Raw genomic sequence first — 72089 nt, 5'->3', positions numbered from 1 at the left:
ATCATTTTTCATTTATTCAATAATTTTCTTCTCTTCCATTTCAATTTTTCTTCTTTTCTCTCACATTTGCTCAATTTTTTCTCTCATTTTCTTTCCTTTTTTCTCATTATCTTTTCTATTCTCTTGTCATTTTTTTTCTCTTTTCTCTCATTTCTTTCCTCTCTTCTCATTTTCTTTTCTTCTCTCATTATTTCTTTGTTTTTCTCTCATTTTCTTGTTTTCTTCTTTTTTCCATCATTTTCTTCATTTTCATTTTTTTTACTTCTCCCTTTTAATTTTTACCATATAATTTTATTTTCATTAATATAAATTTCCCTCATTTCATTTCTCATCTTTATTATTTTTATAAATGCCATTTTTATATTTCTAATAATTATTGGTCATAAAGAAAAATATACTTTTAATAATAAAATAATTTTCAACCTCAAAAAGTTAATCTGAAAATAATAATAAAATTTATTAGTTTAATTGAAAATAAATTTTCTTTTTCTTTTTTAATTTTTCAAATTACCAATGGATTATAATATTTATTATTTTTTTATTTTCTTTTGATATATCAATAAAGTTTGAAACTCGTTAATAAATACCAACAAACTTAAAATCCGTACGTAAAAAAATCAACAAGGTTCACTACAACCGAACTAATCCGTTTGTAGCTTTAATTACTAATAGATCTTATAGGATTACCAACAAAAAAATTTATTAGTAAACCTAAAAAATCTTGTGATATCTTGTTAGAAATATGCAAGTATAAAATTCACATATATAAGTTGAAATGACTCATAGGCTTATTGGCTTAATGTTTTGGGCTAGATGTAGTGTTGAGCCTATTAGTGGGTTCTTTCATAAAGCCCATCAAGGATAAGTACAAAAACGTTGGTTGGTGCTTCCTGTGGTGCTTTGATATATGGATGGAAGAGTCATGAGACTCCTGGTAGACCCAATGGAGCAAGAAGGCACTCTTTTAGGGAAGAATAGATCAATGGAGTGAAGATCCTTGATGCACGTGATGGCACTAGTATGACCCTTAGAGGTGCATGCTTGGGTGGGTTTAATGGAGTAATTGAGCTCTCAGTAACACCATAATACTTGAGTTAAGAAAAAAGTCCCCGTTTGAGGGAGAGTCGGTCTAATAAGCCCAATATAGAAAAAATTTATACTTGAGGGGGAGATTATTAGGAATATGCGAATGTAAACATCAGGAAAAATAGGATGAGTGCGAGATATATAAATGAAAATGATCCATAAACTCGTTGCCTTAAAAATATAATGTTAAGCACATAATTGTATTTTTTCATAAGACCCATAAAAAAAGATTCTTTTCAGCTGCTTTGAGTTCTTCATATATCTAATATAAATACGTGTTTTTTTATAAGATCCATAAAAAAAGATTTTCCTCATATACTTTAAGCTCTTCATATCTCTAACATATGTATCGACTCGTTATTATATTTGGATTCATTACCAGTCGTGATTGAGGGAGAGGCTGGAGTGAAAGAATGGCTACGAGTATATGAGAGAGAGAGAGAAAGAGAGAGGCAGGTAGAGGTGGATAAAAGAAGGTGATATTTTCCTTTTAAAATTTTTTAGGTCATTCTAAATTGTCACGTAGGTTCACATATCAACCATTAACTTAGTTATTACGCCAACTTTTGACCAGAAAGTATAATTATAGTTAAAGTTAACTCTAATGCTACATTGGATGGTAATTATTGTTGTGGATTTAGTTTTGTGGTGCGTGACTAGCGAGGCAATGTCCTCATGTTGAGGTGTTACAGATCAGTTGCCCGGTAACCAGTGGACAACGCATTAGTTGAAACAGCCACATTTGCCGTCTCTCGAGCTGTGGAGGCTGGGTCCTATGCTTTGTTGCTTGAATCGGATTCCTTAGCTTTGTTCCATCATCTTAGCAGCAATCAGTTCTCAATTTCATTTCATGGCACCCATCTTCTTCAACTCACGTCTTTAGTTAATCATTACACTTGTTTTACTATCTCTCATGTGTATCGTGAATTCAATAGTGCTGTTTCATGAAATATGACAGGTCCTTTCTTATTCTTCCCCATTCCTAACAAGGCTAAATTTATTTATAAATAAAATTAAAAAAAAAATTAAGACTCTATTAATTTTATAAAAAATATATATTTTTATATTTTTTAGTGTTTAGATATTAAAAAATAAAAAAATATTTTTTTAATAAAAAAATTTAATAATTTTATTAAATATAAAAATATTTATACATATAAAATATAAATATATATATAATTAATTTAACATTGTAATTAAACATCAATATTTTTTTAAAAATAATTTTCAAGAGAAATATTTTTTTATATATAAATTATTTTCTATAAAATAAACAAAATCTAAACTTATTGTGGATTTTTTTTAAATAAATAAAGGCTATATTTGACATTACGATTAATATCATTATTAAGAAAATAATTTTTTTAATATAATAATTAAAAAATATTAAAAAATAATTTAAATTTAATAAAATTTAATTATAAAAAATATTAAAATAATAATAAATTATTTTTTTAATAATATTTTTATTTAAAAAATAATTTTAATCCGACCAGTTACAAAATCTATAGTGAATTATAAAATTAGGAATCAACCAACAACTTGGCAATAAGGATTCATCATTATTGTTGGGCTACCTTGATATGGTTTAATATAATATAATATAATTAAAATAAAAAAATAAATAATATAATGTATATTAATAATTTTTATTACCACGCGGCGAATAATCAAGTGATGAGGATTATTGTGACAATTATATAGTGATGGCTTAAATGGTAAGGTAATAATCATTATATGAATTAAAGTATAATTAATTATATAATATAATTATTATTTTTCTATAGAATCAAACAAGTAATTAAAAATATAAAATAATCTTAGTTTTATTATATCCTATTATCAAACAATTTATGTCTATGCATGGTTGCTGGGATTATGAGTCGAATAAAAGAATTATCTCGAAATTGAAAGAGAAATATTAACGAATCCAATTTATATTTATTATTTTAGTAGAGTTATAATTTTCTTTTTATCAAAAATTAAATCAAAATTGTATTAAAATTGAAACTGAATCGATTTTATATGTATATTTTTTTATATTTTTTAAAATTATATATATATATATATATATCATCTTTAATTATATAATTAAATCAATTGATCATATAGTAAACTTTTTAATTCTTAATTAGATATGCTTGTTTTAGTTAAATACTATTTCTTTGTCTTATAAAAATAGGTTTTTTTTTTTTATTTTTTTCCAAATTATAAATCACTTTCTTTTAAAATAATAATAATTTATTTGTTAACTTACTAACTTGCCTTTATTTAATATGCATTAAAAAAATAAAAACTATTTAATATGAGTAATAGATATATTAAGAAAAAAAAAGTTTATTACTTTAATTATGTTAACTATATTTTCTTAATTCATGTGAAAATGGAAAAAAGCTTATCAAGGAAGTATATATATATAATATATTTCTAATATTAATATTATTATTTTAATTTTAACCACTCCATTATTTTATTTGGTTTCTTAATGTTAACAATTTCATTGTTATTTTTATTCTTTTAAAATGAATATAAAAATATTATAATTTTAGGTGAAAAATTAAAGTCGAACTGAAATCAAAATTAAAATTAAAATTAAAATTATATCAAAATTAATTGAAATCGAACTAGAATCAAGATTGAAATTTATTTTGATTATAAATATTTAAAATCAAAGGGTCCAAAGTTTGATTTTAATTTCAATTCTTAGACAGAACCAAACTTTGGATCAAAATGTTGAAAGGTCTTTGAATTGGATAGTTATTTTTAACTTTTAATTTAAAATATATTTTTAACTTATAAAATAATTTAAAAATAAATACTTAATTATTTAATAAAATTATTTAAAATAACTTTTAAATATTTAGTTAAAAATTATTTAAAAATAGTTTAATTCATTCAAATGACTTAAAAAATATATAATTGAATAATATAAATATTTTTAAAAATTATTAAAATAAATAAATTATAATTAAAATTTTTTTAAATAAATTTTTTAAATTATAAATTAAAATAAATAATTATTTTCTTATAACTTCCTGCTTAATTTTAACAGCCTGTAAACTAAATAAATTAGTCCACAAGGAGCTTACAAAGGAAGCTAGCCAATACATCATATTCAAATTACAATCATACAAAGAAGACGCGTTAAGAGGGAATCAAATCCGGCTGTTGCTGTTGCTGACAGGGTGAGTATTATTTGGTTCACAATAAAGAAATCGAATTAAATCATTTTAATTTAGTAATTTAATTTAATTTTTAAAATAATTTGATTCGATTTAATTTTTTATTATAAAAATTTTGATTCAGTTTGATTTTGAAAAGAAAAAATCAATTAAACTCAATCGAATCGAATATTTTTTTATTTTTGATTTAATTTATTTTTATAGAAAATTTATGAATTATATGTAATTATATATATATAAATTATTTAATTTTATTGATTAATAGTTATTAAGTTTAAATCAAGATTAAAATCAGATTAAATAACTTAAAAGTTAAGTCTAAATTAAAAAATTAAATAAAAATTAAAATCAATTAATTTGAATCAAACAAAATAAAAATAGAATGATTTGATTCGATTTAATTTTTTATTTATTTTAATTTAATTAAATTTTTAAAATTTATAATTTAATTCTTATGTTTTAATTTAATTTGATTCAATTCGGATGTGAAAAGTTGCTGATAGGAAATTGCGCGCCAAAAGGCGTTCATTTTTAGCATTTGTTTCTTTTAATATTTCTTTTTTTTTAATTTAAAATACGCAAAAGAGACACTCTACAGCTACTCAATATGCTTCCCATCTCTTATATATATATATATATATATATATATATATATATATATATATATATATATATAAATCACTCAGAAACCTCAAAAGATAATAGCTCCTCCAATCTCTCTGCTCAACTTCTCTGGTAATTCCCTTCTTTTTGGATATTTAATTGAATTTGCATTCTGATCCATGGCTTGAATTCCGAGCTTGATTGCAGTATTTCGATTCTGATTTTGATTATTGATTGTCTTTTTTTTTTTTTTTGGTTAGATTTAGACTACATTTTGTGTACTCTGCTTGCTTGAATGAATTGTTATGTCAATTGATTGAAATAATATTGATTGTGGATATCTGCGGTGTTTCGCCTGTTGATTTCTTTTTCATAGTTGATGAACGTGGCTTTTAGCGCTCGATTATTTGTGCTTGCGGAATCAGATAATTTGTGGTTGGGTTAAATGCCCCATTCGTTAATGAGCCAATAGTAAGAAAAGAACAGTAAATGAGGTTCATTTGATGGTACGTTGATGGCTCTAAGCAGCCTTGTGGTTGATGAGCATATCACATATGATTTCATTATTTAGGTGGACACCTTTCAATTTGTGGATTTGGTTTCTCTTCATTTCTTTTGGTTCTTATGTTATTCTGGATAGTGCTGTTGTTGGTTCATTTGTGGTGGTTGTTTTGAAAGTTGATGGTATAAGATTTTAAAAATTTTATGTTTCCAGTTATTACAAGAATGAGTTAATATCTTTCAAAACCATCTCTCTCTCTCTCTCTCTCTCTCTCTCGCTCTATATATATATATATATATATGTCACCTACTATTCGAAGTTACATCTACTTGTTAAAGCCTCGGGAATAGTTTTATTGTTCTGCATAGTTTCAGCAATTTTACTTATTTTAGTTAGCAAATAAGCATTTGAATAGTCAGTATTGTATATTGAGCATTTAGAGGGAAAAGTAATGCATATGCATATTCCTTGCTGCAGCATCTCTATGGAGCTGCCTTTGCGTGTAGCAAATGATGCTGTTTTACCTACCTCTTGTCATTTTCTTTTTAATGATTTGGTTATGATGTTTCATTGATTCTTTAGCAACTTGTGTTAAATTATGAATTATGTCATCCTACCAATTTTAGGTCCTGAATTGCACATTAAACCCATCTTTTTTTTTTAATTATTTTTCAGTGTCAAAATATATTTAAATGGAAGCATCTATTTTGAACACAAAGTATGAAGATAGTGATAAAAAGACATTGAAAGGTTTGTTTGAGGCATTTGGCTCTTTGTTTTCCCTTCAAGATATAGCTTCTGCTTATTACAAGGCAAACCAAAATGCAGATTTGGCTGGTGAAATCCTGTATGACATGCAGGAAATTCAGGAATGCACCTCTACCACTGCAGTTGTTGCATCCAACAGAGGGGCAAGAAGTGTAAAATCTTCCAAATCATGCTATGATACAATTTCTGAGAAACCATGTTGCACAAATAGAAAGTTCAGAGCTTCAAAGCAAATCTGGCGTCCACTTTCAGGAGGAACTATTCCAAGCATTCTCGGCAAAGAATCTGTTAATTCCACACTAGTAGCCAACTCTTCCTGTATGGAAACCAAACCAATGAAATTGGATGCAAAGGAATTGCCAATGTCTGAACTGTGGGGAGAGGAAACTAAACTGAACCCATCAAAGAAAGATCACATGTATAAGGATATCGGAGATTTTCTTTTCAGAATGCTAGGAGATGGCTTTCAGCTGGAAAGAGACGAGATTCGACAAGTTCTTGGTAGATCATGCTTTATATTTGGGGGCAAGGGGGGTTTATATTCTTAAGTGATGTCTTTGATTTCACATTATATCATGTCGCTGCAAGTAAATGAAGTATTTAGTACGACTGCTGATCTAGTTTTTTATTAAATATGCAGATAAATGTGGATATGACGTGCAAAAGGTATGTGTAACTTTTTATTATTCAGGTTTGTTTCAACTTATCACAAATGCCCATTTCTTTTACAATCACATCATTAATTTGTTAAAGGAAAATCTCACCTATGCTCATTCTCATTCAAGTTGATGAAACTTATATATGCCCCATATACTATCAGTTAACATTTTCTTCCATAAAGAGATAGGAAATGAGCCACTTTTGTTGTTTTTCCAATTATTAAGCATTAAAGGGTTAAAGATTACATAAATAAAAAGACCAAAAGATTCCATGGATGAAGGCCTTGATAAATGAGGGTAGAGTCACCAGCCACAAACCTTACACGTTGATGTGTTAAAATTTGTGATTGCATCTTATCATAGGGCGTACCCTTAAAATTTTTGTCCTTGATCAGTTTTGAATGCCTTGTATTTTATAGCAGCCACATGCATGGCTCTATTGAAGGATATAAGTTTAAGGAGCTTCATGGCATGGAAAAATTGAGTTGGAAAAAGAATAGAGCAATTTTTTCCCTTGATAAATTTATCATGAAACCATCCTATCATATTAATAAGAAATCAGGGGCTGTTTTTAATAGATCATCTCCTCTATGAACTTTACTCTTATCTTTCTATCATCTTCTTTTTGATAGCAAGGTGCTCTCAAACCAGCCCTCAAGTTGTAAGTTTCGGCAATTCAATTGTGAATTCTTCACCTTTTCTTCTTTTTTTCCCCCAAAATTTTTACTCATTATAGATGTCAGGGGATCTCAGGGCCTTGTCTATAATTCATTGGGCGTAATATTGACATCTCTTATATTTCTTTAGATCTGTTTGATTGTCTTTTGATATTACTTCCTTGTTGTTTTAAGTGTTGGTTTGCCTAATGCTTTAAGTTGGTCATTTCAGATTCTAGTGGGCTTTTTAAAGAAAATACTTGTTTGGTGGATTGTTTATTACTAGTTATATTTTTTCGGCATAATTCATGCAACCTTTTCCCCTCTTCAAGTTGATAATGCAATTATCTTTATTGTACCAGCTTTGATCCCTATTTTTGGATGAAAGGAAGCATGCTGTTAACAACTATCAAACACTTAAACAATCTAGTATCATAATTTTCATTTCAATAGCATGAACGGTGATCAAATTCTTGGTGGTTTTGGTGTAAAGTTACTCCATTTGTAACATGGAGTTCACAGGTTCAAGCCATGCGAACAACCTCTCTGCAGCAAGGATAAAGCTGCATACATCAACCCTCCCCAAAGCCCACAAGAGTGGGATGCTTTGTGCACTGGGTCACCTTTTAATCATCAACTTTATAATGTTTTAACAACGGCTCGTTACATCATAGCAGCATGACCAAATAAAACCCCTTGTATAGGTTGGAAGGTTTACTTGTTTGATCAATAGAAAGTTAATCAATGTTTTAAATCATGTGCTAGGATCCTGCATTTAAGATAAAAGAATCTTAAGCAAGTATTAAATAGACCAAAAGAAAAAGGAATTATCAATTTATATCAATGTTTCTCTTATCTATTCCTTGTGTGTGGCACATTAATTTACAAACCTAGAATATAATCGTATTTTATCGAAGAAAACTTTGGTTTTCACTATCTTCAATTAAAAAATAGAAAATAATAAAAAAATATTTTTCTATTAATAAAAAAAGATGTTAGGGCTATTAATTTTGTTTAATCTGCTCAGTTCCTTTTTAATAAAGAATTCATCAAGATACTGCATATTTTAACTGTTAAAATTTTGCCTTTTCCTGTCTTTTGTGAACCTTTCAGAGCATGGAGAAACTATTAGATTTGTCTGCAGAGACTTTGGATGAAGCGAACAAATCCCTTGGTAAATCCACTGAAAAGGTCAGTATGACTGCCAAAATTTAAGAATGCTAGTTGTTGGTTGGATCATGCTGAAAAGGCTGTTGATCCTCTTATTTAATTGAGGTCAAAAGGGAAGGACAATTTGATTTGTATTTTGTGGAGTATAAAAACAATTATTTCAGATACTTTGTAAGCTAAGCAACTACCACATTCTCTGAAATTATGGATTTTGTGAAATGTGTGGAGTGAATGGTTTTGTGTGTTGCTTTCTTTGAATCTCTGGTGATGGATTGTGAGAATGTTTTATATGCTCAAACTTTACTTGTTCAGTGATTTGCCCTGAATAATATTGATTTTTCCCATCCTGGTTCTTCTTTGTCTGCTTGCTAGTATTGCACATTGTCTTAAACTTGTTTACAGTTTTGCTTAATGTAAAATGAAAGAATTACCTTTTTTAAGCCCAGGAGCTTCTTCATTTTTAACTGTCACTTTACATATTTCACAAAATTAATTCAATTGAGGTATAGATTTCTCAAGTGTTGCTAGCCTTCTTATATAACAATAACTTTATGTTGATCGTAGTTTTTCTTCCTATCTACCTATATTAAGGCAACATTAAGGTGCTTGATTAATGCTTCTTTTTCTTATTTAATGTTCTTTACAGAATGTAGATGTGCATTCAAATTCTGATGAACATTCTTATCAAAACAAAGTGCCACCAATGAATTTTTCCCATGAGGGGTATGTTACTTGTACATTTCTAATAAGTTATTTTTATTTTCCAAGAAAAGCATGGTCACTAAAATTTCTGCCATCAACTAGTTTTTCTTATAAAGAGGGATAGATAGGATTAACTTATCCTTGTGATTTTTGGATCTCTCTCTCTCTCTCTCTCTCTCTCTCTCTCTCTCTCTCTCTCTCGTGCTTGTGTTCATTTAGTGATGCCAATGGAATTTCAAATATAAATGAGGGAGGTCTACCTGGACAAGAGGAGAGAAATGATATTCAGAAGGAAGTATTTGTTGCATTGTTTAATGTTGCTGACAGATCTGAAGGGTTATCTAGAAGAGTAGCAAGGACAGCGAGGAGGCCTAGGGTATTAGGAGAACTGGTTGTTGAACCTCCAAAAGACTTTACCTTAGAACACAAACCTGATTCTGTTGTTTCAAAGCAAGATAATGGCAATGGTATGTAATTTTTTGCATTTTTTAAGAAGCATTGTTGACCAAGTATTTATATGGAACTTTGATGTAGCCAGCAAGAAACTCTAGAAAAAACAATTTAAAAGAAATTTAGAATTATGTTTTATATTTCACAGATCATATCTGGGACATCATTGAGTGCTTTCTAGTCTCATGGAGTCTTATATATAGGTTTATTTGTATAAATAAGCTATTGGAGTCGTACTTTAGCATTCACAATTCTTAACCTCGTTAGAGGAGTCTGGGATGTAATTCTTTGTTCTTACTTTGAATATTTTACTTTAATGGTTTCTGCTCATTGTTGAAGAATTGTTTAGTATTTAATCTTTTCAGTTGAATTTGCATAAAGATTAGGAGTTTATTGACTGTATATGTACATATGCTTTTAGTATTTTATTTTCAGAGTTTTAAATAGTAAAAAGTGAAGAGAATTTACGGCAAATGAGTTTTTTCGGATTGTGTAATGTAATTCAACCATAGATGTTATGCTTAAGGAAGTGTAAGACTTAAAATCTCATTGCCATTTTTCGGTCCAATTTGAAACGAACTTTTATATAATTTTATGAAATTTTCATTATGAAAACCTTATTAAGTTGCATCATTTCTTTACAACTTACAGGTCACAGTGCTAAACTTCCATTGCAAAAGGCTCATAAAACCTGGTCTTTTGTCTGTTATTTTGCTTCCTAAATCGTAATTATACTCATTTACAAAACCTAGTATTTCCAAACGCACTCTTACTCTTCTGAGCTTTCAAACCAACCCAAAACCAGTCCAAAATAGTCTAACCTGCTGGATGTCTTGCATCAACCCTGTAGAAGATATGAACGCTTCAGAAATGAGACTTGATGTCCTCTTAATGGAATCTTATTGGTTTTCATCCTGAGTCAATTGTCAATTGCCATTGCCAATTGCAGATGATGATGAAGAGGATAGTTACCAGAAGCTTCGTAGAGCTGTGAAGGAGTATCGGGTCACAATGAAGGAATATTATAAAGCTGTAAGTTGCTTGTCCATTTTGTTTCCTCCGTAATTATCCTTTCATGGATAGCAATGCTTTATATATATAAAATGAATTGTTATTTTTTGATACAGATACCATAATGTACATTTAATAATCTTACTAATTGACAATTTATCTCCATGTGAATATACTTGTAGAAAGAGATGATTCTCATTGATTTCAATTAATCTGTACATGGGTATATATATATACAATTGATTCCTATAATTATGTTCTACTAATTAGGAAGAAATCCTAAATAAGAAATCCTAAATAAGAAATCCTAAATAGAAATACAGAATACAGAATATACAGAGAAATAATATAGTGATTGACTTTCCATAACACTCCCCCTCAAGTTGGAGCATAGACGTTAATCATGACCAACTTGTTACAAATGTAGTCAATCCTAGCTCTATTCAGAGCTTTTGTAAAAATATCTCCTAACTGCTCTCCAGTTTTGATGTGTCCTGTTGAGATGATCTGTTGTTGAATCTTTTCACGAATAAAGTGACAATTAATCTCAATATGTTTGGTCCGCTCATGAAACACCGGATTAGAAGCAATATGAAGAGCAGCTTGATTATCACACCACAATTTTGCAGGCAGGGAGATCTTAAAACCTGTCTCATCTAGTAATTGAAGTATCCACATTACCTCACATACTGATTGTGCCATGGCTCTGTATTCGGATTCAGCACTAGATCGAGAAACTACACTCTGCTTCTTGCTTCTCCAAGACACTAAATTTCCTCCAATAAAAACGCAATATCCAGTAGTTGACCTCCTATCAACCTTAGATCCAGCCCAGTCGGCATCTGAAAAACATTCAACATTCAAATGCCCATGATTACCATATAGCAAACCTCTTATTGGAGCGCCCTTCAGATAACATAAGATTTGTTCCAAGGCTTCCCAATGAGCAAAAGTTGGGGAAGACATAAACTGACTTACCACACTAACGGCATAAGTAATGTCAGGTAGTTCAATTTTCCTACCAATCTCCTGTATCTCTCTAGATCTTCAAACAACTCACTATCCTTGTAAAGTTAGAGTCATTGGTGCGCTACAAGGCTTAGCACCTAATTTTTCTGTCTCTGTCAATAGATCGAGGACATTTTCTTTGAGACAAGAAAATACCCTTCTTACTTCTCATAACTTCGATAGTCAAGAAATACTTTAACAATCCCAAGTCTTTGGTCTGAGTTTGGAGAAAGGTTTTAAGAGATGAAATAAGTCACTCCCGGTGATGACAATGTCATCCACATAGACTACCAAGAGAATTAGACCTCGGATTGCCTATAAAATCTTGAGTGATCACACTTACTCTTTTGCATACCAAATTCTGTGAATCTCCCAAACCATGCCCTAGGACTTTGTTTCAAGCCATAAAGAGACTTAAAGCCTACAAACTTTACCCAACTCCGAGCAACAAACCCAAGTGGTTGCTCCATATACACCTCCTCAAGATCACCATGAAGGAAAGCATTCTTAATATCCAATTGATGGCCAATCATATGTAGCTGCTAAAGAGATAAACAAGCGAATAGAAGTAAGTTTAGCTACGGAGAAAAAGTATCGAATAATCAACCCCATATGTCCGAGCATATCCTTTTGCTACTGTGCTTTTAACCTAGCAATGAACCATCAGGATTTACAAATACCCATTTGCAATCAATAGCTTTCTTACCGGCAAAGGCAATAGTTCCCATGTACCATTAGCATCTAAAGCCTCCATTTCCTCTTTCATAGCATCACACGTGAGACAAAGGCCTCACAAACAGTATTAGGGATAGGAACAGAGTTTAAAGAAGTAACAAAACACCGAGAACAAGAAGACAATTGATTATAAGAAACAAAAGAAGAGATAGGGAAAGTACATGAACGTTTACCTTTACGAAGAGCAATGGGTAAGTCTTGATCAGAATCATGATCATCTCCCTGGAGGATCAATCTCAATTTCCTGGAATAAACATGAACAACGGGAGGTCGAGTAGGTCTAGAGACAGAAGGAACAGGCTGTGGGAGAGGACTAGACATTGGTTGGACAGTATATATTAAGAGATCATCCTCCTCCCTCTGACTCTCATACACAGATGATGGAGGAAAAAATAGAGTGGACTCAAAAAATGTGACATCTGCAGAAACAAGATAACGATTAAGAGTAGGAGAGAAACAACGGTATCCTTTTTGGAGCCGGGAGTACCCAAGGAAGACACATTTGAGAGAGTTTGGATCAAATTAAGTAACATTGTGAACATCACGCACAAAAAGGTACAACAAAAATACGTGGTTCAATAGGGAACAAAGATTTTGTAGGAAACAAAGCAAGATAAGGAATATCCCCATTAAGCATACGATTGATCAAAAACATGCATCCGCCCAAAAGTGTTTAGGTACTTTCATTTGAAAAAGAAGAGCACGAGTTACCTCAAGAAGATGCCGATTTTTTCTTTCGGCCACGTCATTTTGGGATGGGGTATCTACACAGGAAGACTGATGAAGAATGCAATTTTGTGTCATATAAGACTGAAATTGTGCTGAAAAGTATTCTTTGGCATTGTCACTTCTTAATATGCGCACAGAAATATTAAATTGAGTTTTGATTTCATTACAAAAGGCACAAAAGATAGAAAACAACTCAGAACGATTCTTCATTAAATATAACAAGGTAACACGAGAGTAATCATCAACAAAAGTAACAAAATAACGAAATCCAGTTTTAGAAGTAACAGAACAAGGACCCCAAACATCAGAATGAGCTAACTCAAAAGGGAATGAAGCCCGTTTATTGACTCTAGACACAGAAGGCAAACGATGATGTTTTGTAAACTGACACGACTCACATTCTAGTACTGATAAAGACTGAAATTGAGGACACAACTTCTTCATGGTAGATAAAGAAGGATGACCCAATCTACAATGAGCTTCAAGAGGTGTTAAGAGCAAACAAGCGAACATGATTTTCCATAATGTAGAGACCACACGACTCGCGTCCTCTACCAATAATCAAAATCAAACAAACAAAAAAGGAAATAGAACAATTTAAGGTGCGAGTAAGTTTACTAACAGTAGATTAAAAGAGAATTTTGGTAGACACAAAGCAGAAGACAAAGAAATTGAACCCATGACACAAGAAGTAGAATCATCGAGGAAGTGAGATTAGATTGAAAAGCGGATAGAAGACTAGAATTACATCATGTGATAATCAATAACCCATTTGGATGAAGAAGACACAAGGCATGTAGTGGATTTACGACTCAGTGATGTGACGCAGTAGGCTTTAGAGATGCGGAAAATTGTGCAAAATCCTCTGCAGATACCAAAATAGTTTTCTCGGAGGAAAGAATTTTCTGCTGCCATATTTGCCATCGATTTTTCCTGACAATTATATTTTGTATGGCCAGGCTCATGGCAATAATAACAAATGACTCCTCTTGAGTCCTGATTAGAACTAGCCTCTCCATTACGCTGATTACTTCTATTGCCTGTAATTCCTCCTCTACTTCCTCTTCTATTAATTTGGATTAAGGCTAATAAGAGCACTCGAAGATTGAGTTTCATGCAAAGAGGAAATCTCAGAACTGGAGAGAATCTGAGATTTAGCAGTCTCATACTCTGAAGAAAGGCCTGCAAGAAAACTCATAACAGCCAATTGCTCCCGTTGGGCCTGTTGAACTTTCACATCAGGACTAAAAGGCAACAATACATTAAGTTCCTCATATACCCGTTTAAAATCCATAAAATAAGCTGTGAGAGACTTATCCTCTTTCTCAGCACTGTAAAATGCCTTACAACATCATAAATACGGGAGATATTCCCTTTACCAGAATACAAAAAATCTAAGTAATCCATCAATTCCTTAACAAATCACAAATCAAGCAAATACCGAAATAGGATCTGAGAGCCAAACCTCAGAAGTCCTTTAATGGCATATTGGATCAGGCAACAGCACACAGTGGTGGAATGAGGGGATTAAGGCGACGCCGGCGATGTTGATCGGGGTTGAAACGGCCGGTCGGCGGCCAAGGTCTCTCCTGAGCTGGGTAGTGAGAACAAATAGTCACCCTAGATTGATGACCTGCTCTGATACCATGTAGAAAGAGATGATTCTCATTGATTTCAATTAATCTGTACATGGGTATATATATATACAATTGATTTCTATAATTGTGTTCTACTAATTAGGAAGAAATCCTAAATAAGAAATCCTAAATAGGAATACAGAATACAGAATATACAGAGAAATAATATAGTGATTGACTTTCCATAGCAATACTGATCATAAATAGTTAGGGGCCTGCTGTGCTTTCTTACTCATACATGTATTATCTGCAATATTGTTTGTCAATTGCATTTTTATCTGGAAATGATGAAATAAGCATGTTTGTTTCTTGTCAGGCGGTCAATGCATTCGCAAAGGGAGACTATGATCGAGCTAACAAACTTATGGATGAGGTAAGGCTTCTGACTGTCATCTCAACGGAGTATAACCAGTGGTAATAATTTCTTCTACTTATAATTATCATTTTTATTTTTTCTTCGACCATGTGACAGGCACTCAGAGTCAAAATATAGGTGTGGTTTATTTATTTTTCATAGTTGGTAAGCTGGGTGAACCACAAGATAAAAACCAAAATTTGCCTTAAGGTTTAAATAGCAAAAATGGAAATGATTTCAAATGGAATTGTCATATGATTGACCTTTAACCTATGAATCTAAGAAGGGATCTCATACAGATCATTTGTCATGTTTTAAAGATTATTTTTGCATGGTTTTTTTTTTTTAGCTGTAAATGCCATTGGCGTTGCAGGGACATTTTTTTCATGAAAAGGCTCGCAAGGCAGATGAAGAATCTAGTCAGAAGATATTTGAAATGAAGTTAGTGATTTTCTTCAGTAATGTTTGCCTGTAATCAGTGATCTTTTTGGTTCTCTCTTGTCCTCTTTCATTTTCTCCCTAAATATTTATCTTTATTAATTTCTTCAGAAATGTAGATACAAATGATGTATTAACCCTTGATCTGCATGACCATGGTGCCAAGGAAGCAATGCGTCTTTTGAAGCGTCATCTTGCTTCTCTTTCTGGCATCTCATGTATGTTGACATTACCTTGTTCTTTCATTTTGCTTTTGAATCATGTCAAATAAAAAGAAATGATCCAAGTCATCTTTTGCATCAGCAATTAAGTACCTGAAGGTCGTGATTGAGACGAATGAGGAAGATACCTCAAAAGGGGCTCGCAGGAGATTGGTAAGTTTTACCTAATTTATTGAACCTTGCCTTTTCTGAATTCAATGGGACTGGTACATTAGTGCAAATACTATTACCTCTCAAATAGAATAGAAATTCTTCACCTTTTAAGCCAATCTTGAGCTCTATAGTGCAGATCATTTACAAAAATAAAAAGAAAATGAATGAATGCCATGAATCATTGTTGGATATGAACTGAAATAATTTGAATGTTGTCAAGAGCTGTATGTTTGCTGACTCATGCAACATGTCTAACTTGTCCATTGATTTTGTTCTGATACTTTTGTAAGATTTATTCAATAATCATAGTCTAATCTGAAACCTTAGTACTATGGTTTCAAGGTTTCTTTTGATTGCAATCCAACTTCTGATGAAAATTAGTTATAGGCTCACATTGACTTAAAATTATTCTTTTGCATAGGTTATGAAGCTGTTAGAGAAGGAATCAATTAAGTGGACAGAAGGAGGAGATGCTGGAACAATATTAATTCGTTTGGATAAAATCAACCCAAAATGCTTGAGCTTTGCTAAAAGATATTATGCAGCTTAGGATCTTGTTCATTCCTCATAAAATCTTTATTTTCACTAAATTTCAAGTCTTTTTTTTTTTCTCTCTTTTTTAGGGAATAAATGGCAAGTAACTATTATGATAAGAAATGTGAAAGGATTTCCTGTGCCGCAGTGCGATACATTTGAAATTTAAAGAGTTTTTTTTTTTTAATTGGTATTTTATAAGCAAGTATTGTCAAAGCTAGTAAATTTGAGCTTCATTCTTGTGTTGCTTCAAACTCTAAACGAAGCCAAGGCATTTTTCAGTTTGAATTATTTTAATACTGCTTATGAAAAATACCTTTTTAATATAATTGTCACATAAGTAACAAGTTTTAAAAAATAGGTTACCAGGAGTGAAGGTGGAATTTTTTGTTTAATCTGTATATAATACAACCAAGTGATGTATATTAACTAAATTTTAAGTAAATGGTGCCTAAATTTTTTCAAAAATATAAAAAAAAATTGGATGCAATTATTATAACTTTGATTTTTTTTTAAAAAAATATGCTTAATGTTGTTAAATTAAATATTCACATTAAGATTTGTCCTCTTGTGATTTCAATGAAGTACATATTTTAATTGATTTATGTATGAATTTTTATGTAAATATTTAATTTAAGAATTGTTAAAATTCTTTTATAAGGTCAAGTTTATATTAAGCTTCACATGCACAATTTTTAGTATCAAATTTATAAGCTTTTTAATTGTAAATTTATGTCTACTTTTATACCATGCCTTAAATAATAAGAGTTATTATTATTATTAGAATTGCTAAAAAAATATATCCTCTAATATATTAACTAGAAAAATTAAAAATAAATTTAATATTTATTAATGTATTTTAATAATAAGGATAAATTGCATCAATAGTCCTTGAACTAACGAGTTATTTCATTTTCATTTCTAAACTTTAATTTGTTGTTATAAAATTCCTCAATTTCAATTTATTTAAAAAAAAAAATTTCAAACTTAAGAATTATTTCATTTCCATCTTTGAATTTCAATTTATTGTAATAAAAATCCTTAATTTTAATTTATTTTCATAAAAATCTCATAACATGTAACAACAAGTTTATAGATTAAAAAGGATAAATTATTGTTTTATCTATTTTTTTTTTAAAAAAAATTATGATTTAATCCTTCAATTCCTTTTCTCTTTCTCTCTCATCTTTATAATTAAATTAATTGATAATTATAATTTATATTATAATTTTATTTTATTTATTAAATTTATTAATATATATTAATCAAAATATAATTAATTTGAAATTATCAACCAATCCCTATGCTTTCCCAAATGCCACCTTCTACTGTTGTTATTCCTCCTACCTCTATCCAAGTTGGTGATGAGAATTAACTCTCTCCTTTGACGATCAGTGCTGCTCAGAGATGACAATGGGTAAGTTACTCATATAAATCTGAATTTAATTAATATTATCAAAACTCAAACTCATTTCAAACTCGATTAAAATTTATCTTAATTATTATTATTAAAAAAAAACTCAAATTCGTTTAATTTTATATATTTTAATTAATATTTTACATAAAAAATTATTTTAATTAATAATTTATATTTTAAAAATATAATAATTTCATAAATATTTAAATTTTATTTTATATAAAATAAAATAATAAAAATTTATAAATATTATTATAAAAAAATATATTCTATATTTAATTAAATATTTATATAAACAAGTTTGGATAACGGATACCTAATATACAAAATCCAAAGGCTTATATGGATACGTCGAGGGTGGACTTGAGATGAAGAAAAACAGAGTGGTGAGAAAAGTGACGAAGAGAAAGAATTCATGATGAAAAATGGAGGATGTGGCAGCGCTAGAGATAATAACGGATTGAGTTTTGCTAGTGCTCGATCCAACGTAACTCTAAATATATTAGAGCTCCATTGGATCGAGCACTCATAAAACTCGATCCGCTATCATCTCTAGCGCTGCCACATCCCCTGCCATCTTAAAACCCCCAACTCCTCCATTTTTCACAATTAATTCTTTCTCTTCGTCACCTTTCTCACAACTCTATTTTCTTCATCTTAAGTCCACCATGGACATACTCATATAGGCCTCAACCTCAACCCTTGACTCCTCAGCATAGACCCATGACAAACACAACTACACCCTCAAGTCACTACCCCTTACCTTTACGCTAGGAAGCATACCGTTGGTGAGCAAGATTGCTGTTGGGTTAATCCCTGGAGGGATCCTTGTCTTCAATTCCTCTCTCCACCCCTTGTATAAGGCTTTACCATATTCTCAAACAGACGGATGGGTCGCTTAGCTTAGGAAATTGTGGTCCTCAGTCATATGGTTTTTTTATGGCTCTGTTACTCTCGCCTGCTTTTACATATTATTTAAATATTTGTATGAAAATAAATTAAGAGATTTCATTGTAATAAATTAAAATTTAGAGATCATAAATTAAATTTTAAAATAATTATTTTTTTTAATAATATTTAATATAATAATTTTTTAATATTTCATATTAATCATAGACAATGCACATGTGTAATTTATATAAAAATAAAAATATTATTTAAATTATTATGATTTTAGTTTGCTGACAACAAAACAAAACATTTAATACAATACTTTTTGTGTTTTGAAGCCCTTTAATATCGAAAGTACCCACCCAAGTCCATGGATTCAGCCCCTGTAGCAGTGATTCAATATGTAGCAGCCACGAGTTATATATTAAGTTTTGAAGGGACCCGCAGAGGGATCACAAAATGGACGGTGATTGATGCTGATGTTCTGTGTGTCACAAGAGGTCCTATGATTCCTCAACAAAAAGAAACCACCGCACGATGAAAGGAAAAGAGAGAAACCTGTTTCTCTTTCTCGAGAGAGTGGTTTTGAGAGTAGGGTAAGGGTATTCCAGAGAAGTGAGAGAACGAACCACAGAGAATAATGGGGGGTTCAGTGAAGGAAGTGCAATCTAAGTCGGAGCTGGATGACTTGCGCAGCAGTGGCGCACCGGTAATCGTTCACTTCTGGGCTTCATGGTGCGACGCCTCCAAGCACATGGACCAAGTCTTCTCCCACCTCTCCACCGATTTCCCCAACGCCCACTTCCTCAGGGTTCTTTCTTTGTCACTCTCTCTCTACCGAAAATATGTGTATACATGCAGCTACTGTATATAATTCTTTTTATTTTGTTAGGATTTTGAATTGATGATGGGTGTTGTAGGTGGAGGCTGAGGAGCTACCAGAGATATCGGAGGAATATTCTGTTTCTGCTGTGCCTTTCTTTGTTTTCTTCAAGGTAAGTTTTAGGCAGGGTATCTACTCTTTGCATGTTACTTGTTAGCCAATTTCGATTTTTGGTTTTGGGTTATTCTGCAACAAAAGTTGCTTGCTTTTGATTTTTATCGTATAATGACAAAGAAAGATTATGCCTATTGAAAATTTTAAGGGTTTTTTTTTTTCTTTTTTTGTGCAAATGTCAGGAGTAAAAAAAAAGGATGTAAATTATAATATTTTTCTTTCCTGGATAAGTATTGGCAAAGGTTAAGCAAACTCAGAGTGAGAGACCCATATAGTTGATAACTATGTAATGACAGTTGTAATAGTATGGATTAGATGAAAGACTTATGAAAGAAAAAAAAATTGAATATAGATATTGTAAAAAATAGTGATTGTAAGTGTATGATTGATATCCGATTATGGAAATTTTTGTAGTCCCTCTATTAGTTAGTCTAGGATGGCATATGGCAGTATCATTAGAATTCAGATGCTGTAGAGGAATAAGTTGATTTTCTTGTTGGAATGCTACTTAAGCAGTGTATGTATAATGTACTGCACAAACTACTGAGTTCAACCGAGTATGGTCCATTTTTCATTGACGTGGAATTATTTGATTGTTGGGGAAAGAATTCTAAGTGTGAGGCTGTACACTAAATCTGACATGTACATAAAATGTTACTTTCACTAAGACTATGATATGTTTGCTAATTGGATAAGCCCCTAGAATCATAGAGAAATACTTTGTAACAGGAAGATAAGCTGTCTAACATTGTTCTTATTGTTCATTTAAGATTTGGACTTGCACAATTGTCAACAAAAGGTGATACCTAGTTGGTAAGGGGACTGTTTGAGTTGTCTAATTGAGTGATTGATCTAGTGATGCTAATGCACTCGGCATTTGTTTGTATATATGCTCTCCACTTGCCTCCAATTATTATTATTATTATTATTATTATTATTATTGTGGTGACTTTAATCTGTACATTGGAGTGAAACAAGAAAATAGAACTTGAATGATTTCAGAAAGTTGGAAAACTACGCACTTATTTTATTTGGAGTGAGTGTTTTATAGTACGATATGTTACTATTAATGGGATTTTTGCTCTTTGGAGTATATGGAGATGCAACAACATAGTTGTTAGGGTATGACTCAAAATCCTTGTGAGATTTGAAGAAAACCTTTTTGTAGTTTTAAGGGGGAGGAATATTCCTTAATTAGTTGGAGAATTATTTTCTATGTAGAGTAGGAATCATATTTTAGTGTTATTTCTAATTGTGTAAGTTCCTATTGAGATTAAAATTGAGGGGATTAATACTATAAATAGGAGCATTGTAGTATATGTTATTTGGCTTGGGCCCATTTTTGGAGAAATGATATAGAGTCCAAGAGGAATGGACCCATACATTGTTGATGAGGCTATTGTCCTTGTTGTTTAGACACCTTAATGTTGTATTGAGAAGTTAAAGTTTACACAACATGCACTGGCATAACTTGTGTCTAAGAAGAAAGTTGGAAATGCAGTTTTGATGGCCTTATGAGGTTAAAAAGAAGAGAGAAAGAGAGAGAGAGAGAGAGAGAGAGAGAGGGGGGGTGGGGGGGTGGGGTGTTGGAGGAAGCTTAATTGATCTAACAGACATTAAATTTTTGTGGTTGTCTCTATTCCTTCAATCCTTTGTCCAACTACCATATTCGACTTGCATTTTCCTAATCCATTTTAGGAGAGGCTTTGAGAGCATTAGAGTCGATCATGGTTGAGTTATTAGGTTGTTTGTTTTATCTCTGTGCCTCTGAATTATGCATATTTACCATGCAGAATACACCCTGAATTTCCTGTTACTTTTTTGGTGTACAATTGAAGCTAGAAGTGTCAACGAATTGCTTGTATTGTTTTTATTTTACTGTTTTCATGCACGCCAAATAGTGAGATCTCTTTTTCACAAGTAGAAAATGAGCTGAAGATTTCAGTTTGATGCAAAATGATTTTCTTTCCTTTTACCTTAAAACACTGTTCCCAAAATTCTTAAATTTTTTTGAAATGGTCTTTATCAGAATGGCAAGAAAGTTGACGTATTGGAAGGTGCAGATCCCTCCAGTTTGGCCAACAAAATTGCTAAAGTAGCTGGATCTGTTAATCCTGGAGAACCTGCAGCCCCTGCCAGCCTTGGAATGGCAGCTGGACCCAGTGTTCTTGAAACAGTTAAAGAGTTGGCAAAAGAAAATGGCTCTTCCCAAGTGGCAAATCAAGTTCAACCTGGCCTCAGTGATGCATTAGTAAAGCAACTGCAACAGCTGATCAACTCCCATCCAGTGATGCTATTTATGAAGGGGAGTCCTGAAGCACCTAGATGTGGGTTTAGCCGGAAAGTTGTAGATATTTTGAAGGATGAAAATGTGAAATTTGGAAGTTTTGACATCCTATCTGATAATGAGGTACGTGAGGGGTTGAAGAAGTTTTCTAACTGGCCAACTTTTCCTCAGCTCTATTGCAAAGGAGAGCTACTTGGAGGATCTGACATAGCAATTGCAATGCATGAAAGTGGTGAACTAAAAGATGTTTTCAGAGATCATGGAATTGATGCTAATCATTCTGATGAGCAGAAACAGAGTGACAGTGGAAGTGGAAAGGGTGGAGTCTCAGAATCCACTGGCTTAAGTGCAACCTTGACATCCCGTCTTAAAAGCCTAATTAATTCAAGCCCAGTTATGTTGTTCATGAAAGGAAATCCTGATGAACCCAAGTGCGGTTTCAGTGGGAAGGTAGTTGAAATCCTTAAAGAAGAAAAGGTCAATTTTGAGAGTTTCAACATTCTTTCCGATGATGAAGTTCGACAAGGTCTTAAAGTTTATTCAAATTGGTCGAGTTTCCCTCAACTATATATTAAAGGTGAACTGATTGGTGGATCAGACATTGTCCTGGAGATGCAGAAAAGTGGAGAGCTTAAAAGGCTTTTGGTTGAGAAGGGGATTGTTTCAAAAGAGACTCTCGAAGATCGTCTAAGGAGTTTGATTGCTTCTTCACCAGTAATGCTTTTCATGAAAGGTAGCCCAGATGCTCCCAGATGTGGTTTTAGTTCGAAAGTTGTAAATGCCTTAAGGGAGGAGGGTGTAAGTTTTGGGTCCTTCGATATTTTATCTGATGAAGAAGTGAGGCAGGGACTAAAGGTGTTCTCAAACTGGCCAACATTTCCCCAGCTTTATTACAAAGGCGAGCTTGTTGGTGGTTGTGATATTGTAATGGAGCTCCGAAACAATGGAGAGCTGAAATCTACCCTATCTGAGTAGGGCTTGCATGGTTTCTGTTAAATAATGCCAGACAAACCTAGACTTCTACTTTCAGTCATGTCAGTAGTGCCTATGGATGTCATACAAGAGATTAAAGTTTGCATGATTTACTTCCTTATTGATAAACTGATGCCTTGATTTGATATGGTTTTTGGTGTTAAATCGTCAACAACTGTGCTTGTCTGTGATGAATCTGAGTTATTTTATGGTCTTTTCTTGCTTTGCCGTTGGAGTGATGGCAAGTTATTTATGAAAAGCTTCTCTCTGGTTGCACCATTGTGGGATAGTCAAATTCTGTATGGAAGCTTGTTTGGTTGCATTTTCCATTATTAGCTCTGCTCTGTAATATAAATATCTGATCCAGCTTGTTTTGGTATTCATTTTTCATTTTGGGGGCCTCTTCTGCTCATCTCCCATACAAAGAAGCTTTGACAGATTTTTTAACTGAAGCAATGGGGTCCGGAATTTTATGATAAGAAATAGCTTCGAAGGAGAGATTATTAGATGTAATGGTGTACGTATACGGTCACTGCTTTTAAATTGGTAAAACTTGCTGAGCCAAAGCAGCATGGTAGACTTTTTTTTTTTTTTTTTCAAGGGGAAAATAGATATCGTTAAGAAGGCCAGCAATCCACTGAAAATCAAAGGTTGCAGTACTAACCGGACGGGAAAATATAATTAGTATAATTAAAACAATAAATTTTCCTAAATTATTTTTTAAATTAATAAATTTTAATTATTTTAATACATATTAAATAGGAGTATATTAATAATTAATAAATTAATTACCATTTCAAAGAAAATGGCTTATAATTTGAAAGAAATAATAAAAAAAAAGAGTAAGTTTATCTTTTTCAATAAATAACTCATGGTTGTTGAGATACTCTAATACTCTAGAAACAAAAGACCAGGCCAAGAGAGCAAAATTTCAACAAACTTAGAATCAAACTTATTGAACAAGAACTCTAACCATCGCCTCATATCAGTATCAGCATGCATGGACACATCCAATCTAAGCAGACTTAATAACCAGAGAGCACATTGGAAGAAAAAAAAAAAAAGGATAACACTTCCATGATGGTTCCAAAACCGCCCACATGTAGAGTCAACAAACACACCACGATGGCATATTCACCTTAGTTGGAAGTGAATTCACACATGCTTGCCATACCAAGTGCTTTATCTTGGCAGGAGAGTTTTTCCCAAAGATCTCCAACCATATTTGAAAATGATGCTCCATTCTCCAATCTGGTAGAGAATTTCCTCTAATATGCAAGATGGTAAGCTGACCGCACAGAAAACAGGCCATCCTTTTAGGGCTTCCAGAATATTAGTTTCACATCTTGTGCTCAACCGGATAGATACCCTCAATGCCAGATTACTGCATGTTCTGAAGATCAATGTCATAAACTATACACACAAGATGATCAAGTGAAACTTGATGGCTAGTACAGGTAAGAAAAGCCAATCCAAGCAAGATCCAATTGTTGTGGGGCTGCATCTATTGAGCTCATGTTTGCATCTTGTATAAATTGCACTAGCATAAATAATCTTGAAAATTTTGAACTCTACATTCATGGAAGCAAACAAATTGCGGCATTACAATTCGATGATTTCTTAACAATGAACTATGTTAGCAAATTAACAGATCAACTTTACTTCTATCTCTTGCCAAGTATTTTCTTCGTTTCTTCATCTTCATCTATTTTATCAGTTTTCATGCAGTCCAAAAGTCCACAAATATCTTTGCCACTTCTTATATTTGCCTTCAATGAAGCATGATACATTTGTCTGTTCATTGGAATGATAACTCTCAAACAGGCCACAAAAGCTTCTACATCTTCAGCACTACCTTCATCACCAAGCCAACTTAAAATGTCTGTGATCACCCGAGGGTTTGGCTTCCATCCCTTGTTCTTCACATGCAAGGAAAACGCAGCCTTCATACATTCAAAAGCTTTTTCCACCTCACCTTTTTCAACGTATCCTGAAGCAACAATGGCCCAACTATTTGGGGTGGTAACTTTTCCTTTCTCCATCAATTCTTCAAGTAATGTTTCTGCTTTCTCATAATATCCTTTTCTAGAATACCCAATAATAACAGTATTTGGTACCCGAACATCATAAAAGTTGCCAGATGATTCCCACTCTTTCAATATTTTCTCAGCTTCTTCAAGCTCACCAAGTTTTACCAAAGATTCCAGCATGGTGATGAAATCTCTGTTTATGTGCCTCTTACATGCACTTTTCTCCAGATCCCATAATCTCAAAACCTCAACCTTATCCCCTAAAGTCGCATAGAGTGATATCAGATGGTTATAACCAATTCCATCTTTCTTATCTAACTTCTCTTCTGATTTTTTAAGAGCATAAATTGCCTTATCAGAAAGTCCAGCTTTTATGTAAAAATTGGCAACAACAGCATATGTGTTCCAGTCCATGGCAATCCCCAGTTGGCATTCCATCTCATTCAAAACTCTCTCCATTCCCTCAATGTCAGATCTAGCACCATATGAATTGATGCAGATTCGGTAGCTGAAGTTGTCAGGAGATACCTTGTTCTCCCTCATCTCAGTTAGCACATGAGGAACCTTCTCATAGAGGCCAACATTTGTGTAGAGACACATAATGTCATTGTAAGCAAGAGGTGATGAGGCAAAACCCATCTCCTTCATTTTCTGTAAATGTGAGATGGACTTGTCAACTTGACGCTGCCTACAATAACAATTTAGAAGAGCACCATATGTCTTATCAGTTAAATCATGGTCCCTCAAGCTATTGAAATAGTTCTCAGCTGAAAGAAACCCATGGACTCTACCAATCAAATCCAATTGAACAGCATGTTCAACCGGAGAGAATATGCAAATGCCTCTTTTGTTCATCCAGTCAGACACCTGCACCCCTGAAATGTTACAAATTAGGAGGTCCTAGCAGTTATTCATTATTAGTGAGGAAATATGCATAACATTTATCTTTTCTGAATTAATACCTTGTTGCCAATCATTTAAATATCCGATCACCCACTCCAAACAGGCAAATCATATGCACATGCTATCTAGACTATGTGATATGAACATGTTGGTCTGAAAGTGTAAATAGCCAAATGTGGATAAATATATTTGATGCATGAATAATCTCCATTTATCAAACACAGAACATTTGGAAACAGAGTCTGTGTCAAGTTCACCGCAAATTTCATTTGCTTGCATTGAAAAACAGAATCAAAGACAACATAACAATGCCCTTCAATCCAAATTCTGGAATGCTTTTGTGACGGAAAACCTACTTTTTTGCTTCTTTCAAAGAAAAGATTAAAATATTAGAGTTCTATTCATTGATCACTAGAACAGCTAAACAAATTATCCAAAATTCAGCTAGAAATCAGAACTCTATTAACCCATGAAGCTGATTTCAGGATTACTCAGGTCCTAGCTTTTAAACTCAATCACTCTACTGTCTGCTTATAAAACTCTGAACTCTAATGCATTCCTTTTCCTTTCCCACAATTTCCAAGCAATAAAATAGAACCCAAACAAGAAAAAACCGAAGAAACGACAAAATTGCAAACCTCAAGGGCTTGACCGAACCGGTTTCGTCGACGCAGGTCGCGAATGATGCGCTGAAGCTCGCCAACTCGAACCTTGTTCCCATGTTGGACCCAATTTTCGAGCTCAGGCACCAAACTAATGCTGGGGTCTCCTAAAGGACTGATTTTTGAGTACAAGGTCACCCTTTTAGTCGTGTGGTAGGATCTGCTAAACATTGCATATGGACATTGGATTAGGGTTTTAAACGGTACCCTCAAGCTCATGTTTAGATTCTGGTAGAGAACTGAAGAAGACGCAAGATGGATTTTGCAGGGTACAGGGTTTATGAGTTAGGCTTTCTTCTGTAGACGATGAAACGGACAACTTGTAGGATAGAAATGGGCTTACTGGGCTTGGACTTTGGGCCAATTGGATCCTATGAATGGACAATTGGGCTTCGACCTGGGCTGGAGATTTGGGCTAAAGGCTTGGGCTTAGAAGTTGGGTGATATTAGTCTTTGAAGTTGGGCTCTGTTCATGGGTTGTTTGTCATTAGGGAGATGTCCAGGAGACTTTGCAACAAACAATTGGGCTCAGAAGACAGAAGGTTTGCTTTTAAGAGGATTTTATGAGTTGGGCTCTTGTGATAGGCTTGATGTAACTTTAGACTTATCCAATTATCATAATATTTTTCATATTTAAGTTTCCATTTTAAAAAAATATATATATATTTTTCATTATTTAATTATAATATTAAACTATATGTTATACACATATAAGTGTTTTCATATTTAATAAAATTATCAAAATCTATAAAAAAAAAAATACATATCTTGGCTGTGGCATTTATAGTTTTTTTTTTTCCCTTCCTTTTAATTTACAAGATTTGGATTAAAATTCATTACTTTCAGAAAATTACATCATAATCAGACTAATATTTTGATATTGGAAGAAGAAGATAAGTAGAAAGTGATACCAATAGGTAGATGTACACATAAAAAAATAATTAAGTTGGAAATACATTCTTAAAATTATTTATGAAGAAAATTTAATATTAATGTTCAAAAAATGATAATAATAATAATAATAATAATAGTTGATACTGAATTAATTTACTCATTTTAGCAGGTTTTCAAATGCTAGGCTGTTATTATGCAATTTCAATACCAAGTTTAAGTTTTTATTTTCTTTAAAGCTGCGTTTGTTTTGTAAAAAATATTTTTATATTTTTTAATATTTAAAACACTTAAAAAATAAATCAACAGAAAATATTTTTTTAATAAAAAATAAAAATAAACTATTTTTTAAGAAAAATAACTAAATGACTTCTTTTTTTCAAATAACAAGCCATTTTCTAAATTTTAACAATACTATTAAGATGTAAAAATACTTATATATACATAATACAAACACATATTATTGATTTAACATTACAACTAAACAATAAAAAATATTTTTTATGAAAAATATTTTATAAAAAAATAAATAATGTTTTTATAAAATATTTTTCATATATAAATTATTTTTTAGAAACAAATAAAACCTAATTCAGTGATTGGATTAATCTTTATTTATATAATTTTTTTAATATGAGGGAAGTTTAAGCTCTCAACCATTTGCACATTGAAATAGGCATTTGACTTACCATGCAATCAGGCTACGTTTACTAAAATATAACATAATAAAATATAATCAACTATATATATATATAATTAAAATTATAATATAATGTAATGCAATGTTTTAAGTATTATATTATTTTATTTGAAAGAACAAAAATTTTAATGTAATTGCTATTATAATCTCATATTTGTTTACATATATATGTTAATGAAATGTAATTAAATTAGTAATAAAATTTTAATATACAATATTATTTTACTTTGAAATTATTAATATTTTCACTATTGCTATCACAACTACTATCATAGCCTCACCATCACCACCACTAAGTAGTAGTAGTGGCAATAGTAGCTAAGTGGTGATAGTGGTAGTAGCAGCGATGATAGAGTGATGGTGGTAATGGCGACAATTGTGGTTAAAATGTGGTGGCGGTAGTGTGGGGTGGTAATAGTGGCGGCAATGGCTAAGTGGTGATGAGGTGGTAATGGCGGTGGTGACGACAATAGTGGCAATAGCGGTGGTGGAGGCAATAGCGATCATGGTGATATGGGGCATGCGGTTTCGATTCAGTTTGGGGTTTACTAAGAACTGGAACTGAATCGAAATTTCAATATGATTTCGATTTGGTATGGTTTTTGGTTTTTCGGTATTAGTACAGTTTCGATTTTATTTTCGATTCCTAAAAATTTTCATAAAAGTCATACTTACTAGCATTTAAATTTTGAATTAGGTTATTAATACATAATATATCGCATAATATATATTTTAGTTATTTCTAAATTGCATAATTTTTTACTATAAGGTGCATATCAATTTAGGATTAAGTATATTATATAATATAGTAATATAAGTATATCATATTATATATATTTTAACTATTTAGTAATTATGTAATATTTAATTATAAGATATAAATATAATTATTAATTAAATATATATAGTATAATAGTATAATATTAGGTTGTATTTAGTTCATATATATATATATATATTGAAAGTATATAATACATATAAAAAAATAAAAAAAAAACATATTTATAAATTCGATTCTCAGTTTGGTATGGTTTTGATTCAATTTTAATATGGTTCTGGTTCGATTCTTAATAAAGGACCAGAACTAAATTAAAGTATCAAAATTGTCACGACCCAACCTATGGGCCGGACCGGCACTAGGACCTAGGCCAGCCTAAAGCCCCCGAGGCCCGTAGTAAGCCTAACTATTCTTTAACCCAACTCTAAGGCCCATTTGGGCCCGATTTTAAGAATTCAACTGGACAGAGTCCGGCCATAAAATGGACATTTCAACGAGGAGTTTTTGACTCACCCGACCTGTAAACACAATATATAATCATTTGGGGAGCTCAGCTCACCCTCCACATACTCATAACAACATAAAATAAATGGGAGCTCAGCTCCCTCATCCAGTCCATCAACATACATAAAATAATAAGTTTACAAGTCCAAAATAACAATTTATATTACAGACCCAAATCAAATAAATATTTCTATCACATGCGGAAATTCTAGAGTTAACAGGTTTATACAAACATTAATAAATGACCTGCGAGGGAGAAAAGCAGGTTAACCTCAAAAATATCCTCCTGTGGCCTGTAAAAATATTGAACAGGAGTGAGCGTTCGACTCAGAGAGTAAAATATCAATTTTAACCATAATCTCTATAACTATCTAAAGCTAATGCATCCTGTAAAGTGAAATGCAACATCAGCAATATTTTCACTTCATAATAGCAAAAAGGTAATTTGGAGCACTCACACACCCGATAATGTCAAACAATACATATATGGGAGCTGATCCCCTATACAGCTCTCTTAATCCAACCTGTGCCAGTGAAGAACTCAGCTCAGACTTCCACTTAAATAATCAAATCGGGATCCCAGCGAAGAACTCAAGCCGTGTCTACCCCGAAGGACCGGGTCCCAACGAAGATCTCAAGCCGTGTCTACCCGTCCTATCCATAGTCAACACCACATCACACGCACTCCAACGCACGCACACTGCTCCAAATTACCACAACAACATCCATGGCACTTTAACAATTGTGAATGCAACATAAAACATGCCTAGAGTTTAACTACATAGATATTTACATATAACTGATGCATGGGCATGCTTGAACATATAATAATATCGAAATTACAATTAAAATTAATATTTTACTCACAGACTTGACAGCAGTCACTGTGGCGGCTAGGCGGAGGAAGAAGGCTGTCTCGGCTCACCTAACAATTTTATTATAATCATTTAATAAATTTGACTCAATACAACCTAAGAAAAAGACCAAATACGTTCTAAGTCGTGCCAAAAATCCTGCAGAGTCTCCTCTATACCTAGGACCTACCCAACCTGCAAAAAGGCTTCAAACACACTTCTATGTTCACAACCCATATATCCACAACTGAATCACGTCACACAGCCCCTCCTGGGCCCATCCAAATAGTCATCAATCACAATATGTAAATTTATAGTTTAGTCCTTATAATTGACCTTTTTTGCAAAAACCACCCAAATAAGCTCTAAAAATTCTAAAACTTTGCCCCGTGGTCCTTAGCAATATTACTAGACTATTGCAAAAAGAATCATAATTTTCTGAGCTACCACGAATATTTTATGAATTTTTAATCCCATTTAAGCACTAGAAAATTATGAAAAAGCAAGGTTCGGGTTTACCTATGCCGATTCCGACTCTGGGGACGCGCTCGGGACGTTTGACAATGGTGGGGTAGCCAAAATCTCGATCCAATTTGGAGACTTTTTTGGTAGCCGGTCTGCCTGGTCGGAAATTCACAGACTAGGATAACTATCGAATTTCCGTGAATTGAAGGTACCTACACGAAGCCCACAACACGGGGGTTAGTATATAATTTTTTACGGAATTTTCTAAGCTCATTTAATGCTCGAAAAAATACTACGAAGTTTCGTGGGACCCACCGAAAAACGGTGTCGAAAAATTTTGAAATTTATATTACCGCGAAGCTCTCGACGAGTGGAGCGCTCTGGTACTCTCGGTTTTCTCGTGGGGTTCACGGTTTGCGAGAAATCTAGCCCAAAAGTCAAAATGGGCTAAAACTTCCCGGACAAAAATTGGACAAACCGCTAGATGGATTTTGTTGTTCTTGGTGTCTATGGAAAGCTCTCGAGGTGTAGATGGGTTTAGACACAAGACCCGGCCCAATCGGTGGCCGGATCGGCTGGATTTTAACAGGGAAGACAGAGCGGAGCGCTGCACGTCGCGTCTCTTCGCGCGACGTTTCCCAGCGTTCCAGGCGGCGACCGGCGGTGGGAGGAGGCTGGGGTGGCGCACCGGCAAGGTGGGGAGGCTGGGGAGGTGGCTGGCCGACTAGGGGAGGTGAGAGGAGAGAGAAAACGGGAGAGAAAGAGAGAGCAGCGACGCGACTCGGGAAGAAAAAGAAGAATGAGAAGGAGCCGGCTCGATTCGGCCGGTCTGATTCTGTCCGGTTCGATTCAGGATACAAAATTTTGAATTTTTACTCTGCTTTGGGACCGAAAAAGAGGCCCAAAAATTCTGAAAAAAAAATTTCAGAAAACTCAGAAAAATTCGTAGACTACAAATATATTTTTAGTCTTGCCACGTGGTCTTTAAATTAATTTTTAAAAATCATTAAAGTTTTATATTTTCGGAAAAATCAAACCCAATTTCTAAAATCCGAAAAATTTCAAATAATTTCCTAAAATTCAAATAAAATAAAATATCAATATTTACCCAAAAATAATAAATTTAAAAATTAGGGGTGTTACATTCTTCCCCCCTTACAGAAAATTCGTCCTCGAATTTTACACAAGACAGAATAAAGTACAGGATTACACATTAAACAGATAAGGGTACTTGCTAAGCATGTCCTGTTCTGACTCCCAGGTGCACTCTTCCACTGACTGGCTCCATAAAACCTTAACCATAGGGATCTGTTTTGATCTTAACTGCCTCACTTGATAGTCCACTATGGCTACAGGTTACTCCTCAAACGTTAGGTTTTCTTTCAGCTCTATTACATCTAGCTGTAGCACATGAGAAGGATCAGGAATGTATTTCCTGAGCATGGAGATGTGGAATACAGGATGAACGTGGGAAAGGTTGGGTGGTAACTCCAACCGGTAGGCAACTGCTCCAACTCTATCAGTAACCTCAAAAGGTCCAATATACCGAGGTGCCAACTTGCACTTCCTTCCAAATCTCATGACTCCCTTCATCAAAGAAACCTTTAGGAATACATAGTCGCCTACTGCAAACTCTACATCCCTCCGTCTGGGGTCTGCATAACTCTTCTCGCCTCTTAAAGTCAAGCTTCAATCATTCCCTGATTAAAGGAACTATCTTTGAAGTGTACTGCACTAGGTCTACATCATGCACCTTCGCTTCTCCCATTTTCATCCAACACCGAGGAGACCTACACTTTCTTCCATATAGTGCCTCATAGGGTGCCATCCCTATGCTGGAATGATAACTGTTGTTGTAGGCAAACTCCACCAAAGGTAGCTGATCATCCCATTGACCTCCAAAATCCAAAACACTCATGCGAAGCATGTCTTCCAGTGTTTGGATTGTCCTTTCGGACTGTCCGTCTGTCTGAGGGTGAAAAGCAGTACTAAAGTTCAACTGTGTGCTAAGTGCCTCCTGCAACTTCCTCCAAAATTGAGAAGTGAACTGGGGCCCTCTGTCAGATATTATGGAAGCTGGAACTCCATGCAATCTGACTATTTCTCGAATATAGAGTCGGGCGTACTGTGCAACAGAATATGTGATCTTCACCGGCAAGAAGTGAGCTGATTTAGTCAGATGATCTACAATTACCCATATTGAATCATATCCTCGCGTGGTACGAGGCAACCCAATCACAAAATCCATAGTAATCATTTCCCACTTTCATTCTGGGATAGGGAGCTCTTGCAGCTTCCCTGACGGCCTCTGGTGTTCAAACTTCACCTTCTAACAAGTCAAGCACTTGGACACAAAGTCTGCTATGTCTCTCTTCATGCCATTCCACCAATAGCTATCTTTCACATCATGGTACATTTTGGTGGAGCCTGGGTGGACATTGTACAGTGTATAGTGTGCCTCTTACATGAATTCATTTCTGAGATTGTCCACATTGGGCACACATATCCTAGAACCTTGCATAAGGGTGCCATCATTGGCAAATCCAAACTCACCACCTTCACCTTGCTGTACTCTTTCTATGATCTTCATCAATTGTTGGTCTCTGTGCTGGGAAACTCTAACTCTGTCTCGCAAGTCTGGCCTCACTGAAAAATGAGCCAACATTACACCCTTATCTGAAAGATCTAGGATTAGACCTTGATCCATCAACTCATGTACTTTCTGAATCAATGGTCTCTTCTCCGCTGATATGTACGCCAAACTGCCAGAAGATTTTCTGCTCAAAGCATCTGCTACTACATTGGCCTTCTCAGGGTGGTACTGGATGGTGCAATCATAGTCCTTCAGAAGCTCTATCCATCTCCTCTATCTCAAGTTTAAATCCCTCTGTTGGAAGATATACTTCAAACTCTTGTGGTCGGTGTATATCTCGCACACTTCACCATACAGGTAGTGTCTTCAGATTTTTAGTGCAAAGATTACAGCCGCCATTTCTAAATCATGGGTGGGGTAGTTCTGCTCATGCCTCTTCAGCTGCCTTGAAGCATAAGCCACTACTTTTCCATTCTGCATCAAAACACACCCTAAGCCAATTCTGGAGGCGTCACAGTACACGGTATATCCTTCACCACTCATCGGTAGTGTCAACACCGGGGTGGTGGTTAGACACTCCTTAAGCTTCTAGAAACTCTCCTCACAGTCATCTGTCCAAATGAATGGAACATTCTTCCGAGTTAACTTAGCTAGGGGAGCCGCTATCCTGGAAAAATCTTGCACAAAACGCCTACAGTAGCCAGCTAGACCCAAAAAACTTCGCACCTCAGTGACTGTTGTAGGACTAAGCCAATCAGTTACAGCTTCAATTTTCTTGGGATCTACTTGAATGCCTTCACTAGAAACCACGTGTCCCAAGAATGAGATTCTCTCTAGCCAAAATTCACATTTTGAAAATTTAGCATATAGTTGGTGCTCCCTCAAAGTCTGCAACACCATCCTTAAGTGCCACACGTGTTCTTCCTCGGTCCGAGAGTATACCAAAATGTCATCTATGAATACGATGACAAAACGGTCCAAAAATGGCTTGAACACCCTGTTCATTAAGTCCATGAAGGCTGCTAATGCATTAGTGAGTCCAAAAGACATCACCAAGAACTCATAATGACCATATCTTATCCTGAATGCCGTTTTGGACACATCCTCATTCCTGATCCTCAACTGATGGTAGCCTGATCGCAGGTCTATCTTGGAAAAGAATCTAGCTCCTTGGAGCTGATCAAACAGATCATCGATCCGAGGAAGTGGATACTTGTTCTTCACAGTCACCTTGTTCAGCTGTCTATAATCAATACACAACTTTAATGACCCATCTTTCTTTCTCACAAATAGAACAGGAGCACCCCAGGGTGACGTGCTCGGATGTATAAAACCCTTGTCCAAAAGCTCCTGTAGTTGCTCCTTTAGCTCTTTCAATTCTACTGGTGCCATCCTGTAAGGCGGCATTGATATGGGGTTTGTACCCGGCACAACATCAATGCAAAATTCTATTTTCCTTCCTGGTGGCAACCCTGGAAACTCCTCAGGGAAGACATCCATGAATTCTCTGACAACAGGAACATTTTCCATGTTGACACCTTCTACAGATGTATCTCTCACCAATGCCAAATACCCTTGACATCCACGCTTCAACATTTTTCTAGCACTAATTGCTGACATCAAATTATATGGAGCCACGCTCCTGTCACCATCAAAACTAAACTCTTCCACACCAGGTATGTGGAAATACACCTTTTTGTTCCTGCAGTCTAAAGTGGCATAATGAGTTACCAACCAATCCATCCCCAAGATTACATCGAAATCTATTACTGGTAGAGGAACCAAGTCTGCTGGGAGGATCTTTCCATCCACTACTACTGGACTACCCGGAAAAACCATGTCTACATCTATGTTGTCCCTAAGCGGGGTAGCTACGGACAAAGGGCATTCTAAAGTTGTAGAGTTTCTACCCAATCTCATGGCAAATACTGGGGAGACAAATGAGTGCATAGCACCCGGATCTATCAAAACACGAGCCTCATAGGAACAGACTAGAAGAATACCTGCCACAACTGCATTGGAAGCCTGGGCATCCTGGTGGGTCAGGGTGAAAACCCGAGCTTGACCCCTACCTTGAGTGGCAGAACCCTGATACTGACTTCTACCTCCTGATCTGCCTCCAAATCCACTTCCGCTTGTCCTCGGCCCTGTTGGCCACTGAACTGATTGCCTGCCATGCTAGAAGCACCAGGATACAACTGACGATGAACATTTGCAACAGAACCCTGTGACCCCATCTGTGGCTCGCTAAACACAGGGCATTCCCTATCAAAGTGACCTTGTTGGCCACATCTGAAGCATACTCTTGAACCCATCATATAAGGTCCTGAATGTCCTCTTCCACACTGTGCACAAGGTGCCAAGGAGGATCCTGAACCAGACCTAGAACTACTGTACCCCGAGCTGTGACCACTGCTGGATCCATACCCTGGTCTAAATCCTCGAGATTTGTGTGTAAAACCACTCCTCTTATTCCTGCTTCTTCCTTTGTAATTTGTTTGGCCACCACTTTCCGTAGTACCCATGTGGAGAACACCTGAAGAACCCTCTGCTCTATTTTTCTTTGCCCTTCCGCTGTCATCCACAGCATAGCTAATCTCAATCTGTCTGGCTCGATCAACTACCACATCAAAAGACTGATCAGACATCATGGCCAGGTTTGCATACCTCCTGTCAAGCCCCTTTAGGAATCTCTTCACCTTCATAGTTTCTGTAGCTACTACTGTAGGGGCATACCGCCGCTTCCAAATTTCAGAGCATATTCATCTACAGACCTGTCATTCTGTCTTAAGGCCTCAAAAGCCCACTGCTTTTGATCTCTGAAACTTTCTAGTACAAATCTGTTGATAAATAGTTCTACAAACTGGGTCCACGAAAAACCCTCCATCCGAGGTAATATGTAGTCATTCATCCATTATCTTGGCATAGGCCCCATGACATACTGCATACACTCTATAAGTCTTCTATCAGTCAACTGCGACTCTGTTCCTGCCTGTCTGCAGGAATCCAAAAACCAATATGCATCATCTGACATATCATAAGTACTAGGCACCAATTTCTTGAAAATGATTATCTGTTTATAAGGTTCCCCTCTTGGTGCGGTAGACTGCTGCTGCTGGGGAGGGTGGACCATATATTGTGCCATCATATCGATGGTTCTCTGCAATCCAGCTAGAGTAGCTGCCATTGGGTCCGTAGCCATAAAAGACTGATCCTGAACTGGTGGCAGCTGCTCTTCTACTTGAGCAGCTCTAGGCCTCCTACCCCGCCTCCTCGGGGCAGACGCCTCATCCTGTGCCGACACCTCGTCTTGTCAGGCATATCTGGTTCTGGTGCAGTGGCGGCTCTCTTACTTCTACGCATTTTCCTGAAATTCAGCAGCATTAGCCCATAAAATTCAAAACAGCATGTTACACAGCTCTATAGAGTCATATTTATACATAATTATATGAAGCAGAAACTAGAAGCAAAGATGACAATGCAAGACGAATGGGGACCCTATTTTCCGCATGTGACTCCTAGTAGACTCTTCCCAACACTTTAGACAATTATTCCCGATGAATCTGGAGCCTAAGCTCTGATACCACATTTGTCATGACCCAACCTATGGGCCGGATCAACACTAGGACCTAGGCCAGCCTAAAACCTCCGAGACCCGTAGTAAGCCTAACTATTCCTTAACCCAACTCTAAGGCCCATTTGGGCCCAATTTTAAGAATTCAATCGGACAGAGTCCGGCCATAAAATAGACCTTTCAACGGGGAGTTTTTGACTCACCCGACCTGTAAACACAATATATAATCATTTGGGAAGCTCAGCTCACCCTCCACATACTCATAACAACATAAAATAAATGGGAGCTCAGCTCCCTCATCTAGTCCATCAACATGCATAAAATAATAAGTTTACAGGTCCAAAATAATAATTTATATTACAGACCCAAATCAAATAAATATTTCTAACACATACGGAAATTCTAGAGTTAACAGGTTTATACAAACATTAATAAACGACCTGCGAGGGAGAAAAGCAGGTTAACCTCAAAAATATTCTCCTGTGGCCTGAAAAAATATTGAACAGGAGTGAGCGTTAGACTCAGAGAGTAAAATATCAATTTTAACCATAATCTCTATAACTATCTAAAGCTAATGCACCCTGTAAAGTGAAACAATACATATATGGGAGTTGATCCCCTATACAGCTCTCTTAATCCAACCTGTGCCAGTGAAGAACTCAGCTCGGACTTCCACTTAAATAACCAAATCGAGGTCCCAGCGAAGAACTCAAGCCGTGTCTAACCCGAAGGACCGGGTCCCAACGAAGATCTCAAGCCGTGTCTACCCGTCCTATCCATAGTCAACACCACATCACACGCACTCCAACGCACGCACATTGCTCCAAATTACCACAACAACATCCATGGCACTTTAACAATTGTGAATGCAACATAAAACATGCCTAGAGTTTAACTACATAGATATTTACATATAAGTAATGCATGGGCATACTTGAACATATAATAATATCAAAATTACAATTAAAATTAATATTTTACTCACAGACTTGACAGCAGTCACTGTGGAGGCTAGGCGGAGGAAGAAGGCTGTCTCGGCTCACCTGACAATTTTATTATAATCATTTAATAAATTTGACTCAATACAACCTAAGAAAAAGACCAAATACGTTCTAAGTCGTGCCAAAAATTCGGCAGAGTCTCCTCTATACCAAGGACCTACCCAACCTGCAAAAAGGCTTAAAACACACTTCTATGTTCACAACCCATATATCCACAATTGAATCACGTCACACAGCCCCTCCTGGGCCCATCCAAATAGTCATCAATCACAATATGTAAATTTATAGTTTAGTCCTTATAATTGACCCTTTTTGCAAAAACCACCCAAATAAGCTCTAAAAATTCTAAAACTTTGCCCCGCGGTCCTTAGCAATATTACTAGGCTATTGCAAAAAGAATCATAATTTTCTGAGCTACCACGAATATTTTATGAATTTTTAATCCCATTTAAGTACTAGAAAATTACTAAAAAGCAAGGTTCGGGTTTACCTATGCCGATTCTGACTCTTGGGACGCGCTCGAGACGTCTAACAATGGTGGGGTAGCTAAAATCTCGATCCAATTTGGAGACTTTTTTGGTAGCCGGTCTGCCTGGTCGGAAATTCACAGACCTGGACAACTATCGAATTTCCACGAATTGAAGGTACCTACACAAAGCCCACAATACGGGGGTTAGTATATAATTTTTTACGGAATTTTCTAAGCTCATTTAATACTCGAAAAAACACTACGAAGTTCCGTGGGACCCACCGAAAAACGGTGTCAAAAAATTTCGAAATTTATATTGCCGTGAAGCTCTCGACGAGTGGAGCTCTGGTACTTTCGGTTTTCTTGTGGGGTTCACGGTTTGCAAGAAATCTAGCCCAAAAGTCAAAATGGGCTAAAATTTCCCGGATAAAAATTGGACAAACCGCTCGATGGATTTTAGTGTTCTTGGTGTCTATGGAAAGTTCTCGAGGTGTAGATGGGTTTAGACACAAGACTCAGCCCAATCGGTGGCCGGATCGGCCGAATTTCGGCCCGGAAGACGAAGCGGCGCGCTGCTCATTGCGTTGCTTCGGGCGACGTTTCCCGGTGTTCCAGGCGGCGGCCGGCGGTGGGAGGAGGCTGGGGTGGCTGGCCGGCGAGGTGGGGAGGCGGCTGGCCGGCGAGGGGAGGTGAGAGGAGAGAGAAAACGGGAGAGAAAGAGAGAGAGGCAACGCGACGCAGGAAGAAAAAGAAGAAGGAGAAGGAGCCGACCCGATTAGGCCGGTCTGATCCGGTCCGGTTCTATTTGGCTGGTTCGATTCAGGATACAAAATTTTGAATTTTTTACTCTTCCTTGGGACCAAAAACGAGGCCCAAAAATTCCGAAAAAAAATTCCAGAAAACTCAGAAAAATTCGTAGACTCCAAATATATTTTTAGTCTTGCCACGTGGTCTTTAAATTAATTTTTAAAAATCATCAAAGTTTTATATTTTCAAGAAAATCGAACCCGATTTCTAAAATCCGAAAAATTTCAAATAATTTCCTAAAATTCAAATAAAATAAAATATCAATATTTATCCAAAAATAATAAATTTTAAAATTAAGGGTGTTACAAAAATAATTTCAGTTCAGTACGGTTCCTATCAATTTGGTACGGTTCTTCATTCGGTTCAGGACTCTGAGAATCGTGCACAACCCTAGATAGGACAACGGTGATATTAGTAGCGGAGGTAATAATAAATGAGAAAAAAAAAGTACATAATCATAATTAAGTTTATTTTTATATGTAACGATGATTAGTTATTCAAAGTATAAAATTTTTTTGTGTTATTAAATAAAATAATTAAATATGTAACGTAATTATGGTTACATTACACATCATACTAAATATAACAAAGTTCAAAAGCACAATTGCTGGGGAAAAAAACAAAAGCAAAGCTATGCTTGTTAATTTTTGCTTTTCTAAATTTTTCCAAGCCCCCTAACATAGCCTCCTTATTTTGTCCTGATGGCTTCCCATGTATTGAGCAAGGCAATCCAACAACTTGATTTCTAGTGCTTTGAATTGAGTTAATTGCATTTGCAGTTCCAAATTCTTTCTTTTAAGATTATTATTCTCCTCTAGGAGTACTAAACGATGATTTTCCTCCACAGCAGTTGTTGCATTCTCTTCATGTGAAGCCTTTAGATATGCTGGAAAAATACTGGGTTCGCATTTCTTCCTGGTGATCTCCATTAGCATGTGCCTGCTTCCTTTCAAGAATTTCTCATGCTTGAACTCCCACAACTTGGAGGATGTTTTCTTGAATCCCTGCTTTGATTTTTTTAAAAAGGTTATTAGATTCATCATTCCATTAAAATGTTCAAACTGAAAACTTTAATTAGTTATTTAAATGAGTTAGTCATGTACAACACAGAGAATCAAATACAAAGTATAATAAGTTAATGGGGAACAGTTATATAATGGGTAACGGTTGAAAACTGTTGTCATATATGGTTAAACTATAGCCAAAGATTAACAACAGTAGTTTAATAGTCGTAACATTGGCTCCACTACCATAGATAAAGATATAAATTTTGTTATGTTACCAAACTATTAAAATGGATTTAGTTTGATTTTGCAATCTAAATGAAATTATGCACACTTCTCGTCAATAAGATATGGTGTTTTGCTTGAAAGCATAAAAGTTCGTCATTTAACATGTGTGTTTAAGACTTGATTAATTTTCATAAATGATCAAACTCACAATGTGGTGATCAAAGTCTAGTTTACAGAATTGTCGTCGTGCGCTTTTTTTGACTATTACAAATTAATAAAAAAGTCCCAGATTTTGACTCAATTGTTTCACATTTTTATATTTTGACTAACTGGGTACAGGAAATGAAAGAAAATAAAATCACCCATATCACAGAAAATTTTGTACAAATAGTTGATCTCCCACATGATGATTTCCGATAATAATAATAATAATAATTAATTTCTCTGCGATATTATATATATTTAGCATGTACCTTCATAACTACGTCATTTGACAAATGGCTTCCCGATGGAGTAAGAAAATGAAATATTTACTATTGATTTGATTGTTTCTCGAGAATTTTCAGCATTGGTTGCATCATGCAGAGAAATTATCCAGATCAATGAAACTAGTTTCTAATGATTCAGAACATAAAATCTCAAATCACAATCTTATAGAGACCATGTTGATGGTTAAATAAAATCGGAAACGATTCTCAAAAGTGAATCAGAAAATATAATAATTATGTTTTTCATGTTTCAGTCAAGCGATAGACATAATATGTAATAATAATACTCACATAGGTGTTAAGCTGGCGAATGAAGCTGGAGAAGTTGTTGTGCTTGAAGTATCTAGGCAAGGTAAGCTCCGAGAACTCGGCCGGAGACCAAACTATGAACCCAGTTCCGTCAGCATTCCATGAAACAATTTTCTTGCCATCAATATCCGTTCCTGATGATGAAACTTGCTCATTTTCTTCTAATAAATCGTAAGTCTTTGATAAAAAAGGAGCAGGGCTCTTCGTTCTCGGGGATTGTTGGCTTGATGAAGATGATGATGCTGAAGATCTCTTGCTTATTATGCTTCTATTAAGCTCTGATAGATTATTTTTTGCCATTTTCTTTGGCTGGAGATTTTGGTATATATCCCAAAGGTTCCTTAACGCACAGGCTGCTTCTTATACTGTACCATCTTGGAAACTACTAGCAGCATGGAAGCTAGGCGGTCTCTTTTTGTTTCTTTAATATTCTTTCTAGTTTCTAGTCTTTCTTTCTTGCTTTTTTTTTTAATAAATTTTCCTTGGAGAATTCAACGAAGATATATTAGAATATGAGCATATGATATATTAGAAAAAAAAAAATAAATAAAATTTATCTATATTAATTATATTTTTTTAAATTATGTAAAAATAAAAAGTAAGATAAATAATATTTAATTTTTTTTAAATTTGGCATTAATCTATTAATTTTTCTTACATAATAAGACAAATATCTAACATGTAAGAAGATTAGTTGGATTTAATTTTATGAATTTTAAAATGCTTTAGTCAAATTCCACAAACTATTTCTCAATCAAATATCTTTTTTAATGTACAATTGGATAATTGTATTTAATTTCGTAATTAAATTTTCCAATATGAGATGTTCTCATTCCTGATTATATAATTGGTAATGAATTAACTTCAATTTTATTAATTAATTATTTTTTAAATAAGTTTAGGTGGGGGAAACTCCCCCAGTTTAGGGCATATCACTAGCCTTGTTGATGAAGTATATATACAAATCGTTAATTAAGAGAGATGAATTTTGATTAAGTCTTATTAATTAAATCAATCTTTGCTGACTTATTAACTAATACTTTAATTTAAAGATCATACATAAAATAAATATTTTCGTTCTTCTTTATAAATTTATTAATTTCAATATAAATAATTAAAGATTATTTAATATAAACTTGATAATATATGAAATGAGTTTAATAACTATCATATCAAATATCTATATTAATATTTGTACATAATAAATTAAAATATAATTAATGAACGCATAAATATAAATATAAATATTTAATTTAATAATTATTATACATTTTTCATATAAAATCGAGCTTATAACAATCATATTCAATAATTAAAATTAGAAAGAACGTTTAATACTATGTAGAAAAATGAAAGTTAATTAGTTAATTTAATTGTGCATATCTTTAAGGGTGTGCAAACGGTCGGTTCGGTTTCGAACCAAACCGAATCTATAAAACCAAAAATTAAAAATAAAAATTTTTAAAAACCCAACCAAACCGATTAATAAGAGAAAATCGAACCGAATCAAACCAATAAATATCGGTTCTGTTCGGTTTTAAACCTATCAAATCGAAATTTATAAATTGAGCATTTGATTTCCAACTGGGTTCAGTTTGATTTTAAACCGATTTTCTTTGATTTTAAACCTAAATCTTAGGGTTCGGTTCGATTTTCTTTGATTTCCTTGATATATATATTAATAATTTTGGTTCGGTTCGATTTTTTTATTTTTTATAAAAATAACCGAACAGATTAACCGAAATTATCAAAATTATAAACCGAACCAAACTGATTGAATTTTAAAACTGAACCGATTGAACCGAATTGACTCGGTTCGATTCGACTTTTCGGTTTAAACCGAAAATTGCTCTCCCCTACATATCTTTAGACTTTAAGTACGCGATTTTTCACGAGAGAGATATTTAAGTCAACAATAACCACTCGAAGAATGGAAGAGAAAATCTAATAAAAAGAGAGCTGCGAATTCTGACCCAATCTTGGAATGGTCTGCCAAATTCTAAAGAGTGCCAATACTTTTATACATCCAACGTCTGCAGGCAAAACTACATTGAAGGTACACCCAAGCCTTGGAACACTATTTTACAAGTTTGAGTTATTAAATTAATTAAGAGATAATAATGAATTAATCATGTAATAAAGGGGTGGGATTAAATATATATAATTGTTCGAATTAATTATAGGAATTGATGAATAGATTATTAGCAAGTGGTGTTTTTGGTATACATGTGGAGAGTGAGAGTTATAATACTCTAGAATTTTAGAATATGCTAGAGAGAGAGTTGGTAGCTAACTTGATTTGACTCCTAATTAAGCATTGAGAGACAATATGCACTATAACCCACTTCTCCTTTTTGCTTTATTTTTCTCTTTTTGCTTGATCCCAAACATTACACTTGTATATAAAGATAAGATAAGCATGCATTATTCAACAATTAATTCTCTCTTTAAAACTAACAGAATGTGATCATTATTGATTTGCTAGACAGCACAATCTTTTTCTTTTTGGCATGGAAAAACCTTTCAATGCTACTATTATTTATTTTTTTACTGCAAAGTATTTATACAAATTAATTTGTTTTGGAACTTCATAAGCAGGGTTGCTGTGGTGTAGTGGTTATCACGTCAGTCTTACACACTGAAGGTCCCCAGTTCGATCCTGGGCAGCAACATTGCTTCACATGTATTTTTTTTTTGACTTGATATGAATGGGCTTTCCCTTGGAGCCCTAGTGTGGTAGGGTGATACTGATGCTTTAGATCTACAATGAAGCCAACCTCGTATTAGAATTCAGCAATCAGAGAAAATGATGTGCTAGCCAGTAGGCTCTGATGCCACAAACGCTTTTCCCCAATGAAGCTTTAGCCTAACGGATAAGAGCCTGAACATAAATTGGGCTAGGCTGAAATGAACAAAGTCTGAGTTCAAGCTGGTCTCAGAAGAAGCTGCTGCTTCCTGGCTAACTCCACTGGCCCAGGTTCAGCAAGAAGAATGTATGCAGTCCCTTTGTGAATATAATATAACCATTTTCATCCCACTAGTAAAATAAACTTCTTTTCCTTTGATTTTTTAGCATGGTTGTTGTATTGCATGTGAATAAAATGATGGTTGGATAGAAAAATCATCACTGGCGTCTGTGGCTAGCAGAGTAGAGTCGCATTTTTAATAGAGTAAGAAATGGCTAATTTCCACCGATCATGGGAAATTCCCACACTCGTGATAGTTACTTGCATTTCCCACATCATGCCAAACAAAAAACATGTGGGCCCACTTATAATACGGAGAGTAAGTTTCACATCATTATGAAAAATGATACATATTCTATTAGGTGCACCTATTGATGATATATCAATCCAGCAATTATAATATTGTTCTTCTTTTGTATCTCTATTATCTATGATTAATCTAACGATATATCATTGTGAGAGATGATATATATATCGAGTACATTTAATAATTTTTCCTGAAAATAATTTGTTATGTTTAGTCCAACTTAGTCTATAAGTTTAACTTGTAAATAAAAATCCATCTGAAGCAGACAGCAGGTTAGGTCTACACTAATATGTCGTGTTGTGTTGTGGAGGGCAGCTCATGAGTTTTTCTTGGTCTTTTTCCCTTTGTATTGTGGAATTCATGGCAATTATTTTAGCTTTTGCAAGCGTCCGTGACTGGCCATTCCCTCATTGCTCAAAAAACTTCAATCGTTAAACAACAATAATTGCCTTGTTTACTTTTCAATATAAAAAATTAAAGAATTTTTAATATTTAAAAAGGAAAAAAAAAGCTTCAGTGGTGACTTTTTTTCTTTTTTGATATTTTGATACGTAAAAAAGAAGGGGTTGAAATTAATTGAAGAATCCCAATCTGAAAGTGACAGAAAGACTTTAAGTTAAGAAAGAAAAAAAAAATAAACATAAGTGTTGACTCTTTTATGTGATTTAAATGTAAAGCAATCAAAGCAAAGATTTGCTAGGATTTTTTTTTTCTTTTTTTTTACCATTGATTAGGGAAATCTTGATTAATTATTTGTGCATGGAGAATTTTTGTTTAGGCACAATCCACCTTGAAGCAAAGGAGAAATTGTTCTGAGAGCATATATTCACTTTATATAAAATCACAAGTTTCATTCTCTATTAACATGAAAAAAGTAAAAATTTATGTCTGAAAGAGTATTTCTTTAAATTTAATGTTCTCAGTGTATTCTATAATTAGCATAATTCAAAATATAAACATATAAAATATATATACATATTTAATAAGTGAGTCCCATCATATATTTTATATATTAAATCTATAATAAACTCAGTATAAATAAGAAAAATCCATGCATGTCAAGCGCTCGTCAGCTTATTTGGCATTTTCACTCTTTTCATGGAAGTGTCCCTCTTCATTGTGGAATTTATTTTGTTGGGTATTTTCAATAATTATCAAATCAATGTCCGTTTGTAATAGATATCGGATACGTAAGTAGTTCTCTTTATTATAAAGCTTATATTTTTAATTGTGCAATTTTATTGGTTTGACAAATTGCACTAAGAAGAGTAGGTCTTTTATAGAGTAGGTCTTTTATCTCGTAGAAGATTTAAATTTGAAGGTTCTTCGAAGACTTTAGAAAATGAAACGTCACAGTTGCTCGCTATTGAGTGGAGCTTGTTCTGTCCTACTATGCTTTATCAACTCAATTGAAATCATCAAATTCTCTTTCATATCATTTATGCAAAAATATAATATATCAATCTGTATTTTATTGTGTTTAAAATTAAAAACAAATCTTTAATTTTCTTCTAAATTATTCAATTAAATTAAGTAGATACGCACAGATAGATGATACATAAATTGTAAATAGATTCAAATCAATTAATTTAATAGTATTAAAATTGTAAAAAAATTGACAAGTTTTTTGAGATTTTTATGTTTTAGACTTATGATCTTGATAAGGCAATTCAAAAAAGAAAAGTCACCGAAATTGGGCGGCCGAAACAAACCAAAGGCAAACAGATAAAGAGATGCAAATTCAAGCACGGATCAAACTCTCTTGCATCATCATCATCATCTTCCCCTGTTAATAACAGATGGACGAGAAAAATGGCAGTCTAATTTTGGAACAAGAAGTGTAAGAAAATGATGAGTTATTGTAAGGGTCAATAGCAAACCCAATTGTGATGCAGCTTGTTCTCTGTTTTTTTTTTTTTTAATTTGTGCTCGGCTTCAAGGACTGCTGCTGACTTCTTTTTTTTTATTGACAGTGGCTCTTTGCTCCTCTTTATTAACAATAAACATGTTTAATGCATTAAGCTAAGTTTGAATCTTGCTCTTATAGTCTTATTTTTCATATTTGTAAAATAAAGGCGTTTTCGTCTAATAAATTCAAACATTTATGTTGATAATATTTAAAATTTTAATTTTAAATAATTTAATTATAATTTTTAAAATTGAAGATTTTTTATTCAAAATTCAAGTATAAATTTAAAGATTTTAATTTTTTATACCTAAAAATTCTGGATATAATCAGCAACCAACGTAAATGTTTGGATTTATTTGACCAACAAACCTAAAATAAATGTAGCTTTAGTTTCGACTTTTGTCAATAATTTGGTAAAGAAAATATAAAATTTCATTTCATTAGTTTGAAAATGCATTACATGTACAATCTACTTTACAGTACCAAATTCATTGTGCCATGACAATTTCAAAGCACATTAAACAAAATTAATTATAAAAATTCTCACAAATTTTTGTAGGTATTCATTTATCTCTTCCTCTGTTCTTCATTTTCCTTGTAAGCCTTTTTAGCAAACACATAATCAGAGACTTTTAAGTGCTGAGGAACAAGAGGATTAAACCCTGCAAAATACCCACATGCAGTAGCAGTATTCTTCTCAAGACAGATTATGACATTAAAACTCACTCCATAATGTCTACCATTAAAAAAAAAAAAAAAAATCCTTTTCTGGAATTTGATCTATCATGATTTTCAAGATAACTGTTTCTCCAAAGTGGAACACATGAATTTCCTAAATTGGGTAAAATTGGAGTTTACAATTTAATCAATCAAATTTCTCTCATTATTTGAAAACTAAAATTTTACAAAAATTTAATTTAATTATTTTTTTTAATTTTCATATTTTAAATAAAAAAATTTAATTATTTTTAATTTAAAAAATTTTTATTTTTTAAAAATAAATAAAAATTAAACATAATTGTGTGAGAAACACAATTTTCTGTGCATAAAAGGAGAGAGAAACACCATTCACTTATTCTACCACATATGATTATTTCGTATTAATTATGTAAATTTATAGTTAATTATTATAATTTTTAATAAATATAAATATTTAATAAAATAAAATTTTAATTTTATTATTTAATAGATCAATCTTAAATAATATAAGTGTGGATAAGTATTTTGCCATAATCAAAATCATTTATTATCATCTATCAAAATTTTTTTTTTATCGGATTTAGTTTTCGTATTTAAATCAATCTTAAATAATACGAATGTGGATAATTATTTTACCATAATCAAAATCATTATCATCGATCAAACGAAATTTATAAAATTTTATATTTTTAACATTAAATGTAAATAATAAAACATAAAAATAAAAAAAAAATAGAAATCAAAATTCAAAAATCTTAAGGTTCGGTTCGGTTTTCTTTGATTTTGATTCGGTTCGATTCGGTTTGATTTAATTTTCTTTGATTTCCCATATATATTAATAATTTCAGTTCGGTTTGATTTTTTTATTTTTTATGAAAATAACCGAACTGAACCGATTAACCGAAATTATCAAAATTATAAACTGAACCGAGTCGATTGAATTTTAAAATCGAACCGATTGAATCGAATTGAGTCGGTTCGATTAGGTTTTTCGATTTAAACTGAAAACTGCTCTCCCCCTAGGTTTAATCACTTGTTGGTTATAGAATCAATATTTTTTTGACTCTCCCTTCTTTGGATTTTTTTTAAATATAAAATATATAAGAGAAAAATATATATAATTAGGGTTTTTTAATTGATGAAAAGAAAAATTATAGAAATCTGAATCTTTGGTACCTACAATTACTTACCAAACATATGGTTGATAATTAAAATATTGTCACATGATACCATGTGATGAAGGTTTCTTTTTAGATAAAATAATCATATTTGAATAATAATTTAATTTACTAATATTAAAATAATTTCTTAAATTATATTATAAAATTTTAAATTTAAATTCTAATCAAAATATTATTTCTCTTATTTATGCTGTTTAATGAAATAAATATTTACATTAATTTTTAGAGGTTAATAAAGTATAGATGAGCATTATTCGATTCAAACTGAATAAATTAAACCGAATCACCTTAATTCGATAATTTAATTCAGTTTTTAAGATAATTTGGTTTGATTCAATAATATGAATGTGGATAAGTATTTTGCCATAATCAAAATCATTATCATCGATAAAATCGGACCGTGATTAATTAGGACAGCATTTACAGTTTAAGATAGATTATGGGTAATTGTTTTCTTTACAGAGCAGCAGCTACGTGATGTGATTTTATATATTCCATCGCTCAGTCGAAATAGTATTCAGATAAAAACTTTTCAGGTACAATCTTTTTAGTAACGTTGATTTTAGGATTTCATCTCTTAACTTTAAAGTTTACTTGAAAATTGGCTTTACGTTATTGGTTTAATTAGGGGTGTGCAAACGGTCGGTTCGGTTTCGAACCGAACTGAACCGATAAAATCAAAAATCAAAATTTAAAAATTTTAAAAATCGAACCAAATCGATTAATAAGAGAAAATCGAATCGAATCAAACCGATAAAATATCGATTTGATGCAGTTTTAATCCGATAAAACTGAAATTTATAAAATTTCATATTTTTAACATTAAATCTAAATAATAAAACATAACAAAAAAAAAATAGAAATCAAAACTCAAAAATCTTAAGGTTTGGTTCAGTTTTCTTTGATTTTTGGTTTGATTCAATTCGATTCGATTTGATTTTCTATATATATTAATAATTTCAGTTCAGTTCAGTTCGGTTTTTTTTTATTTTTTATGAAAATAACCAAATCGAACTGATTAACTGAAATTATCAAAATTATAAACCGAACTGAATCGAGTGAATTTTAAAACCGAACTGATTGAATCGAATTGAATCGGTTCAATTTGAATTTTTGGTTTAAACCAAAACTGCTCTCCCCTAGGTTTAATCACTTGTTGATTATAGAATCAATATTTTTTTGACTCTCCCTTCTTTGGATTTTTTTTTAAATATAAAATATATAAGAGAAAAATATATATAATTAGGGTTTTTTAATTGATGAAAAGAAAAATTATAGAAATCTGAATCTTTGGTACCTACAATTACTTACCAAACATATGGTTGATAATTAAAATATTGTCACATGATACCATGTGATGAAGGTTTCTTTTTAGATAAAATAATCATATTTGAATAATAATTTAATTTAATAATATTAAAATAATCTCTTAAATTATATTATAAGATTTTAAATTTAAATTATAATCAAAATATTATCTCTCTTATTTATACTGTTTAATGAAATAAGTATTTACATTAATTTTTAGGGGTTCATAAAGTATAGGTGAGCATTATTTGGTTCAAATCAAATAAATCAAATCAAACCACTTTAATTTGATAATTCAATTTGATTTTTAAGATAATTCGGTTTGATTCGATTTTATATTATAAAAATTTTGATTATTTTAATTCGGTTCGATTTTGAAGAGAAAAAAATTGATTAAACCGAACCGAACTGAATAGTTTTATTAATTTTTAAATTGATTTATTTTTATGAGAAATTTATGAATTATATATAATTATATATATATATATATATAAATAATATAATTTCATTGATTAATAGTTATTAAGTTCAAACCAAAATTGAAATCAGATCAAATAATTTGAAAATCAAATCTAAATTAAAAAATAATAAAAAATTAAACCAATCGGTTTGAATCGAACAGAATCAAACTAGAGCAATTCAGTTCGATTTGATTTTTTATTTATTTCGATTTGATTTAATTTTTAAAATATATAATTTAATTTTTATGATTTGATTCAGTTCGATTTGAACCGAATGCTCACTCCTAAGTATATCATGAAAGGATATTCTCTCACTTTTAAAGTTATATTTTGACTAATTTAATAATAATTATTTTTATCAAATATTTTTATTTTAAATTATTATATAAATAATTAATAATTAATTTATAGCGCAGAACAGACGTTAATGTTAACAAATAAAATAATATTAAAACCATTTCCACGTTTGATTTTCATCTACGCGGAGGAACATGCAATGAGCCTTCGAATAAATGAAAAAGAAAATAAATATCAAAATCCTTAACAGACAGAGAAATCATGACACGTGACATTGTGCTTTTGCTTTTATTTTTCTTATAATTGAAATAGCAGCTTTAAACAAGTGCTAGGATACGATAAGATAGAGCCAATAGAGTGGTGACCCAATTAGGAAACACCGCCCCAATTTCGCTCCATCATTGATGGCCTCAACTTACATTGCAGTTCGAGTATTAGGTACTGAAGTTGACAGAAGAGCATTTTCCACAATGTGGCCATCACCACCGCCACCGATATCACACGACTAATGATTTGCCACTTAAAACCTTATGCTATGCTAAGCCATATCTAGTTCCCTCGTTGGCTCTAAATTAGTTCAAGCTCATGAAGCTTTTCACCGATTTCGATACCAGCCCTCGGCCACTCCTAGCATGGGGTAGGTACCAAACAATGGCAGACTAATGGCGCCCCGCCCTTCATGGTTGTCGTCCAATTTTAAATTCTTGCGCTTGGACTTGGACAAAGAGGAAGTGATGGCTTAGAAAACGATAGATTATAATTTAGCTTTAAAATTTAATAAATTTATAATATAATTTTTATATTTTTAAAATTAAATAATTTAATTTTTATATTTTGATAAAATCTATAATTTAACTTGCTCATTTAATTTACTGTTAATTATAATAAAAAATTATCAAAATATTCTTAGTTTTATATATTTTAACAATTTAGTCACTTAAATTTTGTATTATAAATAAATTAGTTTAAAACAAGAGACTATTTTATTTATAAAATTTAAATTAAGATATTATTTTATTTATAATAAATTATTTAGTTAAAAATATATACAAGGTATTTTGATTAATTTTAATATAATTAATAGTTAATTAGATAAAAAATTTGACAGAGAAACTCAATTGTAGGTTTTATAAAATATTAAAAATTAAATTATTTAATTTTAAAAATATAAAAACTAAATTATAAGTTTTTATTAAATTTAAGAATTAAATTATAATTTATCCAAAGAAAATTGGTAGAAAAATATCTATTATTTAATTCGACACTACTCTCCTTGTTATTGCCATATTTCCGGGAAATGACCAGATTAGGGAGCTTTTTTCTCATCACCGGTATCGCGCTTGAGCATAGAAGTTGACTTGACATGTGAAGAGGGGAGAGTCTATGAGAATTTAATAGGGGGGAGTCTGTAAGAATTTATTCAATATAATCATTAAATATACAATAAATACATTGTAATTATAATTATATATTAATACATTTTGATCATAATTATACATTTTAATTATTGATTATAATAAAATTTATATAAAATCATTATAATCAATACTTATAATACGACTCATCACAAGTGCGCACCGACAGCAATTGAATACCCGGCTAGGCAAGAGCAACCATTTGATACAGACCTGAGGGGCTCAGCATAGAAAGAAAGTTCCTCCCAGAACACTCTTCAATGAATTAGAAGGAACTTTATAAAGCAGGTTGAATTTCGGAACCATCCAGGCTGATTATAAAGAAAGGTATCAACACATTCAACACAAACAGGCTCTGCTAAGCCCAATGACACAACATGTAATAGATAAGATAGATAAAATGGCAGAGTTTTGATATTAAATTTCTAATATACTCGCATATATATATTATTTCTCATTATAATAATGTTTCATAACCTTACATCCGTTGCTTTTTACAAAGTATACAGACCACACAATGGCTAATGGCCTAAATCCATTATCAGAATACTATAAGACACAAAAGAAAGCAGCAGAAGAGGAAAATTGAGATTCTGTTCAATGATTTGTCAGCCTGCATCTCCTGTCTTCTCAACCTGGGGCTACTACTTCCCACTAAGTGATATGAATTTGGATATGTGTACAAGCTCTCTGAGTTTCCAAAAACCCTTGCATAAACCATCTCACCAAACATCCCAACAAATGGCTGGTGAAAACCAGTCACTGTAGTGCCTCCAAGATTAAGTAGAGGTGATGAAGAAGCCTCTTCAAAACTGCTGTATGAATCAGGAGTGTAGTTATGATTTTGATAAGGATTTCGGTAAGGAAGCTGCTGACCAGTTTGAGGTGTACTGGACACCAAAGCTTGAGCACCACAAGCTGATGGCCTAGGAGGTATGACCATGCCCCGATAGGGTGCTTTCCCCTCAACCTCAGCTTCAGCTGGTGGTTGGCCACGGCCATAAAGGGGGACCATAGAAGCGTGAGATATATCTGCCTTGCAGACTGGACATTGTGGGTGCTCATCAGAAGCAATAGAGGCACTCTGGACATGGAGCCATTTGTAGATACAAGGCCAGCAGTACAGATGGCCACAAAGGGTGACTACTGGCTCCTGTGCAAAGTCAAAGCAGATATTGCAATCAAAGCAACCACCATCTGAGCCGGTTGCTGCACTAGCAACTGATTTCCATTCCTGGGAAAAATATTGCTCTAAGTCCATAGATCTGCTTTTGAAGATTGTTTTAGGCACAGACTACTTTGAATCTGAGATTGAAGGAAAAAAAGATAAGATTAACAACTATAAATCATACACTTATCCAAGATTTAGTGATCTATATTTACAACTTAACCTTGCCAACATGGAAGACATGGAACTCACAGCTTGTAAGGAAAAGCAACAAGAACAAATTAAAGAACAAGTAAATATATCAGTTGCATAGAAACCCTTAATAGAGCAAATAAATTTGTATAGTTCTGAGCAATTATGTTGCTTCAAATCAAAGAAATAAATACTCCAAAGTCCAAACAAAAGGTCCCGCCTCATGATTCAATATTCAACAAAAGGGCCCAAAGCTAAAGCAACCCATCCACCTAATAGATAAATAAAGTAAGAACACAGAGATCAACAACTTTAGTTATCTAATCAGACAAGGATGATATACTAGCAACAAATAAAGCATTAATGACCTGAGACACATGAGGTCTCTCAATTAGGTTTTCATTTATTTTTAGAGTTTTCCTTCTAAAATTGCAAATTTAATTTATTCTGATAGGGCCCAATGATATATGGCTTAATTCTGTTGCTAATACAACATAATTACAATGCATTGACTTTCTGGTAAGATTTCTCTTAGTCCATTTCTTAAATAGTGTGCTTTAAACAGTGAATCTTTGAAGTATTCTAAAATTCCATCCTCCTATATAAGCACAACATATTCTAGATCTCTATTAGAGAAAAAAAAAAAAAAAAAAAAAAAACCATATGAAGTAAAGGTGTGAAAAGATGAAATATAATTTATTAAAGAGAGAGAGCCAGAGAGGGAGAGTTTCATATGTCTTGCCATTAATTGGTGTAGAATCTGACTAATGCTATTCAACCCAAATGCAAATTCCACCCAAACTCCATTTAGGCACATTGATGGTGACAACGAATGGCTGAATAATCAGCAAATTGATTATTTAGATACTCCAATAGAAGCCTAGCAACTTTTCATTTAAATTATGAAATAATTAAAGTCAATTTCATTGGTAAAGAGCTGGTGGACAAAGTCCAGCAAATAAAAAAATAAAATGAAATATTTAATTAGGAAACATAACGTGAATCTTCCAAGAAATGATCATTGATCAATCACTGACACTTCTAGAAGACAAATCCTGATGATCAGATATTCAAGAAAATGGGTCCTTGTTGAACCATGTAATTCTTGACTTTCATTTTACACCAAAATTCCTGAGTCAGATGCAATCAGAAACAATTTGAAGAGTCAACAATGTATTTCAAAACTCCACATCTACAGCCAGCATATTGCTCTCAAGTAATGAAATAATAAACAGCTGTTTTAGGATATAATTCTAAGAATGAGATCTACCCATATAAATCCACAAAACAGATTAAATCAACAATTATAAGGACAGCAGGACAGTAAACCCTGGTTAGAAATAAGAAAGGGCAATCATAAAAGGAAACTTTGTGTGGATTCATCTCCCTTTCAATTTCCTACCAATTCAACTATTACTGTTCTAACGCAACTACAAGGTCTAACCATAATTGTGCATCATCAATTCTAAAGGCCATCATCAACCAACAAAATAAAATTATCTCCTTGAAAGCATAAATGCTGTTTGATTTAACAAATGAAGGAAGAAATCCTAGAAGCTAGAAGGCCACAAATAAATGAGACCACGATGCTTACAATCAAGCAACAGTACTAATTTACAACATAGACGGTAAAGAGAGGAAGAATAATTTTTGGGCTATCATGCACAAATGGGGATCTTTTGAATTGTTTTATCAACAAGGAAACAAGTATAATTGGCTTGTGATTTTCGAAGCAAACGATCTTTAACCAGAAAGTTAAGAGCATAGATGGCAGAACCTCTCTACTTCCGCCTAGGAAAAGGGGAAAGAAGATAAAGCTTTCGACTTTGAGCAAGTGGAAAATATCTAAAAAACTCCATAATTATTCATCAAAGCAATATACAGGACAACCGCTAAATAAAGCATCTCTTTACTTGTTAATCTTCTCAAACAAGACTTATAATAGCTCAATTTAAGATAATCAAGCTGCATCTAACTCTTGAGATTGTTTTCACGTGAGCAGAAAGGGGGAAGTTCACAATATGACAAAAGTGTTTAACCAGAGGCTCATATTGAACAAAAATCAAGTGAAATTCTCATTAGGACCTAATTATAACCCCCCTGCTGAAACTCCAAACTCTGCTATGACACAATACGAGCTTTTGAGCAATTGCAAACTAATTTGTCATTAAGAGAACTTGAATCTGAATAGACCTTCAATCTGCAACTGCAAACTCCAATCTGTGATTAGAAATCCCACGTTTGCATAAAATAAATAAATAAATAAATAAAACCCTTTCTCACCAATAAATAAATAAATTTCTTGAGCGAGGAGGGAGATTTTCTACAATCTCCCTTGTCTTTTCCTCATTCTTTCCCAGAAAAGAAACAAACAAAATAAATAAATAAAATTTAGTCCAAAATTCTATCATTTCCCATTACACCAAACACAAGAAAAAATGCATTTCAAAACAGTGAGAGATGAAAATACGCTATCAAACACACAGGATCCATAGTTTTTTCTTCAATCAGCACACACAACCATAAGGACTAAAACAAAGAAATAAAGGAATTAATCTACCCAGTAGAGACATACCCGGACAAGAAATAAAAAATGAGAGAAGAATCGTCTCTGTTCTGGGTGATTGAGAGCTCCGTGAGCTTCAATGGAGAATTTGGAGGCAGATAAAAGAAGAGAGCGAGAGGCGGGGCGGGATCTTGTGCTAAACGGCCTAGGAATTGAATGGTAGAATGTGTCTTCCGTCTTGTAAGGTTCCTACAGGGGGAATCCATTTAAGTACACCAAGCGGCACAGTAGAGATGTACATTGGCTTTAGTGACGTGGAGCCGTCCACTTCGTGATCAGCGCGTCTCTCTCACATCGTCATTTTGAACTGGATTTTTTATTTTTTGGATTGGATAACGCAAAAGTTAATTAGATCCGTTCGCTGGCTCTATCTTAAGTGGCTATATGAGAGAGATTCCTCAATTTAATTTTAATTTCTATTATATAAAAATTTTTAAATTTTAATTTATATATTATTAAAATATTCATAATTTTTTCTTACATTAAAAGGAATATAAGACAAGTTAAATAACAATATTTTTTTAAGAAAACAATAATAATTACATAATTTATTTATAAATTTTATTACTTAATTATAAATATTTATAAAAACATTATACTGTTTTTAAAAATATAAATTTATTTTAAATAAATTGCATAAAAATAAAAATTTTAAATTTTGAATGAATTATAAACGTTTGAAAGAAAATTTTTACAATCATAATTTATTATTTATTATGAATATTTTTATTAAAAATTTTAAAGAAAAAATATATTAAATTAAAATTTTTAAATTTTTAAATTCAATTATTATTACTAAATAATATTTAAACTCATTTTTATTTATATTTTTTAATTAATAATGTATATAAAAGTTTAATTTAAAAATTTTATAATTTTATAAAATATTTAAATTTTTTTTATTTAAAATATATTATTTAAAAATATATTTAAATTATTATAAAAATATATATTTTATACAAACAAATTTATTTTAAATCTAATTATCTTTCATTTTAATTTTGATTATATTATTTAAATTTATTTTAATAAAATAAATTTTTTTCAATTAAAATGTGAAAATAAATATATTCATTTTAACGTTAAAAAATGGAGATCGCAATCATGATACCGTAACAGAAGATGAGATTGGTTTGATAAGATTAACAACTTTTAAAAAGCTATAAATTGAATTTTATCAAATAATTATTTGATGGAAATTTATTTTTTTAATTATTTTAAATATTATTATATCAAATAAAGAATATGTAATTTCAAATGTTAAAAAGATATTATTCATTAATATTAACAATTAAGAATTTATCTGCTTTTCATTATCATTTATTTTGACTATTAAATTTATATGAATAAATAACGAAATTTATTTTTAATATAACTCAAAAACTAAATTTCATTTTCGTACATTTAAAAAGTAAAATTAATTTTAGTGCACTATAATTTGAATATATTTTAATTTATAAATATAAAAATTTAAATAATTTTTCAATAAAAAAAATCCACTATCCCTAAAAAAGTAATATTCAAATAACATATGCATTTAATAATTATTCGCTTTTAAATCAAAATTTTTATATTAATTATTGATTATTTAAAATTTTTAATTTTAAATAATTTAATTATATTCAAAACTGATAATTTAAGTTAAAAATTTTAATTTTACTATATAAAATGCTAAGTGACTTGATAATAATAATTTTTTTTTAATTCATCTCTTTCTTTTCCTCCCTGACTCTCTCCCTCCCTCTCTCTCTCTCGCCTTCCATCCCGAGCAATCAATTTCACAGCATGATCATTGTGAGAGGGAGGGGGGAGAGAGAAAAGATAAATGAAATAAAATAAAAATAAAAATTATGAATTACTAACTCATTTGATATCGAATGCCACAAAAGCTAAAATTTTTTATTAGAATATGGGTTGAGTAAAATTTTTTAAAATTTTAAAAATTATGATTAAATTATTTAAAATTAAAATTTTGAGAAATAATTAATAATTAATTTATATATATATATAAATTTTGTTGTGATTTTTTTGATTTAATAGAAAATCAATGAATTGAATAATAATTAATAGATTATACAACGAGAGATAATCATCTCTCTTATCACTATAAAGATAAATTATCTTAAAATAGGTGGTTAAAAAAATTTAAATTCAAAATCCCTTCACTTTTTATATCTTAAAAATAAAAAAAAAATTAATCAGCTACTCTTAATCAACAATTTGTTGTAATTTTATATAATTTTATATTAATCAACAATTTATTGCGATTTTAATCAGTCATCTCTCTTCTCATTATAAAAATGAATTATCTTAAAATAGACAGTTAAAGAAATTTAAATTTGAAATTTCTTCACTTTTTATATCTTAAAAATGTAAAAAAAATAATTAGACTACTCCTTAATTAACAGTTTGTTGTGATTTTACATAATCAAAATAAAAAAAAATTTCAGTAACAAAGCATAAATATATTAAAAAAAAAAACCAAGTGGCAGCTTCAAAACCTTCTAGATAGTAATAATAGTAATTTTAAAATAACTTCTAGATAAACGGCCTGGTCCATCATTCTTTAATCTTGGACGTCATCGGCAATCTAGAAGGCCTAATTTGGAGAAATTAATATTTATTGCTCAATTAATTTATTTTTATTATGAGTGTAATTTTCATCAAAATTATTATATATATATTAATAAGCTATTATATGCATATATTAAAAGAGGGTTTTGTTTTATTCCTTTTAGCTGTTTTTATTTTTTTATTTTTTTATCTCAGGCATTTTTATTAAGACACAGTACCTTTCATTAACCCCACGTAGCCTTGGATGCTCTGGTTTTTCTTTTTCTTTTTCTTTTTTCTTTTAATTGTTTAAACTTTTCTATAAGGTTGTTAAAGAAACTCAATGGAAATTTCCGTTGGAATATTTAAAGGAAAGAAAATCAAGATATAGTTAATGAGCTCTTGGCTCTAGCCATGTACGCAGAGCTAACTAAGCCATGGCTTCGTGTATTAGAGGTTTTTTTTTTTTTTTTTTCAATTGCATATATCATTGTACGTAGGTGTGTGTATTATTTAATTATAATTGAATAATTAAATTAAATTGATAAAATTTGATTATTTTGATAAGAGTATGTCACGACCCAACCTATGGGCCGGACCGGCACTAGGACCTGGGCCAGCCTAAAGCCCCCGAGGCCCGTAGTAAGCCTTAACTGTTCATTTACCCAATTCTAAGGCCCATTGGGCCCAAATTCAAGAAAACAAACGGACAGTCCGCCATAAAATGGACTTTCCAAGGGAGTTTTACTCACCCGACTGTAAACACAATATATAGTCAATTGGGGAGCTCAGCTCACCCTCCACATACTCATCAACATAAAATAAATGGGAGCTCAGCTCCCTCATCCAATCCATCAAACATGCATAGCACATTTAAGTTTACAGGTCCAAAAATAATAATTTAGTTTACAGACCCAAATCAAATAAACATTTCTAACACATGCGGAAATTCTAAGATTTAACAAGTTTATACAAACAAGAGTAATCGACTGCGAGGAGAAAGCGAGTTAACCTCAAAAATATCCTCCTGTGGCTCAAAAATTTTTGAACAGAGTGGCGTTCGACTCGAGAGTAAAATATCAATCTTAACTATAATCTCTATAACTATCCAAACTAATGCAACTTTGTAGAGTGAAATGCAACATTAACATCATATTCACATCATAGCATCAAAAGGTAATTTGGAGCACTCACACACCTGTAACATCATTCATAGTATATGGGGTGATCCCTATCTGACTCTCTTAAATCCAATCTGTGCCAAGAACTCATTTCGGACTTCCACTTAAATACCAAATCGGGGTCCCAAATAAGAACTCAAGCCGTGTCTACCAGAAGGACCGGTCCCAAGAACTCAAGCCGTGTCTACCCGTCCTATCCATAGTCCACACCACATCACACGCACGCCAACGCACGCTGCTGCTCCAAATTACCACAACAACACTCATGGCACATTATGATTATCAATGCAACATAATTCGTGCCTAGAGTTTAACTACATAAATATATGCATATAAGTGATGCATGGGCATCTTTGAACATATAATAATATCAAATTACGATTAAAATTAATATTTTACTCACAAACTTGACGACAAATTACTTTGTGGTGGCGGAGAAAGAAGGCTGTCGGCTCACGACAATTATATTACAATTATTTAATACTGATCGACTCAATACAAACAAAGAAAAAGATCAAGTCGCCCTAAGTCGTGTAGAAAATCCGTGAGTCTCCCTATACCTAGGACCTACCCAACTGAAAAAGGGCTAAAAGCACTTCTATATTCACAATCCATATATCAACAGTTCAATCATATCACACAGCCCCTCCTGGGCCCATCAAATCAATCATCCATCACAATACGAAAAATTTCAATTTAGTCCTTATTATTGATCATTTTTGCAAAAACTGCCCAAACAAGCTCTAAAAATTATAAAACTTTGCCCCACGGTCCTTAGCAATATTACTAAGCTATTGCAAAAAGAATCGTAATTTTCTAAGCTACCACGAATATTTTATGGATTTTTAATCCTATTTAAGCACTAGAAAATTACGAAAAAGCAAGGTTCGGGTTTACCTTTGCCGATTCCGACTTCGGAACGCTCGGGGCGTCGACAATGGTGGGGTAGCCAAAACCTCGATCCAATTCGGAGACTTTTCCGGTGGTAGTGCATGCGTAGGAAATTCACAGATCCGGACAACTGTCGAATTTCCGCGAATTGAGGATACCTACACGAAGCCCAATAATAATATATAAAAAATCAGGGGTGTTACAGAGTAAGTTTAGTTCAGTTTCATTTTTAATTAGTAATAATAAAAATTTTTAATTTTTTATTATCGGTTCGGTTACCTTTAATTTGATAATTGAACTAATCGAAATAATCGAATTTTAATTAATTAATTAATATATTAATTATAATTTTATTAATATTATATTATTTATAATTATTATTTTTATGATTTTATAATAATATTTAACTTATAATTATTATTTTATGAATATTAAATCATATTTATTATTTTTTATAAATAAAAAAGAATATAAATATATTTTTATTAATATTTTATTAAATAATTAATAATATAAAATATATATATATATATATGTTTTTTTTTTGTTAATTCAATTCTAACTGATAACAGACCATTTATTTTAGGTTTCTGTTTTCTTTCAATTTTAATTCGATTTGGTTAATCTTTGTAGAGTTGGTTAATAATTCGATTAATTAAAAATTTAGTTCAATTAATCGAATGCGTACTCCTAATTATATGTAAGGTAATCGGGAAGTCTCTTTCTAGACTTTCTCTCACTAAAAACTCGCTCAACACAAACACTCCTTTCCTTCTCAACTCCATCTTTTATCATTATCTTCTTTTTCTTTTTTTTTTCTTTTATTTTTTTTTATCTCTTTATTTTTTATGTGAGTTTTGCCAACATTATGTGAGAGTTTTAAGAGCTCTTTTGTTACTTCATCTTTAGTATCTCTAAGGGTTCTTTTATACTTGTGAAAGAGAAGTAATGCCAGATCAAGTGGCATTTAGGTGACCAATGTCTCTTTGACATCAAAGTGATTTAGACTATTAATTTGCAAATGGTCTCAAAAGCCTACCAGGAATATAATCTGCATTCTCACCTAATTTTAGGTAACTCACTTAGTTATTAAGACATCAAAAATACAAAAACTCAAAAACTTAATTATTAAGAACACAAACAATCAAGTGCAAAAATTTCATAAATTGCAAGGATATCAAAACTCATACTAAAAAAAAAAAAAAAAAAAATCTATGAAGAAAAATCAATCCAAATGAACAACACTTACTCAGAGGAAGAACACTAAAAAATAAATCAAATAAATTCTACATATTTTCGGCTAAATTTAATTAAGAACAAGATAATGAACCTACTAGAGTATGAACATGAAGATGCACAAACTAACAAACATCCCAACAAGAAAATTGCACAAACAAATTAAAAAACCAACCTCATTTCTATTAAAAAAAAAATCCTTCATATTTGTTGATCATTTTATTCAAATCTTTTCATCTTGATAATTAAATTAAATCTTTTAAAATTAAAAAAATTTTATTCGATATTTAAATTTTATTCAAAATTTTACTAAATAAATTATAATTTAGTTCATGACATTTAACAGCAAACAATATAACTTAATGCATGATATATTTTACTGAAAAATCATTTTGCTTTTACTAACCATATTTATCAAACTCCGGCCAAGCTTGAAGTAGCTGAGGCTCAAGACATCATTAGTTCAACCAGTAGATAATCATGTTTCAACTATGAGTTATTAAAAAATCAATTAAATATATGTTAATTACATATTATCTTTATTAATATAAATAAAGTAATTTTAATGAACTAATTTTTGTTTTTAAAATTAAGCTCTCAACATTTATTAAGTTACATTTATTCGGGTATCAGTTTGGATATTGCCATATACTACTCTCAAAGTGATTTAGATATCATATCCGATTTAAAATTCAAATTGTATACTTTCTTATCTTTCTTACCTGTAACTAGCTTATATATATTTTGTACTTGTATACTGTTCACGTAAAAGAGAAATACAATTAACAATTCAAGCCAAAACCTCTACATGGTATCAGCGCTTCTGTTCTCATCATAAGTTCTTCTTCCTCAGCCACTTCATCTGCCTTGACTTCATCCTTCTCATCCTCTCCCTCATCTGCCCACCACACCTTCTCCATCAAGCTGACCAACAAGAATTATCTTGCTTAGAAAACTCAGTTTTTAACTCTAATTAATTATCAAAAATTAGAAGGATTTGTTGGTGGCACTTTCTCTACTCCTCCTAAAACTATTATTAGTTCCACTACCTCTAAACCTGTCTCCAATCTTGATTATAAAAGTTGGTTTCGAAAAGATCAAATGTTCCTATTGGCTACTTTCCTCCATCACTGAGGAAAATTTTCCATATATTATTGGGCTACCATCTTCTTTGGAGGTCTGGAAAGCTTTTGCCCACGCTTTTGGCTCAATTTCTCAAAATCGACAACTTCAAATCCACATTGAGCTCCAAGAGCTAAAGAAAAATAACCTCTCTCTTTCTGAATATCTTCATCGTGTAAAGCAGTTAGCTGATGAACTACAAGCAGTAGGTCAGCCTCTTCAACCTGCAGAATTCAATGCAATCATTTATCAGAATACAGGAGTTGAATATCATCCTATCATCATGGCCTTGAATCTTCAGACTGAACCAGTTTTGTTTTATGAATTGTATGGGCAGCTTATAGCCCATGAAATCTTAATCAAGAGTGCACATGAACCTCCTATTGTCAACACTGTTGTTCAATCTTCACCCAATTTGCCTCTCTTACCAACAATTGATCGTCTTGTTTATTCTTTCATCAATAACAATTTCAGACCTTGTGCTCCATGTCAGATTTCTGGCCTTAAAAATCACACAGCTAATAAGTGTCACAGGCGATTCAATCCTTCCTTTAATAGTGGTTTTCGTACATCTTCTCCACAAGCTAATTATCATTCTGTTCATTCACATCAGCAACTTACTCCAGCACCAATCACTTGGTTTCTTGACACTGCAGCCAATTTCCACATTACAACTGATATGTCTACTGTAACATCCCGTGCAGAAAGGAAAGGTCTCGATTAGAGCGGTCCTCTAGAAAGGCAAGGCTCGCTAGTGCCCTTGTCCAAATGGGAGACAGGAATGGACTGAATCATACATTGAAATGGGGGAAACTAATCACTAAAGGACCCTTTTGGTAGAATGGCCTAGAGAGTTGGAAGAACTCCGGGGTTAAGCGAGCTCGCTTGAGAGAAATTGTAGGATGGGTGACCTCCTGGGAAGTTTTCCATTCCACCTATGGGACAAAACCGTGAGGCTCAGGATGGGGTGGGCCAAAGCGGACAATTCCTCTAATGGTTGGAGCAGAGGCATTATAGTTGGTATCAGAGCAAAATAGGGACAACGATACGTAACACCTATGATTCTTGGGAACTTCATGAATGAACTGTGGCGAAGCATGGCTCTCTGCCCAGGGGCTTATAGGGACGGCTATACGTAATGCCTGTAAGTGCTCTGATAGGTACCCTTTTTTGCCACCAAAGACAGTGAAAGATGGTATCAGACTTGGACCCTCTCTAGTAGATGTGCAGTACGGGGACGAACCAGGCGGAAGCTGGTGGATTTGTAATATCTCGTGTAGAAAGGGAAGGTCTTAGCTAGAGAGGTCCTCTAGGAGGGCAAGACTCGCTGGTGCTCTTGTCCAAATGGGGGACAGGAATGAACCGAATCATATATTGAAATAAGAAAAACTAATCACTAGAGGCGCCTTTTGGTGAAATGGCATAGAGAGTTGGAAGAACTCTGGGGTTAAATGTGCTCTTTTGAGAGAAATCCTAGGATGGGTGACTTCTTAGGAAGTTCTCCATTCCACCTATAGGACAAAATCGTGAGACTCAGGATGGGGTGGGCCAAAGTGGACAATTCCTCTAGTGATTGGAGCAGGAGCATTACATCTACTCTCAGTGTTGCAACTGATTACAAGGGTGATGATCAAGTCCATATAGTTAATGGACATGGTGTTCCTATTTCCCACACAGGTACTGCATCGATATCTTTTGCAACTGGTTCACTAAAATTAAAAAATGTCATATGTGTGCCGCATATAGTGAAGAATCTACTCTCTGTCCAAAAGCTCACCATTGACAATAATTGATTCTTTGAATTTTAGCCAAATTTCTTTTGTGTTAAGGATCAGGTCACCAAGCGAATTCTGCTTCAGGGGCCAAGTGACAATGGCATTTATAAATTTCAGAATCCATCTAAGCAAACTTTGGATGTTGAACATCTTACAATGGATGATTGGCACCAGCGTTTGCGTCACCCACACTAATGAACTGTCTCAAAAATAATCAATGATTTTCGTTTACCTTCTATCACAAATAAATGTCTTGTTTGGTAGCTAAGGGATACTTTCAACAGGATGGGTTAGATTACGGTGAGACATTTAGTCTAGTAGTGAAGATGTCAACAATTCGCACAGTGCTCTCTTTAGCCATGGCACATGGTTGGCCAATCTGACAACTGGACATATCCAATGCCTTTCTCCATGGTTATTTGGATCATGCAATTTTTATGGACCAACCAAAAGGATTTGTTGATCCTGCTTATCCCTCCCATGTTTGTAAGCTACGAAAATCATTATATGGGCTCAAACAGGCACCACAAGCCTGGTTTTGTCATTTGTCTAACTTCTTACTTCAGTTGGGGTTTATTGCATCTAAGGCTAATTCAAGTCTCTTTATATATTACAATGGTAGTGTCTCTTTATTCATCCTCATATACATTGATGAAATTTTGGTTACTTGTTCTGAAAATGCTCGTCTACAGTGGTTCATGTCTAAGACTAAGGAGGCTTTTTTAGTACGAGATATTGGAGCATTACATTATTTCCTTGGCTTAGAGGTACATCACACTTCTGCTGGCTTATTGCTCAATCAACAAAAATATATTGTGGATCTTCTTTCTAAAGCATCAATGCTGAATTGCAAACCCTGTAAAACTCCTATGGCCACCACTCTCCCACTTACTAAATTCCATGGAGTCTCTTTTGATGATGGTGTTCTCTATTGGCAAATAGTTGGCGGATTACAATTTGTGACCTTAACCAAATCAGATATCTCTTTTACAGTCAATAAATTATGTCAATTTATGCACAATCCAACAGATGATCATTAGAAAGCCATTAAGAGATTGTTGCGCTCTCTTCAACACACTAAATCATATGGCCTGTTCTTTGCTAAAGACTCAACTCTGGACTTGCAATGTTTTTCCAACATTGACTGGGTTGGTGATATAGATGATCGTCGGTCCACCAATGGGTATGCTCTCTACCTAGGCCGAAACTTGATTTCTTGGATGTCTAAGAAGCAGCCTACAATAGCTCGCTCCTCTATGAAACGAGAATATAAAGCTTTAGCCAATGCCACTGTTGAAGTTATGTGGGTTCAATCTCTTTTATGTGAGCTTGGTTATCTTCTTCCACAGCCTACTGTCCTATAGTGTGATAATGTCGGAGCTATTTATCTCAGTGCCAATCCAGTATTCCATGCTCGAACCAAAAACATCGAATTAGACTACCACTTTGTGCAAGAGCAGGTAGCCATTGGTACAATCCAAGTTCGATTTCTTTCCTTTGAAGATCAGGTCACAGATATCTTAACCAAGCCTTTGGGCCACCGTTTTTTTGACAAGCACCGTGACAGGCTTCGGCTCCATGTTTTACCTCCATCAGCTTGAGAGGGGGCATTTGGGTATCAGTTTGGATATTGCCATATGCATCTCTCAAGTGGTTTAGATATCATATCAGACTTAAAATTGACATTGCATACTTTTTTTATCTTTCTTACCTGTAACTAGCTTATATACACTTTGTACCTGTATATTTTTCACATACAAGAGAAATACAATTAATAATTCAAGCCAAAACCTCTATAACATTTATATATATCTTAATAGTATTTTTTTAAAATTTAGATGAAAATATTTAAAATACTCAAATTTATATATTGTTATTAAATATTTTTTATTTTCAACATTTATGAGTAAGTATATGAAATAAAATATTTTTATAAATGAATAACTATTTTCTTAATATTTATGAAATATTAATTATATATTAAAAAATAAATATACCATTTTATAAAATTTATTTCATTACTATAGTAAACAGATAATAGTCTCAATATAAAATTAAATTTTTAAGTATTAAAATATTAATATCATTAATATTTTAAAAATTATAAAATAATTGGATCAGTAGATTATTGAGTCATATGAGTCACTAATTCAATCAGCAGGTCGCTTAATTTTTTTTAATTATATTCTTATTTATTCAATTAAAAAATTTCAAATTTTATCTTCGGATTAAATGCTAGACCGATTCAGTTTTTATAATAATGTTATTAACTGTATAAGCGAGAAATGTATGGTAAGTGATCTTGTTATTTCGTTCTCATTAACTGTATTTCTATATTAAGCACTTTTTTAAGACTAATTATTAATTTTAATTAACTATAAAAATATGTGATATATTTTATTAAAAAAATCATTTATTAATAAATTGAAAAAAAAAAATTTTTATGGCATTTCGGATTCCACATTGATTATGAAGAGTACGTGCGCAACATTTACGTGAGATGAGCAGACTTAGTAAAATTATTACAATTTTATCAAGATGTGGAGTCATGTTCCTGAGTGCAGAGTGTGTGTGTGTGTGTCTATCTTTGGTGAAAAAAAGCAAACCTTTGAGAGGGTGAGCGAGTGAGTCTTGGTATGGCCTTGATTGAAGTTCACGAGTGGATCGGTCGTGCTCAGGAGCTGGTCATTCAGGATCCCACATCAATCATAGAGAATACGTACGTAACACTTTATATAGAACGAGGAACCTTAGTAAAATTATCATAATTTTATCAAAGTACTGAATCCCACCCTTGAGCGCTGAATATGTGTCTCTATATTTTTTTTTATTATTTAATTCTTATTAAAAAATAATGTAAAATTGAAAGAGAAGGAAGTAAACCAGGAATAGAAAAGGATATCGCGGACCTTTTCAAATAACATTTATTTGCCCGCTCGTAAGCCTGTGAGTTACGACACAACTAGCTGTTTCATCCATGTAAAGCGCGATTTGGTTTTTTTTTTTAATAATATAATTTAATATTTAATTTTAATATTTTATATTTTAAAATTATACTATAAAAATTTATTAATGAAAAATTTTTTAGTTAATTATATTAAATATAATTAAAATTTTTAATAAAATTTTGAATAATTATATGTTTATTAAAATTAAATTAAATTTTTATTTTTAAATAATTATTAATATTTTTCTTTAAATATTTCTTTATAATAATATAATAATATAATAAAAAATAATAAACACTTTTAATAATTTCATTTGAAAAAGTCCATATATTATTAGTTAAAAAGAATTTGTCCATAATAATAATATAATAATAAAGATGCTAAAAAATAAAATTTTAAATATTTTGTTAATATTCAATAAATAATAATATAATTTTAAAAGTCAAAATAATTTTCTAATTTGTGAATTTTTTTTCTTGTCATGTGGATTGTTTTTTTTTTATTTAACTTGTTCTTCTAAATTGAATTTTTTTTTATATATTTTTCAATAATTACAGAGTTTCATTATTTTCCTTACAATATTTTCCATTCTTTTTAAAATAACATTTATTTAAATATAATATAAAAGTTATACAGTTAATGGCATACCTCTTTATTCTAATTATTTGATTTTTAAACTTTATATATTTATAAAAACATTTATTTTCTTAAGTATAGTTTATAATTATGCACACAAATAGAAAAGATTTGAAAAATAATATATCATTGTGAATATAATATAATAGATTTGAAAAATAGAGCATAATAAATAATTAAAAATATAATTTTATTTTAAAAAATAAAAAATAATAAAATTTCTAATATAAACAATTAAAAAAAGAGAGATTTTAACATGCTTAATATTTAGAGAATTGAGAAATGAGTTTATTCTAAGCATTAATAAATAAATTATTTGTAAATATCATTTAATTAATTTAAAATTTTGAAGTTTAATTATTAATAAATTATTTGTATTATTTTTTAAATTATTTCATATATGCCAATTAAAGAATAAAAAAAGTAACAAAAAAATAAAAATAAAAATTTTATAATATTTAAAACAAAAAAATGGATAAAAAAAATAAAAAGTAAGATTCAAATTTTAAAAATAAAAAAAGATAAACTCAACTCAACTTAACTAAGTCTTTATCCTAAAAATTTGGAGTCGGCTATATAGATTCTCTTTCTCCACTCTAAACAATTTTGAGGGAAATCCTTGGAAATGTATAATGCTTCTAGGTCATGTTGTACTACTCTCCTCCAAGTCAGTTTAGGTCTACCCCTTCTTTTCTTTCTATCATCTAACTTAATGTGCTCTACTTGTCTAATTGGAGTCTTCGTATATCTACGCTTCACATGACCAAATCACCTCAATCTCCCTTCTCTCAACTTATCCTTAATTGGCACCACTCCTACCTTTTCTCTAATACTCTCATTACGGACTTTATCTAGTCTAGTATGGTCACTCATCCACCTTAACATTCTCATACCCGCAACTCTTATCTTAGACACATATAACTCCTTTAGTGCTCAACACTCACTACCATATAACATGGCCAGTCGTATAGTTGTACAGTAAAATTTTCCTTTCAACTTATTAGAAATCTTGCGATCATATAAAACTCTCGTGGCAAGTCTCCACTTTAACCATCCAGCTTTAATCGTATGACTAACATTCTCCTTATATTCCTCATCTACTGAAGGACTGAGCCAAGATATTTAAAGTGATTACTTTGGGACAATTGCTCTCCATCCAAATTAACTCATTCCCTATCACCAGTTTGGCCTTCACTGAACTTGCAATGCATGTATTTTGTCTTTGTTCTACTTAACTTAAAGTCCTTTGACTCTAGAGTATTTCTCCAAAGCTTTAATTTTCTATTGACTCCTTCTCGCGTCTCATCTATCAGAACTATATCATATGCAAACATCATGCACCATGGGATACTCTCTTATATATGTTTCGTCAATTCATCTAAAACTAATGTAAAAAGGTAATGGCTTACAGCTGAACTTTAGTGTAATCCAACCGAGATAGGAAAATCTCTTGTGTCTCCTTCCACTGTGTGCGCAATAGTAATTGCTCCTTCATATATATCTTTCAACATTTGTATGTACCTAATAGATACATTCTTTTGTTCTAACACTCTCTATAAGATATCTCTTGGAACACTATCATAAACCTTCTTCAAATTGATAAAAATAATATGTAGATCTTTCTTCACATCTCCAAAAAAATAAACTGAATTTTAAATTAATTAATATCTAACAGCAAAGTGGGTGTCATTTAACAAATCACTAAACTAAATGTCTCACATAATATGACATAACACATAAGAACTTTTTAAACTTATTATTAAGTCAAATGGCTTAATTTTGTGAGCTCATTTTTTAGTTTCAGCTTGTGTGTATGTGTGTGTATATATATTTGGATTTTTTTTTTCTAAATTCGATCATTATCAATCTAAAATATAATATATATAGTAGAACTCTAATAAATACACAAATTTCATATGTTATTAGCTTGTGTCATGATGAATCTCTATGAGATTGGATCTCAATTTCTTTTAAAGGACAAACTAAAATGACCTACACCCAATCTACAAGGGTCCTCAATATTCAACAACAAACACCAATCCCAATACTCAAAATCGAAGCCAATGACATATTAATTCAATGATAATTGATTTTAAAATACTTTTTAAAATTATATAATTATAGAAGTAAGTCATTTTAATTAGATTTTGATTTTCATTGTAAATACATTAAATATCATAATTTGCATGAATTATAAGATTTCTACCTTCCTTCTATCAAAAAAGTCTATCATAATCCAAGTGGGAAAGGGCTGAAGCACAGTTCCGTGAACCCTACGGTGCATGTGGAAAATGATAAAATTGATTAGCTAAGCTAGTTAATTATGTTGACTTGGAAGTGTTAGGCATACGGTCCACATTATCTTATCGACTTATTGAATATTATGTCTTTAATTATTAAATTAAATTAGATTATTATTGTTATTTTAATTGTTATTATATTTATGAGATTTTATCATATTAACAAAATTTTTTTTATTTTTAAAATTATATTAATTAATTTTTATTTTATAATTTCATTAACTAATACGTTTATCCTTCCAAAATTACAACACTCTCTTGAGTTTTAATTTCCTTTTTAATGCTATATATTATAAAGTTGCCATATGGATATGTATATGGAATTCACTTATTTATTTAATTTAACATAAAGATAAATTCATTAAATTTCAAGACTAAGAGACAAAGGAGGGCGTTTTTTCCATGGCATATAGCAGGCATAGAGTCATCAATGAAATGATACAATGAACTCCGTCTCCATTTGTCCATTTAGCTGTCCTCTCCTCCAAATCAATGTGAACTTATTGACAAATTATTTGGACATAACTACGATTTTGGTTCAAGAAAATGGAAAAAATATCATGCCCCAGTGAGTCAATTTTCAAGGTAAACAAGCATGGGTCCCTAAACTTGAACGATGATGTGAATTTGTTAATCTAATTAGAAGAAATTGAAGAGAGTGACGTAGGAAGGTCTTTTTCTCTGTTTTTCGCTGGTCTCTTTCCCATCTAGTAGAGTTCATCTAGTTTTTCGATTGCTTCCCTTGCCTTAGGGTAGGGGAAATCGACTTTTTGCCTTAGCTTAGTGTGCATTTGCTCTCGGTTTACTGGGATTGGGAGTAAATATGGTTTTTTTTTTTTTTTTTTTTTTTTTTTTAATATGGGTTCAAAGAGAGGGCTTTTTCTATAAGATTTTGTCCCTAATTTAAATAATTAAATGGATTAAAATTAATTTCTTTAATATGACTGAATATTAATTGATATTTACTTTTATTAAAACAAATCCTAATTATATAAGGATACTTGATAAATGTATCATATTAAATCTTAGATATATTAAGTTTTGGTCATGATGATTATTAGCATGATGAAAAATGGTGTTATATAGAAATTTAAGTTTGGAATTAAGTTTTCTCAAAAGAAAGAAATTAAAAGAAACAAGATAATAAATAAATATATTAAAGTGGCTGAATTATTTTGGCCATGAATTTCAAAACATGTGAAAGCGTGTTTGTGATGGAAGATGCATAAAATAAATAAATTAGTTAATAAATTGAAGTTTTGACCTACATTTAATTAGGCCATGAAAGTTCAACACAATGAAAAAAACACATTGGAAATAATTTTTTTTTTTTGGAACATGTTCTCCTAAAAGTAAGAAAAAAAAATAAAATTATGTTTTCTACCTAATCTAATTAAGATTTGTAATTAAATCTAATAAATGAATAAATATTAGGTTTTTTAAGATACAAAATTTATATGCATGACTTATATTATTCATTTTGGTTTGTCAGTTACCAAAGTGACCAAATTAAAATAAAATAAAATAAATAGTTTATTTGTTATCAAAGTGGCCA

General features: G+C 32.2%; 5 protein-coding genes and 1 non-coding gene across 12 annotated transcripts; 3 read left to right on the top strand and 3 right to left on the bottom strand.

Annotated features, from left to right (window-relative positions):
- The first annotated feature begins 4920 nt into the window (after positions 1 to 4920).
- On the top strand, positions 4921 to 16786 carry LOC110649152 (putative nuclear RNA export factor SDE5). 5 transcript variants are annotated; one of them, XM_058130302.1, is made up of 13 exons: positions 4928 to 5003; positions 6049 to 6123; positions 6202 to 6642; positions 6782 to 6807; positions 8570 to 8647; positions 9273 to 9349; positions 9548 to 9795; positions 10728 to 10810; positions 15215 to 15271; positions 15627 to 15694; positions 15803 to 15909; positions 15995 to 16065; positions 16487 to 16786. In XM_058130302.1, exons 2-13 carry the CDS (start codon positions 6066 to 6068, stop codon positions 16613 to 16615), a joined length of 1443 nt encoding a protein of 480 aa, XP_057986285.1. In that variant the 5' UTR covers positions 4928 to 5003; positions 6049 to 6065; the 3' UTR covers positions 16616 to 16786. The 5 variants fall into 5 exon arrangements, 4 of the variants coding, with proteins under 4 accessions (XP_057986284.1, XP_057986285.1, XP_057986286.1 ...); XM_058130303.1 differs by lacking the exon at positions 4928 to 5003 and adding an exon at positions 5248 to 5377; XM_058130301.1 differs by having other exon boundaries at positions 4923 to 5003; positions 6049 to 6642.
- Positions 16787 to 19303: 2517 nt separating this feature from the next.
- Positions 19304 to 23442, top strand: LOC110649154 (monothiol glutaredoxin-S17). Its single transcript, XM_021803592.2, has 3 exons — positions 19304 to 19718; positions 19828 to 19902; positions 21934 to 23442. The coding sequence occupies exons 1-3, from the start codon at positions 19548 to 19550 to the stop codon at positions 23164 to 23166; spliced, it is 1479 nt and encodes a 492-aa protein (XP_021659284.1). The 5' UTR covers positions 19304 to 19547; the 3' UTR covers positions 23167 to 23442.
- A 613-nt stretch (positions 23443 to 24055) lies between these two features.
- On the bottom strand, positions 24056 to 27063 carry LOC110649160 (pentatricopeptide repeat-containing protein At4g21705, mitochondrial). The gene is made up of 2 exons (XM_021803601.2): positions 26735 to 27063; positions 24056 to 26060 (listed from the first exon to the last, which is right to left on the bottom strand). Exons 1-2 carry the CDS (start codon positions 26975 to 26977, stop codon positions 24828 to 24830), a joined length of 1476 nt encoding a protein of 491 aa, XP_021659293.2. The 5' UTR covers positions 26978 to 27063; the 3' UTR covers positions 24056 to 24827.
- A 12834-nt stretch (positions 27064 to 39897) lies between these two features.
- LOC110648010 (heat stress transcription factor B-2a-like) lies at positions 39898 to 41869 on the bottom strand. Of its 2 annotated transcripts, none has more exons than XM_021802083.2 (2): positions 41406 to 41869; positions 39898 to 40401 (listed from the first exon to the last, which is right to left on the bottom strand). In XM_021802083.2, exons 1-2 carry the CDS (start codon positions 41721 to 41723, stop codon positions 40069 to 40071), a joined length of 651 nt encoding a protein of 216 aa, XP_021657775.2. In that variant the 5' UTR covers positions 41724 to 41869; the 3' UTR covers positions 39898 to 40068. The 2 variants fall into 2 exon arrangements, with proteins under 2 accessions (XP_021657775.2, XP_021657776.2); XM_021802084.2 differs by having other exon boundaries at positions 39898 to 40398.
- Positions 41870 to 44022: 2153 nt separating this feature from the next.
- TRNAV-UAC (transfer RNA valine (anticodon UAC)) lies at positions 44023 to 44095 on the top strand. Its single transcript has one exon. It is a non-coding gene; the product is annotated as a tRNA-Val (tRNA).
- An 8280-nt stretch (positions 44096 to 52375) lies between these two features.
- Positions 52376 to 56118, bottom strand: LOC110648012 (E3 ubiquitin-protein ligase RMA1H1). Of its 2 annotated transcripts, none has more exons than XM_021802087.2 (2): positions 55902 to 56118; positions 52376 to 53271 (listed from the first exon to the last, which is right to left on the bottom strand). In XM_021802087.2, exon 2 carries the CDS (start codon positions 53225 to 53227, stop codon positions 52508 to 52510), a length of 720 nt encoding a protein of 239 aa, XP_021657779.2. In that variant the 5' UTR covers positions 53228 to 53271; positions 55902 to 56118; the 3' UTR covers positions 52376 to 52507. The 2 variants fall into 2 exon arrangements, with proteins under 2 accessions (XP_021657779.2, XP_021657780.2); XM_021802088.2 differs by lacking the exon at positions 55902 to 56118 and adding an exon at positions 53358 to 53977.
- Between the last annotated feature and the right edge of the window lie 15971 nt (positions 56119 to 72089).

This window comes from Hevea brasiliensis, chromosome 11, assembly GCF_030052815.1.
Source record: "Hevea brasiliensis isolate MT/VB/25A 57/8 chromosome 11, ASM3005281v1, whole genome shotgun sequence".
Taxonomy (NCBI): Eukaryota; Viridiplantae; Streptophyta; class Magnoliopsida; order Malpighiales; family Euphorbiaceae; genus Hevea; species Hevea brasiliensis.
Note: the sequence above shows the minus strand (reverse complement) of the source record. Positions and strands in the feature narration are given on the sequence as shown.

Excerpts from the sequence above, each read along its gene's own strand:
- LOC110648010 (XM_021802083.2), bottom strand. The coding sequence starts at position 41,723 with ATGGCAAAAAATAATCTATCAGAGCTTAATAGAAGCATAATAAGCAAG. Across the intron at positions 40,402-41,405 it reads TTCGCCAGCTTAACACCTAT|CAGGGATTCAAGAAAACATC; the intron begins GTGAGTATTATT and ends AAAAAATCAAAG.
- LOC110649152 (XM_058130301.1), top strand. The coding sequence starts at position 6,066 with ATGGAAGCATCTATTTTGAACACAAAGTATGAAGATAGTGATAAAAAG. Across the intron at positions 6,808-8,569 it reads GTGGATATGACGTGCAAAAG|AGCATGGAGAAACTATTAGA; the intron begins GTATGTGTAACT and ends TGAACCTTTCAG. Across the intron at positions 15,695-15,802 it reads CAGAAGATATTTGAAATGAA|AAATGTAGATACAAATGATG; the intron begins GTTAGTGATTTT and ends TAATTTCTTCAG.
- LOC110648012 (XM_021802087.2), bottom strand. The coding sequence starts at position 53,227 with ATGGACTTAGAGCAATATTTTTCCCAGGAATGGAAATCAGTTGCTAGT.
- LOC110649160 (XM_021803601.2), bottom strand. The coding sequence starts at position 26,977 with ATGAGCTTGAGGGTACCGTTTAAAACCCTAATCCAATGTCCATATGCA. Across the intron at positions 26,061-26,734 it reads GGTTCGGTCAAGCCCTTGAG|GTGTCTGACTGGATGAACAA; the intron begins GTTTGCAATTTT and ends TCAGGGGTGCAG.
- LOC110649154 (XM_021803592.2), top strand. The coding sequence starts at position 19,548 with ATGGGGGGTTCAGTGAAGGAAGTGCAATCTAAGTCGGAGCTGGATGAC. Across the intron at positions 19,719-19,827 it reads CCAACGCCCACTTCCTCAGG|GTGGAGGCTGAGGAGCTACC; the intron begins GTTCTTTCTTTG and ends TGGGTGTTGTAG. Across the intron at positions 19,903-21,933 it reads CTTTCTTTGTTTTCTTCAAG|AATGGCAAGAAAGTTGACGT; the intron begins GTAAGTTTTAGG and ends GGTCTTTATCAG.